The sequence below is a fragment of the Gallinula chloropus genome, assembly GCF_964237585.1.
Source record: "Gallinula chloropus genome assembly, chromosome: 2".
NCBI lineage: Eukaryota > Metazoa > Chordata > Aves > Gruiformes > Rallidae > Gallinula > Gallinula chloropus.
In genome coordinates this window covers 128,233,004-128,304,640 of record NC_140086.1, presented here as the reverse complement: position 1 = coordinate 128,304,640, position 71,637 = coordinate 128,233,004, and the positions used below count along the sequence as shown (strand labels likewise).

The 71,637-nt window shown below is 43.4% G+C and overlaps 2 protein-coding genes across 5 annotated transcripts in view; both read left to right on the top strand.

The window, feature by feature from the left end:
• Positions 1 to 8,597, top strand: part of CBX3 (chromobox 3) — an 11,589-nt gene extending 2,992 nt beyond the window's left edge. For 3 of the 4 annotated variants that reach the window (XM_084260785.1, XM_084260784.1, XM_084260783.1), the window contains 4 exons: positions 3,552 to 3,694; positions 5,174 to 5,339; positions 6,680 to 6,774; positions 7,954 to 8,597. In XM_084260785.1, coding sequence (XP_084116911.1) covers positions 3,558 to 3,694; positions 5,174 to 5,339; positions 6,680 to 6,774; positions 7,954 to 8,080 — 525 coding nt within the window. In that variant the 5' untranslated portion in view covers positions 3,552 to 3,557 and the 3' untranslated portion in view covers positions 8,081 to 8,597. Of the gene's footprint in view, positions 1 to 1,600; positions 1,690 to 3,551; positions 3,695 to 5,173; positions 5,340 to 6,679; positions 6,775 to 7,953 lie in introns of those variants that run through there. The other variant, XM_084260782.1, reaches the window with a different exon arrangement.
• A 6,288-nt stretch (positions 8,598 to 14,885) lies between these two features.
• Positions 14,886 to 67,269, top strand: SNX10 (sorting nexin 10; the record flags this gene model as incomplete). The annotated part of the gene is made up of 6 exons (XM_084260670.1): positions 14,886 to 14,987; positions 53,779 to 53,865; positions 55,977 to 56,077; positions 56,631 to 56,729; positions 64,426 to 64,641; positions 65,102 to 67,269. The coding sequence occupies 6 exons, from the start codon at positions 14,886 to 14,888 to the stop codon at positions 65,178 to 65,180; spliced, it is 684 nt and encodes a 227-aa protein (XP_084116796.1). The 3' UTR covers positions 65,181 to 67,269.
• Between the last annotated feature and the right edge of the window lie 4,368 nt (positions 67,270 to 71,637).

Here is a 71,637-nt window from a genome sequence, read left to right as displayed (position 1 = left end):
AGAAACTTGGTGGGGAAAAAAATAAAGAACTCTTCACCATTTTATCTGTCTTACAGTAGAAAATAACAGGATTTTTTTAGCCTCCTTTCAGCATACCATGTAATTCATCATACATGTTAAAAAATGTAAATCGTCTATTAATTTAGTTTATCCCAATGTAATGGGAAAAACGTTGCCTGAGAAAAGGCAGTCTTTACAGATGAAAAATAACATTGGGAAATGATGTGGCATAGTTAAGATGCCTTCTGAAATGATTTTTTAACAAATAACAGTTTCTTTGAATTTCATAGGAGCAGAGATTATCAACCCCTCCTGGACTGTTTAATGATGCATACATGGATCTCAAGTCCTGTAAAGCTTTGCTTGACATTAAGATGTGGACTTCTAAAGGCAGTTACATTCAATTAGTAATGATACATAGTTTTGTGAAAGAACAGAGAAAAGTATAGCATAAGATGCATCTGAGGGTGAGTCAGGGAAGTAAGCAGAATTCAAAATTTGAATAGCTGAACACCTGACTTAGAATACACCCAAATCTCCTGTTCTTAAATTTACTCAAACTATTACTGCTTGACCCAAATTGAGATACATTAAAAACTTGTATTAACTCCTGGCTTAGAAGTGCAATGGATTGCTACTTCTGTATTGTGCCATCTCACCAAGGTGAATGTCTGAACTTTCTGTTAGTGACTGATTTCCCACTTTTCCCTAATTTGAGGAAGAGAAGGAGTTAGCCAGCCTTGGGAGGGAGTGCCTCAGGGGGAGGAAAGAATCTGTGAAAGCAGTATTTTTAATCTTTTCATGTTGTCGAGAATTTTGCTGCACAGGTCAGGAAAATCGGTTATGGTTCCCATGGGAACCATAACTAATTCTGCTTCATTATGTATTTGCATGCAAAATCTAAATGTATTAAGGGATAGCATAGCTCTGGAACTGTAATTCCAATTTTGTTACCTCTTATGTTTAAACCATTCACCGTAGTGTCACATCAGTGTTTAAATCTTGCCCCTCAAAAGAAAACAGTGGTGATCCACTGGAGAGCATCTGCATCTGTCATATGTGACTTCTGAATGCAGAAAGGGAAACGAGCCATACTCGGTCATTCAGTGGTCAGATGCCCAAGTTACAGGTTACAACACACAACCCTGGGGAAGAGAAGCTTCAGGTGGACATTTAGTACCCTCTATCTTCAGTCAGGTACCCTGTTCACTTGCGGGCCGAGGTTTACCTTTCCTTGTGTGGTCTCAGAATGTATAGATTTTTAACAAATGTTCAGCATTTCTGCAGGCTTTGCAATCAAGTGTTATTTTAATCGGATGGAAAGGCTCAGGAGTTTGGGAAGCAGTGCTGATGCACATGAGACCTAATTAAATCTCTAATATTTAAACCATAAAGGAACACGCGCTCAATTTCATTATTTCTTAGTGCACTTTAAGAAAAAATCCAGCCCCCCCCCCGACATTAATTTTCTTCTGTGGAAGATTGTATAGATACTTAAGTCTTAGAAAGTAAAAAATATAAATTGTGGCTTTGATACAGAAGTCCAAAACATTTACCTTAAAGTGACAAGCATTCGTGAAGCCAAAAAGAGTACCAGAAAACAGTCTTCCATTGAATCAAAGAATTTTACTCCAGCAGAGAACACAGATGGAGATGTTCCCCACTTGCAGCCTGCTTGCCTCATCACCAGTAATTATAATGTTATTACTATGGTATAGTGAGTCTGTGTCTTTTTTTTTTTTTTCCCCTCACCTTGTTTGTTTGTTTTCCTCATCTCTAGCTGTTTCTCTGTTTCACACTTCCATTTCTTGAAAGAAGCTGCCTTCATAGAAGAGTTGGACATGTTTTTATTTTCCTTCAATTTCAGTCTTACCTTCTTTTCCTGAGGAGGCAAAAAAAGCCAGTGTGCTTAAGTTGATGCTTCTCAGACATGAATGCTGTGGTCACAATACACCTGGGATACACAGGCAGTTAAAATGCAATTGGAACTATGTGCTATGTTTTAGATAATCTCTCTTCTATGCTTCCAAATCAAAGCAAATGTCACATGAGATACAATCATATACAGGAACTTGCTGTTTGAAAGAAACTTGAAACTTCTCCTCGTCTTTGTTCTTCAATTTATATCTTGCTCTCCAGATTAGAGCTATTTTTTGGGGGGGATATTAATTATGAAAAATAAGGACCACAAAGACAGGGCTTTGGAAATAAAGAATTGACTTCAAATCTTCAGCTTAAAAAAAAAGACAACAGTTTTCTTGTGTCTTAACTTTTTCTTTTTACCTTTCACCACTTCAAGACAAAATTCCACAAAGTAAAAAGTTTGACGGTTTCACAACTGCTTTGCAGTATTCTCAAACTTACCTCCATTAATTTTAGAAAGGACTAGAAAGAGGCCGTCAAGCAAACAGAGGTGCTCTGTTTTTTTTCTTGTCTGATTTCTGTTCTGTAGGAAGTGCATTAGTGAGGAATTAGTTCTGTCCACTTAGATTTAGGGTACTGCGTGACTATATGTTTTAGGAGCTTAATACTGCTCCCATTAGTATATGGCTGCCACTTTTAACAATTCCCTTATAAAGTGCAGTCCAAAATGGCAAGCAAACAGCTTTTGGTCTGCTAGTGCTCCAGAAATGTGATATGACAACATGATAGGCTGCTTCCAACCTTTTTAAGATTACAAACATGGCAATTCTAAAATGTGTCCTTCTATTACTATTTAATTGTGCCTTATTACACTGGGAATGCCTTGAGGATGATGTGGATGTAATATTTATTCTGAGAACTTACAGAATATTATTTTGAAGTATCAAATGTAAACTTAAAGCACTTATAAAGTTTTTTAAGCTAGCAAAATTTACTTGTGAAGTGATGTATTTAAGTGTAGCTGTCTTAAATTTTTGCGCCTTTGTGACATCTTTCAATGTAAGTTACACTGGTGCCTAGCTAAGCATGAGAAGGGGCTGCAGTAATGGAATGCTCCCAGCATGCACCCCCTTCAATAGTTAAGGGTTATTGTTGAGTATTATGCTTATTGTAGCAACACATCATAAACTTTGCTCACATCAGCTTCTTTTAATTTTTTTTTTAAAGTTAGTAACCACCTTTTTTGAGTAGCATTCCTTTTCCATTTTTTCCGTTTTCACAATTCCCTTAGTAATTTTCTTTACTTCTGGCTTATGATGTTGTCCTCTGCCTTTTCACAGGCATAGAGTTAACTTCTAGAAGCTTCATAAATTGTTGAGCATGTAGCACTGCAAATTGAGTTTGTAAGGGGAGTGGAGGCACTGAGTATAAGGATAAAAATATTTCACATTTTTAAAACTGGTGTTGGGTATCTCATTAAACAACTGGAAAAAAAACCCAAAACATTTAACATGTCTCGCTCAGGTTACCTGACCACATGCACTAATATAAAAGGAGTCTGAGCTTCTGGCTTTAGAGTGAATAAGTACATGATTCTCTGCTGTTTACTGAGCAAAGTTGGATTTGGCCAATGAAGTGAGTGTATAAAGCAAAAGAATAAATGATGTAATTCTGAATTTCTTTTGTAGCACAAAATGGGAAAGAAACAGAATGGCAAAGGTAAAAAAGTTGAAGAGGCAGAGCCTGAAGAATTTGTTGTGGAGAAAGTCCTGGACAGACGTGTTGTAAATGGAAAGGTGGAATACTACTTGAAGTGGAAAGGATTTACAGAGTAAGACATTACCTATTATTTTTCACTGATAGAAGGCCAAGTGCTAACTGTTTCTTTGAAGTAACTATGCAGAGAGGGGACTGGGTGATTTTAATACTTTTTAAAGAACCTTGGGAAGGAGATCCATTAATGTCAATTCAAGTGGGGCGGTCAAGTATGAGACTAAAATAGACAACTTGTAGCTTAGTGGTTTTGCTCCATAAAATGTTCCAAGACTCGGTTACCAAGTCCTTACCACTGTTCTTGTGGTATATGTTGGAATGAATGTTACTTCTGAGTATAAAAAAATAAATGTGGGGATTTAAACTGAAGCGATGAATTTGAAGCAGAGAGCTTGCTTGTTACTTGCTTCTCCGAACTGCTCTCAGGTTAATTTGCATAAGGAATTCTGTGGCATGGTTGCCTTCATTAGGCATACCTGAAAGGTATTTTTTGGATATCTCTGCCAGGACTTACGGAAGTGCAAGAAAACCTTGCAGTATTTTAAAAGTTGATGGCTAAAGGCAGTGCATAGTTGTGCCTCCTCCCTCCATTCTGTGACACTTCCTGGCAGACGAGCAGCTGAGGAAAGGCGATGCGGCTAGCATGTGAGCACAAGTAGTTACACGGGCAGTCACGGTACCGTTGCCTACCTCCCAAAGTGATGGCATTGCAGCAGTCTGCGTGCTAGTGCCTGAAATTTGTGTAGTGATAAGTGCATAAACACAAAACATAACATATTTTTAGTATTCAAGAGTCTGATTTGAAGTTACAAAAATAAGTTGTACTAAATGAAAATAATTTGTAGGCATCCTGCTTGTGCAGTAGCACTGTGGTAGTATTTGCACATGAGGACTTCTGATGAGGTGCTTAGTTTTTGTAGGGAGCATTCGTGGACTTCTTATAATTTCAGTTAACAAAGTGCACGTACACCAGAACATTCGTGGAGATCAGCTCTGGTCCCTCTGTAGTAACTGAAGGAGGGAGGTAGCTCCAGGTATAGGTGATCAGAGAGCTCAGAGAGCATTCCTCATACACAGAAGCTTAGGCATACATACTTGCACTGTTTGCAGTGACTGTTGTGCCCAGCCTGTTTTCTGTAAGTCTCAGCACTCGTGTCATGCAGTTTGTTTCAATGGACAGTCTTTAGAGGAAGCAGGGTAGGGAGTCAGTTTAAATGGACAGGTAGGTTTTGGGTAGGTTGGGGATTGCTTGTTTTAATTCCTGTGATTCTACGTGGATCATAGGAGGTAATAGAGCTGCTTATTCTGTATTTACAATGTTAAGAACTTTGCTTTTCAACAGTAGCAAGGCATATTTCAGTTGTCATATACAGTACATGAAGGTTACTAAAGATGGTAAGATAAGCATCCTTGGGTTGCCTTAGAAACCTGCCTTGCATGATGAGGAAAAAACTCATTAACTTTTAAGGTAAGCCATGCAGCTAGTTTTACATTTTCCTCCTTTTCCTGGTTTTACATAAATGTGTATATGTTTCAGTGCTGACAACACATGGGAACCTGAAGAAAACTTAGATTGTCCAGAGCTAATTGAAGCTTTTCTGAACTCTCAAAAAGCTGGTAAAGAAAAAACAGATGGTGCCAAAAGAAAATCTTTGTCAGATAGTGAATCTGATGATAGTAAATCAAAGAAGAAACGTGATTCTGTAAGTATACAATCATGCGCTAAGCTTAGTTTTTCCTGTGTCTCTTCCCTATCTCTCTTTCACCACCCCCCAAAAATTGTATCATGACTTTGAGACCAAACATGTAAAACTGTAATAAATCACACAGCATTTGGAACTGTGCTTTGAAAAGGGTAATCATCTGTGAGGGTTAATTAAACTATCCAGATGGTGGATAAAAGGTGATTGGTTGACATGATGACTAAAAGTTCTTGTATTGTCCTGTGATGGTTCCTGAATAATTGTAAGCAAGACTAGTTAAGAGTTACTTATTAATGATATCAAGTGGTGAATTTCTATTAAAGCAAAAGGTGTTTTAGTGGTACAAGGGTGGAGTTCTGTTAGTATGTAATTTAAATAGGTGAGCGGTAAGACGGCAAAATGTGAAAACAAGGCAATTACTTCAGTGACGACCAAATATGATGGTGGAGTGGGAGTAGAAAGGTGACTGAAGAAAGCCTACCTTTTCTTAAAGGTCTGGGGTTTCTCCTACAATTTAAATAAAACAGTATGACAAATTAGGTCCTGATAAGTACAAAATAATACACATGTAATAATGTGCTTGCTAGTTCACTTTTTTCTGTAAACTGTCCAAGTTGCAGTTTGAAAGAAAACTGGTTACCAATATCAGTGGTTTACTGAAGACAACTGTCGGATGTGTGGATTCTGTCAAAAAATGTGGAAGGAGTAGTTGAACATAGAGAAACAAAAACATTCTATGAAGTAAAGTCAATCGCATGTCTTCATCTGATACAGTAGTGTCCACTGTCTCAAAAAGGATGTTGTGAACCTAGAGAAGCTAATACAGAAAGAGTGGTGGTATTCTTTAGCACCAGTGTGGTGTCAGTGAGCCAAGCAGAGGTGAGGTATTCCCTAAGGGTGCATTTTCACTGTTGATTTAAGCTAACCCAAGTGTGTTGTTGAAAAGGATGTGTTTTTCCCACTTCCAGGAGTAGGTTGATGCTTTGCCTCTCTTGTTGCTTTTATTGGCGATGTTTATCTACAACAATGATTTTTAGATCACTTGTTTCATCTGTTGAGTTTTCAGAAATAAATGCTAGAAACACTGATGTAAAGCTTTTTCACTGTTACTGTATGTGTAAACAACTTGGCCTGATAATTGGTCCTGAGACAACAAGATTAGTGTCATCTTCAGACAATTGTATGTAATTATAGCTTTTATACTTACGTAAGGTTGTGGGGTTTTTTTGTTCTGATACACAGGTGTATATATATTTCTACACACAAGAATGCATCTATTTCTAATGCCAAAACAGAATTTCATCTTTAACTAGGTAACAATCTTCTAACTTACTCAATAGGTTGATAAACCAAGAGGCTTTGCAAGGGGTCTTGATCCTGAGCGGATAATTGGGGCTACAGATAGCAGCGGAGAGCTTATGTTCCTCATGAAATGGTAAGTCTTACATCCGCAGTTCTTGTCCATATTAAGGAAAGGCAGGCAGTTGCACTTAGGCTAATGAGGCTTCTTTTCAGCAGTAAGACACAGAAGCTGGTAGTCTGCTTATTAAGCTTGTATTTTTATTTAAAAAAGCTTCTGTAATCAGTTAGTACTTAATCCTTCTTCCTTCAAAACCCAAAATAACTTTCGTTTCTGTTGGTTCAGTTTTATAGAAGGAGCAATTAGAAAGGTGAAGTCTGATAAAATATGGGAAAATTGGCATTTGTGTGGAAAAGTGGGATCTTGGTAGTGTTGTTGCTGAGGGAGTGGCAGGCAGAAATCCAGCTTTACGTTTCAGTAAGCAGAAGCCAGCTGCTGGACAGCCAACCTTTTAGCCAACCGGTGTGCCACTTGTTCTGGATGCAACCAAGTGGAATTGGAAGCATTTTGTGGAGAAGCTGAGGTTGAAATGAAGAATAAACAAGATGGAGAGGGTTGTTATTATTATGTAAGAGCATAAAGCGATGGGAGGAGTTTGTTGTATTGAGACAGAAGGTGGAGACCAGCTTCATTAGCTTGTGAACAAGTAGGATAAAACCAATATTTTTTTCCAGTGTTGAGAATACAAGAGATTGAATTAACATTTGCTGGGGGTCAGATTTATTATGGTGGTAGGATGAGAAGAGCGTTGGCTTTCTACAGCTTTTGAGAAGGACATAATGGAGTCAACCTGAGTGGTCCATTGAGAAATTGGCAATGTGATGCGGTTGGACTGCTGAATATGAGTGCTTTAGAAGATTCTGTCTCCCTTCTGTCTTTTTAAATTCTCTCTACAGTTTATGTGAAACTTAGGCTGAAAAATATTGATCATCACTGTTTGGATTTCTGTAGTGATAACTGGCAAAACCAAATACAAAAGAAATGCACAAAAATAAGCACTTCTTTGTTTTGTTCAGTTGCAGTTGATTAGTTTTTCATAATTCATTGTAGGCAACAAATAGAGAATAGGGAAGGAGAATGTGGTTATGACACGTTGCCATTAGCATGGAAGTTCTTGGTAGCTGTAGTGAAAGGAATACTGAAACCTGATTTCTAAGGGATATTCTTTTAAGAACTTATGACCTATCATGAGCTGCTTAATGTACTGAGTTAATGATTATTCGTTTTCTTAAATCCCACTCTCTTTTACATTAGGAAAGACTCTGATGAGGCAGATCTGGTCCTGGCCAAAGAAGCTAACGTGAAGTGTCCTCAGATCGTAATCGCTTTTTATGAAGAGCGGCTAACTTGGCATTCATGCCCAGAAGATGAAGCACAATAATTGTTTGCATTGCTTTTTTATATATATGAATATTAAAACCTGAAATTTGATTTATTAGCAATGTGAGAAGCATACATTCTAACAAGATTCAAATTTGATATTTTTTTGAAGTAGTATGTTTTGCATCAACAGCAAGTAAATAAAAGCTTTCTGCAACTTGTTTCATTTATCACAAGAGAGCATTTGATACTACTACTTCCTCCATATTAGGTAAAAGCTTTTATAAAACATTCATAAACTTCCATAGTTATTACAGAGTCATAATGAATGTCTAAACAAACTCACAGATGTTTTGTAGTCTTATATACTATTGATGTGCATGTATCTTCTTTACCCAAACCTAGACCTTTAAACCTGTAGAATCATTCTTTTTAGTATTTGGGATCACGTGGTCTCAAGAAGACCAGGTGAAAACTAACTTTGTAGTAATTTGAATGTTATCAGACTGTATATTGTTTACTTTATTGTAAATACTGGTGAACAGTGGTCAATAAAATAGTTTTATATTCTTCCTTTATACTGATAGGCTGTGACTCTTTTGAAGCGGTATGATATTTCTGAACTTTTGATATGTTAAATTCTCAATTCGTAATATATTTAACTGTAAGTTGTTTTTTGGGGGTAGGTTGGTTAATTAATGTTACCCCATTGCTACTCTGCAATGAGAATACCAGACAAATACCAGGCTTTAATTCTTTGTGGTTTTTTAGCGCGCTATGCCTGAGGCGTAGGTTTCTTTTTCCACTCAGGAAGGGCCTGTGAAGTGAAGGGGCTTTGGGTTAAGTCATGGATAGCAGCTGTACTGCCCAGGTATGGCTGCTGGTCACAATGCCAGGTGGCCTCTGCAGGTATACTAGGAGATGTGACCTGTGTTGACAGTATCAGCCTTTGCTTTAGTTTCAGGTCTTAATACAAGGCTATAGCTTAACTAGCCCTGGTTGGCATGGAACTCTTTAGGCCATCACCTGAAGAATACTTACATAGCTCTGCCATACCTAGGTCACGTACTTTAAACAAAAGTCTCTGTTTCTGTTTCAGATTGAATTTTAAAATTAGTCCTACCGTTAGATGCTTGGAGAATGCTTTCAGAGGGACAGGATTAGGGGGAGCTCAGGAGGAGGAACGTTGCTATTTCCCATTCTTGCTTTGGTTGCCATTCCTCTCTTCACTTGCTTTCGTCTACACACCTTTTCCTTGTGTGTTGACTGCCATGGTATAGTTTGCCTTGAACTGTGCTTCTTCATATATCAATGACCAAGCTTGTTTCAGGATTCAGAGTTTTGACTAAAAAGAATAATCCTGTAATATGCCAGTGTCAGAGGCCTAGGCGAGACAGTTGATTGCCCAGCTATGATTTTCTTAAAAAGTTGAAAACCAAAAAAGATGGATATTCATGGAATTGTGTACAGTGTGCTGAGGAAGAAATGAAGGAATTTAGAGTGCTTACAGTTCTCAATACTGTTTCGCAAATCATCACTATAGCTATTTGGCCTCATGTAGCTTCAGAAGTGTTTACGCTGTGAATCAGAATTTACCATTATAAAACACTTAACTGTAGTTAAACACTGAGGTGGCGAAACTGATGCTAAATTAGCTTTTTGTGTGCTTTATTTTTTCAAGATTGTTATATTACTAGGTTTGCTCAGCATTTGGTTGCCATCTATTTGTGGGTCTAGGAAAAATCTGGTATCCCTGTTGATGAGCAGGTTTCCTTCTATCAGGTAATGATAAATTCAGAGCTTAGCTTCTCTTCCCTATTCCTAGATTACCTCAAATTTGTCGTATGTGTAAGTCTTCTACAGCATTTACAGCTTATCCCTTTGGGGCCTATGACAGGAATAGGTACACACCTCTACAGAATTCTGAAATTCTTGCTTTTTTTGTTGACTCAGTAGCTTGAGAAATGCACAGGTTAACAACAATTCCAAAGCAGCATGTGTTCTCTGATCACCTTCTTCAGTATGGAGTGCTTTTTACAGGCACCTTAAACAGCTGTTCTACAGTTGGAGTTTGTCTGAGACTTTGCAGTTCTTATACTTAGTTTCAAGTGTGGATATCAAGGTTTTATGAAGTTGCTGATCTGAAGTGATGCAGGTTAAACTGCTGATTTAAATGATTGGTCATTGTAAGTGGTAGACATAGACGGTTCTGTTGAAAGGTTGATACTCTTCAATTTCTAACCCTTAAAATACAGATTTCCTACTAGATACAGCTTTTACAGCGTATTTGGTTCTTCCTTTTGACTATCCATAAAAGTGCATTTAAGTAACTTTACAGCTTGTTAGACAATTCCTTAGATTTCTGTTGTTTCACATTATGATGATAGAAATGCTGACTGGTATTTGAGGTTTTTTTTTTCCTCCTTGCTTTGTGTCAAACTGCATTTTGATAGTAATGAAATGCAACACTTTAAAATCACGTTATGTAAAATTATGCTGAATGTGCTGCATATATATGTAAAAAGTTAACATGTTATTAATTTAAAATACTGATTAAATAAATGAGATATCTTCTGTAGTTAGTGAGTTGTGCCGAGGTTTCTGGTCATTGTCCTTTCTTAAACCAAAGCAAAGAGGTTTCAGGCTGTCCCTCTGTGTCAGTGCTGCTGTCCTGAAAAAAAAGAACAAATCCTAAACAACAAAACCCCCACCTTATGCTTGTTCTAATATGCCTCACCCTAGCTGAAGAAAACACTCTGAGTTAAATCTAGCCCAGTAGTGCTAGGTTATGCAAAATTCAAAATATTACCAGTTACAGTGTCATCCTCTCTCAGCTGGTTCTTCTTTGATAGGAAAGAAGACTATGTTTTGCTTTAAAAAGAGAAAAAAATAGTTTGTCCATTAGTATTGAATTATTTGCAAGTTAGTTAAAGAGCAATTGCTGTTAAAAGGAATAAAACAAATAGTACCTGCAAAAAAAAAAGCTATCAGCATTGCAAGTGGATTTTATCAGATCAGCACAAATGGTTTCTACATGCTGTGTGGTAATTCTGGGTTTATGGGCCAGTTATCTTTAAAACTGCTTGGCAGGTTATTAGCAGTAGGTAATAGTATATCAACACATGTTGCCATGATTTCAAATTGAACTAGAGATACATTTTACCTTTAATTTCACATTATTATGTATTTTCTCACCCGAATTGGGCTCTTGCACTGTAAAAGATTGTCCTCTTTGCCTGTTATAAGAGCTTTCCTTGACATCCTCAGTGTTTCCCTTACCATTGGTATTTTCCAATGTTGGTGTCCTCTTCATGTTTGGCATTTCTTCCCTGAACACCACCCTTTTATTCAACTTCTTAGTTTAGCTACTTATGTTAAAACACATCTATTCTGCTGACAGAGGCCTCTCTACTTGGACTAGCAGCCAAGCCAGATGCCCCCAAACTTGTTTCTGAGGTGCTTCTTCCAAAACAAAAGTCTTCGTGTACAGGCAGTGCCCCTTCTGAGCAGAAGGGCCCTGCCATGGAAATAAGACTGCATGGTTCCTGGACCAAAATATTGCAGAGTCAAATGAAGCCACATTATTTCCTGTTGATTTATGAAGCTGTCTCTTTATGAAGCTGGTTCAAGGAGTTGTGGTTTGTTTCACAGAGCGAATGTGCCAATGAGCTGTGGGGTCTGTCTGTCTCAGCTGTTTACCCTTCACTTGCAGTTTCCCCCTGGTAGTGTTTTGCTGTTCTCCCAGCCTTTAGTTGTGACAACACGTGCAAGAGGGTACTTGGAAAAGGCTGCAGAAGCTTTGAGCTGTTGGGACAATCCCAGATGGAAAACTTTGGTCTCCCAAGTTCTCCCAAAATCCCTTTCAGGGACTCCTATTAAAGCAATCCAGGCTCTCAATTCAAATAAATGATAGATGGTTAAACTTAACAAACAAACAAGCAAAATACAAGCTTTTGTCCCTTGGAAAGAGTCTGCATTTGAACCACCCCCATGCATGCAGGAACAGTGTTTTTCTTCCTTGTAAAGTGCTGTGGGATTTGCTAACATGGTGAGAGAATTGGGGATGATTCCCAGGGCTCCAGATGGCACCTGCCAGATGGGAGCTCGTATTCTTATGTCTAAAGATGCTGATGACACAGTATTGGAGAACACATTAACTTTTTGTGGTGGATTTTCTTAATAGACAATGCTTTTAATAAGTGGTCAAGTATTTCCATTCATTGCAGTGTCTACAAAATTATTTTAATCTCTTGAAAGGACAGCCCTTCTGGGTATGGTGTTGGATGGCAGGACGTGGTTGGTTTCCTCATTTGAAGGTGTAAGTTCCTCAGATTTACTAGACAACTGGAGGCATCATTGGCTTCTATGTCTGATTCCTCCTTTCCAAAAATGCTTTTCTTATTCAGGTGCACAGCCCTGCATAGAGTTTCCACTTGAAAACTGTACCTATTTTTGCTTCTAAATATTTGTCAAAAAATGTTTTTCACTTGGGAGAAGAGACCAATCCCCACCTGGCTACAGCCTTCTTTCAGGTAGTTGTAGAGAGTGACAACAAGGTCTGCCCTCACGCTCCTTTTCTCCAAGCTAAACAACCCCAGTTCCCTCAGCCACTCCTTCTACGACTTGTGCCCTAGACCATTCAACAGCTTCATTTTCCTTCTTTGGACATGCTCCAACACTGCAATGTGTTTGAGGTGCGGCCACACCAGTGTTGAGTACAGGAGGACAATCACTTCCCTAGTCCTGCTGGCCACACTATTTCAGATAGAAGCCAGGATGCTATTGGCTTCCCTGGCCACCTGGGCACACTGATGGCTCATACTCAGCTGGCCATTGACCAGTGCCCCAGGTTCTTTTCCAGCAGGCACCTTTCCAGCCACTCACCTCCAGGCCTGTAGCATTGCAGGGGTTACTGTTAGGCAGGTGCAGGGCTCAGCATTAGGCCTTGTTGAACCTCGTAGAAGTAGGTCTCGGCCCATCAATTCATCCTGTCTAGATCCCTCTGTAGATGCTTCCTACCCTCAAGCAGATCAACGCTCCCACGCAACTTGGTGTCATTTGTAAACTTACTGGGGGTGCACTTGATCCCCTCGTCCAGATCACCGATAAAAATATTGAAGACAACTGGCCCCAGTACTAACCCTGGAGAACACCACTTTTGACCAGCCATAGCTTCTTCATTGACCACAACTCTTTGGGCCTGGCTGTCCAGCCCTTTTTTTATCCAGCCGTGAGCAGCCAGTTTCTCCAGGGGAATGCTCTGGCAAATGGTGCCAAAGGTTTTACCAAAGTCCAAGTAGACAGTATTTGCAGCCTTTCCTGCATCCACAAAGCAGGTCACCAGGTCACACATGTCTTGGGATGAAATCAAGTTGGTTAAGCAGGACCTGTCTCATGAGCCCATGCTGACTGGTCTCCTGATTGTCAAGTACATGCCATGTAATGGCACTCAAGATTATCTGCTCCATAACCTTCCCCAGCACTGAGGTCAGACTGACAGATTCTAGCTACCTGGAACTTCCTTCCAGCCCTTCTTGTAGATGGGCATCACATTGGCTTATCTCCAGTCAACTGGGACCTTCCCAGTCAGCCAGGACTGCTGATAAATGATGGGCTGTGGCATGGTAAGCACTTTTGACACGTGTCCTTTGCCCAGCAGAGAAAAACTCATCAGTACTGCCCAAGCACACGATGTGTGTCCCTAACACAGAGAAGATATTTCCTCCCATTGCCTCCTTTCCCCCACAGCCCGGCTCTTCTCCCAGCTGGAGAGGTCACTATTTCTTCATCCTTTACTTGTAGACCCCACCCTTCCCTTCCAGTACCAACTCAGGACACGGCATGAATTGACAACGAGCTGTCCTGTCATGGCTTCTCCTGCTTCCCGCCTTTACTTATGAACAGCTCTTGCAACAGATAACGGTTTGTTTGCACTGATCCAGGAGAGGTGTACGTGTAGAGGTGTGGAGATGTAGATGTAGATAGATACAGATGTAGATATAAAGATACAGAGATACACAGAAGTGTGTGGTTGTGTGTTTATTATTTTGTCCTGGTTGTTTCTGAGAGGTGATGACATTCCTTTTGCACCAGGAGTGGGCAGTGGCAGCAGCATTGTCTACTGTTGTTCTCTGCGTGAATAACGGTGTTTTGCTTAAAAGAACAGGTTGTTCAGACAGATGCAGAAATGTCCTATCTTTAGATAGGAGCCCAGCTGTGGTTGTCTTCTGCAGCCTGCAATATCTCCAAACAAACTCTGTGACTTTCCCCTTTCCCCTGATAGAACCCCACTCAAGAAATAAGGCTTGAAGTCAGGGAATGACCAACAGTCATTCTGCATTTCAAGGATGTGAACAAACTTATGGGGGTGATTTGTTCTCAATCTCAAAATCTCTGCCCTCCCTACAATGCCCTTTCCTGAACTGATATATAGCTGGGTTTTTTTTAAACCATTCTACACAACTGAGTCTATTGTTTCTCCTGAGGGTTGCAGGGAAACCCTGCTCAGTCCACGCAGTTTAAAACAAATTGGGATGCAAGTGCTATTGATCTGTCAACAACATGAAATTAAGCAGCAATCAGTGAAGTGTCGCATTCAAGATCAACTGTAGCAATAAAACAGGTAAAGCCCACAAACTAGACACTGAGGTTAATAAACACCAGCAAATTTCTAAACACCCTCTGTAACAAAGGCACAAGAGATTTCTTAAATGCTACAAGGCTTTCCATGGGGAGGGCAAACATTGTGCAAAGCCCTGGTGAGAACTCACCTGTACCGCTATGGAAACTTCTCATTACTCCAGTTCAGGAAAGATTAATTCAGTCTAGAAGGAAGGCAAACAAAGATCAAGCCGTTGATTAGGGGTATGGAGTGCCTACAGAAGATGATGACTACAAGGGGCAAGACAAAGGCTGACAAAGCTGCCATAATTCTCAAGAAAGTGGCCAAGGATGAAGGCCGAAGGAGGGTAAGAGATATTGAAGTGCAAGGAGAAATAGGGTGAAGAACACAAAACAATTCAGGACTTCTTTCCAAGAAGACCTCACCATAAACAGTGTAGTATCAAATATTACTGGGTACATTGACAAGGAACAGAGAAGAATGCTGGGCAGAGAGGTGGGGCTGCCATGATGCCACCACCCAGAAACCCAGCAGTCACAATGCTCTGGGGCAAGATAAAGGGAGCTCATGGCATGTGCCACTGTCAACTTGCCTGGCTTCCCCACTGGAATTTTCCCCCGGAGCAGATTGGCAATTTAGGGGCGGGGTCTGCTTGCCTTCCTCTGCAGCACTGAACATGGCCTCGCCTTGGGGCCATTTTGTCCAGGTGCTGGCTGCTCCAGCTCCACAGTGGTGGCCCTGGTGCCGCACATCCTGGTGGAGGAAGCTTTTGAGGCTCCCAGGGCAGCCCGAGGGTTGCTGCCTGTCCTCCACAGCACTGAGCACAGCCCTGTCCCAGGGTCTGTTTCCCCGGAGGCTTCTGGCTCCTGCCAAAGGGCTCCAGGCTGGTGGCACCACCAGGAGCTGCTGCTGGCGGCCAACCCTGTGAGCAAGGCAAGGGCAGGCAGGACAGCCATGTTGCTGGCCATGCCGCAAGGCCCCAGAAGGTTTTGAAGGTAAAAAGAAGGATTGTCATCAATAAGTTATAAAAAAATTAAAATGGAATAAACAAAAATAAAGTAAAACAAACCACAACATGTTAAAAATTAAGATGAGATCAAATAAATTAAAAATAAAATTATAATGGAAAGAAATTAATTAAATGCCATAAAACAATAAGCTAAGCTAAACTAATCAAAACTAAAAGAAAGAAATAAAATTAACAAATGGAATTATACTATATGAAATGAAGCAAAATTAAATAAAAGAATAAAATTTAAAATGAAATAAAATCATTTAATTAAGTTAAACTAAATAAAATCAAATAATACAGTACAGTAAAATCAGGTTACATAAACTAAATAAATGAAATAAGCTAAATTAAAATAAACTAAATTATACTAATAAAAATAAAATAAAATAAATAAAAAATTAAATCAAGTCATGAAATAAAACAAGGAAAATAAAATACAACTAATGAAATGAAATTAAGTAAAATTAAATAAAATAAGGTAAAATAAAAATAAATTAACTGAAGTTAACCTAAATAAAGTGAAATAAAATAATACAGTGCAGTAAAATCAAATTATGTAAGCTAAAATATACTAAATTAAATTAATGAAGTTTAAAATTTTAATTAAGTAAAATGAAATAAAATCAAAATCAAATAAAATATAAAATAAAAACAATCTTAAATTAAACTTTAAAAATTAAATATAATAAACCAGGAAAATAAAATAAAAACAATAAGATAAAATAATGTTACAAAATTAAATAATAAACAGACTTTAGAATATTGTAAAATCTAATATTAAAAAATAACAATAAAATGTCATTTTTTTTTTTTTAAATTAAATTACATTAATTAAATCCTGATTCCACTTGTAAACTGATTTGTGCTGTTGAAAGTGGTTTTGGAGCTGAAAAGGCCCTGGCATTTTGGGGAAATAGCAGTCTCATTACTATTACACTCATTTACTTGCACGGCACGGTGAGTCATGCTCTGTTACGCCCAGCATTGTGCCTGACAAGTGATGCTCTGGGTCTGAGGCTCCATCCAGAAGAGTGTCTCTCTACAGGGCAGGTCCCAGGCCCATCCAAGAGACAGAGGCAGAGATAGACACACCTACAACACAGCTCAGATAGGGACTGAGGGCCCCAGGCTGAGCTGAGCTAGGTCCCTGAGGCCCTTGTCTGGAGATGCTGTGGGTGGGGGTCCCAGGGGAGGCTGTTCTCACCCACTGGGGCCTATGAGACCTGAATAGACTGGACCGATGGGCTGAGACCAATGGGATGAAGTTTAACAATGCAAAGTGTAGAGTGCTGCACATGGGACATAACAACCCCATGCAGCGCTACAGGCTTGGGGGAGACTGGCTGGAGAGCTGTCAGGCAGAGAAGGACCTGGGGGTGTTGGTTGACTGCAGACTGAATATGAGACAGCAGTGTGCCCAGGCAGCCAGGAAGGCCAACAGCATCCTAGCTTGTATCAAAAATAGTGTGGCCAGTAGGTCTGAGGAGGTGATTGTGCCCCTGTACTTGGCATTGGTGAGGCCAGACTTTGAGTGCTGTGTCCAGTTCTGGGCTCCTCAACCTAAGAAGGACATTGAGGTCCTTGAACGAGTCCAGAGAAGGGCAACCAGGCTGGTGAAGGGGCTGGAGGGCAAATCCTATGAAGAGCAGCTGAGGGAGCTGGGGATGTTTAGCCTGGAGCAGAGGAAGCTGAGGGGAGACCTTATCACTGCCTCAAATTACCTGAAGGGAGGTTGTAGAGAGGTAGGTGATGGTCTCATCAGCCAGGTGACAGGTGATAGGACAAGGGGAAATGGCACAAAGCAACACTAGGGCAGGTTCAGATTAGATGTTAGGAAAAAAATTTTCACTGAAAGAGTTGTCAGGGCCTGGAACAGGCTGCCCAGGGAGGGGGTTGAGTCACCTTCCCTGGATGTGTTTAAAAAAAGGGTAGATGAGGTACTTAGGGATATGGTTTACCATAGGACGGGAATAGTTGGACTTGATGATCTTGAACGGCTTTTCCAGCCTTGTGGTTCTGTGATTCTGTCATAAGCACTCCCAGGACCCTGGCAGAAGGAGACCTGCACTGCTCATACACTGTCCTTTAGACGTTTATGGTTGGACACTTTAGAGTGTTGGGATAGATGAACCTTTAATCTGATAAGTATTATTGTTCTCAGGCTCTTGTGTTTTTTCCAAGCTCAGAAATTTCTAAAAGTGAGTACAGAAAAAAAAAAAAAATGATGAAAGGAACTGGAATTGCTCACATCAAGATGATTTGCAACCATTAAGTTCAGGAGCGTGTCCTGCTTCATATTGAGGGCTTGATCTTTGAGCCTCATTAGTGCCAGAGATGTGGGGTTTTGTCATCCTGTAGAAACAAGGTTCAACTGGACAAACACATAAGACTAAAAAACTGCACTTCACACCTGCTTTTTGCAAATTTGTTCAGATGGTCAAATTCTCTACAGAAGATCCACAGTTCTCATTGCCACTAGAAGGTACCTGCCTCCTTCCCACAAAGTAACAGAGCCAGTACCTACAATGGGACATGATTACCCATTCAGTGCTTTCTGCTAGTGCTGGGATGGAAAGAAATGTGGTCCAAGTTTTCCTTAGCATGTACTGTTAGGGAAAGAAGAAGGCAGAAAAGAAAGTGAAACAGAATGGACTGGACTGAACCAGACTAGACTAGATTAGATTAGATTAGACTAGTGAGTTGCTTTGGAAGGGACCCGCAACAATCCACTAGTCCAACTGCCTGATCCTTTCAGGACTGACCAAAAGTTAGAGCAGGTTGAGGGCATTGTCCAAATGCTTCTTACACCCTGACAGATTTGGTGCATCAACCACCTCTCTAGGAAGCCTGTTCCAGTGTTTGACCACCCTCTCGGTAAAGAAATGCTTCCTCATGTCAATTCCAAACCTCCTCTGATGCAGCTATAAGCCAACTTCTTCTCCTCACCTTTTAAAATACCAGGGGGAAAAGGCAGGTAATGAATTGCAGATTTGGTTTTCCCAGAATGGTGAGGTGCTGTTTGTACTAAATGCATTGGGAAGGGTAAGAAGTGAAACCCCACTTGCTCCTTCCATCACCGAGCACCACAAGCAGCCTAGACCAGATGAAACATTTCTGTTGAACAAGAGCGAGCTGAAACGGTGTGTAACCATCATTCTTCCAGTCACCCAAGACATGCCTGTGTCGTTCTAGAATCAATAATCACAGCATTAATGATCCAGGTGGAAGCGCTTAAAGTTTTTCCTTTGATGGAATAATACATGGTAGTCCCTAGATAAAAACCAGAATTTGTGGGCTTCCCTTTGAAATTCTGTTGTCTCTTTTAATTGTCACAGACCCCCAGGTGCCAGGTCTGTCAGTATTATGCACATCACTGCTTAGAAAAGGAATACTATCCCCTAATTTAGCAAAAAGCTAGTTAAACCTTCCTTTTTTGCATGAGCTGTTGACTTACAGCTGGTGTTACTCCTTCAGGGGCAGTTCAATATGCAGTTGCTAGGCTTAAACCTGATAAAGTTTAAACATGTCATTACTTATCACCCCAATTAAGATATCTCATGTGCAGCTGCCTTTATTTCAAATGCTGTGGCTAAATCTACAAAGCCTAACCAAACTGCCATAAGCAACAGTGGTGGTGATTCAGTAGGTGGCACTCCAGCCTGGGAAGTCATGTAGGGCTGCACCCAGCCCTGTCATCTCCCAGCAGGTGGAGTGGCTGTACCCGCCCTGGCTGATCAGGTACCTAGGAGGAGAAAATGATGGGGAACCACAGGAGATCCCTGAGCACACCTGGTTGTACATGGTGTGACCAGTGCCTTGGTCTTGCAGGGAGTCATCTATGCTCATGCCATCTTCCTCTTGGCTCTTCCAAGAGTTTCATGGCTAAAAGGGACCCTAGGCCATTGTGTTTGTACGGTAGATGGTCGTGGTCTGTTCCTCTTTCAGAAAGGCGCTGATGCCTGTGGAGTGATGTTCGGGTTTTTTCCCCCATAACTGCAAAGAATTCCTAGCCAGTGGGCTATGCAACAAGAATATACATTTTCACTGCCACATGGGACACAGTTTACAATCTACTGGAATACTAAGGATTGGGGTCACATTAACAATGTGCCGTTTTTCTGTGTCCGGTGCTTCACTGTGAAGTTGCTGCTCACCCTCCAGCTGCCCTTTTCCAAGTACAGTGCACCATCTTGCATTCACAAGGGTGCGTAGCAATAGGACGAGGGGTAATGTTTTTAAACTAGAAAAGTGGAGATTTAGGTTGGATATTAGGAAAATATTCTTCAATATGAAGGTGGTGGATCACTGGAACAGGTTGCCCAGAGTCGTAGTGGAGGCCCCATCCCTGGAGATATTCAAGGTCAGGCTTGATGGGGTTCTGAGCGACCTGATCTAGTGAAGATGGCCCTGCTTCCTGAAGGGGGGGTGGGCTGGATGGTGTCTAAAGGTTCCTTCCAACCTAACACATTCTATGATATTTCTGAAAACCACTAATACTGAGCACATGTTGGTCCTCATCTGGGTGGATGACATTGAAGACTTGGAAGATGCCATCAGCTTGGCCACTGTGACATAACATGGACAGCATTGGAGAAGAGGGATCATGAAAACAGCTGCTTCTGTATGTCAGTCTCCTTGTGATGCTCCACTTAGTATGAGCTAGTCCTAGGAATGGAATGGTGAGCAGCAGTCAAAGAATTTCAGAGGTGATCGGTGGCTTGCCTTGAGATGGTGGCAGGCATTGACATCTCCTTCGGGAATTTAGTTGTGCATACTGCTTTCTAGTGACTAATCTATTTGCTGCAGACAGATCAGCAGTCAGAAGATCAGTGCCTCCATTGAGAGGATGGTATGTTCATTTGGAGGGAAGTAGAGTGGGCATGGGGAATAAAAGCAGTAATGTGAGTCTTCAATATTAACTGCTGAAATATATTTCAAGGTTTGATTAGAGAGACTTTGGTTTTCTGTATCACATGGAAAACACATTGAAGATTGAAAATGTATTTTAGGATGAACAATAACTGACAGATTTAAAAATGCTTAAGCTTATATTGCATAGATATGTAAGATAACAATAATTATAATATTAAAATCCCTTACCAAATTCATTGTAAAGGACTCTCTTAACCTGCCAATAGTTCTGATGAAAAAGAACAGCTTCTCAGACTGATTTTGGGATAGTCATGATTACCTTCCTGCTCGTGATTTCATGACTACTAGTCACATTGGAGGTGATGTGATATCCTAACTTACTGTTTGTTTCCCTGGCTTCCAAATAATTTTACTGAACATTTGGACAGGAGGCAGAACCTATTTAACTTCATCCAGAACAGACGTGGAGTAGCCGTAAGGAGCAGGTGTGTATGGCTGCAGACTAGCTGTACGTAGCAATGTACGCAGCTTGCTCGCTGTGCGTATGTGCAAGAGCAACAGGCAAAACACAGCAAATTCTGGTAAACATGAGCTTGGGAAACTTTCTCAGCAGTTGGAAATGTTGCCTCTGCAAAATGCAGGTATTTCATTGATAAATCACTATCTCACCAAGAAAGCTGTTGTGCTAAAACAGCCCTTGAAGCATCATCTACTGAAACATATGGATGTGGCAGAGCAACCAAACAAGAGCACTTTACCCACACAGATCGTAGTGTGTGATTGTAGTGTGTACTGGGGATGTTGAGTGGGAAGAACAGGCATGGAATGTTTCGCTTTCCATGAAACACAATCACCAGGAACCTACAGCACCAATGCCATCAGCGGCTTGATTCCTAGTCCCTCTTTCCCAGAATTAATATTAAGTGGTCTCAAAATAAGAAAAGCTGGATTTTGAAAAAGAAGCAATTTGATTTTATAGGCAGTGCAAATATATTTTATTGAATTTATAGGCAGTGCAAAAAATGATAGGCAAAACAAGCTTAAGGCAATACTAAGGTGTGAATTAGTAGAGAACAGTGTATATACATAAAGCCATCAGCACTGGAGTAGATTTCAAAGACAGACTTACAAATTTAAGAGATATTCTCTGCTAGTGGAGAACTGAAGTTCAAACTTGAAGGCCTTCTGGTTTTCCTTACCATCTTCCGTATTATTTGCTACGTGAAGCTGCTCAGTTGCAGCTGCTACAAGCTGCTCACTGCCTCCATCTATTTTGAATAAGCACAAAGATGTAAGTGACTTCATCTTTTTGTGTCTGACACAGTCATATCTCACTATGAAGACAACTCAGAGGGCTCTCACTTAAAATTTGCATGCCTCTTTCCTGTACTCAGTGAGAAATTAATTCTGTAGTTGCTGAGGCCAGTCTGGGTGGAGGTGAGTATATCAAGGCCTGGACTCTTGCAGATATAAAAGACAGCATGGCCTGAAAAGGCAGGTCAGAGGCTACAGGGAAGGGAGAGATGCTTGTGCTCTCCCTTGAAATCTCAGTTCTAATGGTTCCCCAGATACCACACACCATGCCTGTAATTGGAGTACAATCACTGTAACTGCACCAGCAAGCCCAACTACCATCCTCTCAATGCACAGGGGCAAAAAGCTTTTTAAAATTGTTTTATTTTACTTAAGTAATACAAAAACTTTCTGCAAAAATATATTATTGCAAAAAGACTTTTTGGCTTCTTGCTTCACTGTACTAATGAAGTGAGGGAATGCAGCACAGTACAGCGTGGATGTACTTATCTGAAGTCACGGGAAGCACATGGTAGAGTCTGACGTCACGAACCAAGCTAACACAGGAGGCATTACGAACCTCGAACCTCCCTTAGAAATATTGCTATACCAAACAAATCCTAAAGTTGGACTAAGGAGTTTTGCAAAAACGTAACTAAGAAATTCTTACCCCTCTTACCACACAGAAGATACACTAGTACCCAACAGCGGTGATTATAAGGCAATTAAAATAATAAATGCAAATGTTTTAAAATTTGGAGTCAGAAAGTGGGAATCAAGCTATAGGTGGAGACTAAAGGGTCACTCAAATGCCTGAAAGCATTTCTAATTAATTAACAGACACTTCAGACAGTCCTTGGCCTTAGCTTTTTTGGTCATGTGACATAATGAATAATCCTCATGTGTAGTCATTGAGAGCAGACAAAGCAATGATCTCTGCCACAGGGCTCGTCTGCACTGGGCAGAGCTCACAACAGCTACTGCCGAGTATCTGTTCTGCAACAGCTCCCTGAGAGGACACCTCTTTGCACTAAGTATGCACTGGTGTGGTTTAGCTTAATACGCGTGAGAAGTGAAGTATGTTACAAGCAGAGGCAACCTTCATGGAAAATAAGGTCAGGTACTTGAGTAACTGGTGCAGCATAGCTCCTGGGCTTTGAATCCCCCACTTCAGATTGTTTCACGGTAACCACCTAATACTGATCCATGCGAAGTGCCCCACTCCTTCATCGTAAATGTACAAAATGAAGGAAATGGAACAATAGACCACACGGATTCATGATGAGGTAATAGTTAGCCAGAAGCTGCTTGCAGTGCCGAGCTATTGCTGCAGCTCACACATGTAGGTTCACAAAGGATGGGCTGCCAACTGGGAAGAAGCAACAATAGTCCAGCACTACTCACACCCTACAACATGCTTTTGTGGCCGTAAATGGCCTTCCAGATGTTTATGAAACAATGAAGAAGCTTTTTCAATTACACTAGTGCATATGATGCAATTTATATTTTAAGTGCCATGTTACATGGAAGTGACTGCTTAGTCCATGTAGACTTTAGAATGAATCTGAAAAAAAAGCACCATTTTTTTTCAGTCACACCTTTAAGGCAGTAGATACATTCTTCTAAAAGGGACAGAATATGTGGGTGAGAGGGAAGGCAAAGCCTGTCTGATGTAGCCGTGCCAGGCAATAGGAGGCATCTGATCTGCTTGACTTACTACTGAAAGAACCAAACAAGACCCCCCTCCCCGGAAATACAGCATCAAGAGAGGATTCTGAACAACAGCTGGTTTTGCTTGCCCATCTCCTCTGTTTAACAAGCCAGCTGGTTCACTAGATTTTAGCCATGTGTGCTTGTAAAATTTATTTGCAGCAGCAAGTATTGATATAATTAAAAGTGACAGCCATTGACATGTTAAATGCTGTACCAGGGGTTGTCTACATACGGGAGTCATACCACCACATGAGGGTAGTACCATTCTAGCTATGCAGGTGTGTCTAAAATAATAAAGCCTTGCCAAAGGGATAATTAAATTGGCACTAGGAGGGTGTATAGATAAGTTTATGCCTGTGCTAGGGAAGAGGGTAAGCTACACTAATGTACGATGGCTTTAAATCAGCATAACTGGAATTGTACCAGTGTATTCATTCTGCTAAAAGGTTACCCTCCCTAAATTTCACTTAGAGCAGCAGAAACCCTGGCTGTAGCCAGGCCACAGGATCAAGGGGATAATGGCAGGAGAAGGCCTGTAAGGGAGCAAGCTCCCATCACTCCTTGGCCTGCGGGGAGGCCAAGACCCACGGGTGTGATCTCGGAGCACTGGGAAAGCCAGGTGACAGCATTTAAGCTTAAAATATTTCTTGTTTCCTGCTAAGTGAGATTGTATGATACAGCATTTACATGAACCAACAGTAGAGTTGGTGAAACTCAGCTGATGCCTGGTAACTTGTTCAGCTGCCGTATACATCTTCAGCACAGGTGTAAAGCCCTGATACTTCGCTGTCAAAAGTACCAATGGGAAATACTCGTTCAGCATGTAATTAAAAGAAGCACACACTTTCTGCTGTTAGGAAGAGGGGTCCCTTCCCCAGTAACACAACCACCACCAGCGATGCCAGACCCACCAAGCCACTGCTTCTCCTAACTACGTCTCTGCCGTTCCTGATCTTCTTCTAACCTCATTGGTAGCCACCTCACTACAGCTTCTCATAAAATATTCACCACTAACTCGATCCTTCCCATCCATGCTCATCTCAGATTAAAAGTATCAATGAAAAGGACAAATTCCTCCCATCTTCTTTATCATACCCCCCACTTCTTCTTGCTGGTACTCTTCTGAATGTCCTGCCTGCAGGCAACAAAATGTTGTCATCACAAGTCATTGCATACACACTAGAAGTCACCTCACTGGGTCAAACCCATCTGCCCTTCTGGCTCCAGGTACTGTCAGCAGAAGGGGCAAGTTCCCGAAGCTTCAGAAGAGCGGTGGGAACTGTGGGGTAATCTGCCAAAAGAAGCAGATGCTCAGTTTGAAATACACATGTACAATATGTTCGAAGCAGGGCTCCCTCTAAAGTTTATAGATAATGGCTACTTTTTTTCATGTGTGGCTTGTTTGGTTGGTTGTTTGGTTGTTTTTTTCCCAGATGTTGAATAAATGGCACATGAGGATTTATTATGTGTTTTTTTTCCATTAAAAAAAAAACAACAAAACAACAGGAAAAAAATAGGAAAAGTACTTATTAACTGAGAATGTTTGGAGTAAGAATATTTCAAGTCTTCTTATTCCACCTCTTTTTATGAAGGTATCAGGACAACGGTGGGGAGTAGACAGTAACACAGACAGATACTGCTTTTTCACATGACATGCCCATTTTCTATGGTAACCAAACCCCAGCTAATGGCCAAGCCTCTGCAAGCCAAAAGAAAAAATTACCATTTTACAGCCAGTCTGACCAAGATTCCCCCAGCTTGAAGATACAGAATTGCCCTTGGCTGCTTTTGTAGAAACTGGGGTCAGAGGACAAATTACATCCTAGGCAATCTGATTTGCCTGAGGAAGATGTTTGTATCTGCCTCAACTATAGAGAGCTGAGGGACAAGTAATTCGCCGGAGCAGGCAGGGAAAGCAGGGCAGCCAGCTCCTTGGCCTTTGTGCCTTGCATCCCAGTACAAAGGGACAGAAGTAGGAGGGGAAACTGGGAGATATGGAGTAAAACACTCAGATGGAATTCCCTTCAAGAACAATATTGTTCTGGTCTAATATTTTGCAAGAAACCAGCACACAACCAGTAAGGAACTGCTGATGGAAAAACAGCATCTGAGGCTTTTCCAGTCAACCACTCCTGCAAACCATTATCATCATCTGCTCTTTAACAGTCATAAATGTCAAGCCAAATTTGAGGGCTATTTTGTTACTTTAGTGTTTGTCCCAGATGCTGATTTTGTCAGTCTGGTGGATCTGTACAAGTAAACATAGTGACTCTAGAGTATTTTATTAAACCTGGCCTAGTACATGGTTTGTTTAGTCACCTAGAAAAAAGGGAGGAAACAACAAAAAACTTGTAAAAAGAAAAGTTAGAAGGGAGAAGGGAAAAGAAAGCTTGTATCCCTTTGCTTTTATCAAACATGTAACGGAGGGGTCCTTTTAAATATATTCCTGTATTTTTCATCCTTATTTTTACTGCAGGATATCATGCAAGTCTTGCAGGTTGGCCGGACAACTATCTGCAACACTGAGTATGTGGTTAGGGACCATAGTTCTTTCTGGAGGTTTTCAGTTTTAATAAAGCATTTGGCTTCTGTCCAAGTTGGAAAGATGGCATAGGGATTTCAGTAACAGTTCTGTTCTTCTCAGCTGAAAATATTTTTCTTCATGCTATAAACACCAAGGCCTTCCATTTTAGCTTGTCTTCAGATCAGATACAATACACAGAACTGGAATTAGTTGGGGGAGGAAGTAAAAATGAAACAAAATCAACAGTCCTTTTTCATTTTACATGCAAATCCAAATAATCCTCTTCCTCCCACAGTCTGACCCAATTTTGCTTGGGCCGACTTTGCTTTGATAAGCTGTGCACCTTTGAGACTGCAAACTTAGCAGACACTGTTGAATGTGAGAGCACAGTGCTTGCAAAATCAAGATTAGAGCCACTATGCTTACAGCACTAAAATGTCCAGTGTACTGACAACTTGCTTGTTTTAACCAAAACTCCTCCCCTAGCTACGCTTACATAAACAGACGACCCATTCCTCCAGCAATTTTAGATATCAGGACATCCATCCAAGCTTCCTGAGGGAACGTCCTACTTGAATGTAGGAGTTTTTACATATGTTTAAAGATGTTCAACTGCTTATTTTAACACACCAAAGGGATAAAAATTATTAGCAGGACACCAGCAAATGTGTTGATTTCATATTGCAAACATCATGCAATAAGCAATATGGCAAATTCCCTGCTTGTGCAGACCAGTATCTCCAATATTAGGAGTAACCATTCCTCAAGAGAGAGGATATAGAGGGCACACACCATGAGACCCCCTGTAGTTTTACCCACGTGACCATGGAGAGGACATGAAGAATTGGGATGGGAACTCTATCTCTACCCTACAGGTACAGTATGTGAATTGCAAGAAAAAACAATCTTAAATGGGGGTTATTCCAGGAGAATTGCTGCTTCAGTCTCCAGCGGGCAGTTCCCCCGTCAGACTAGGAGGACTCGTCTTACTTCTGATTTTAAGGATGGAGCTTCTGGTTTGTTCTTACAGCGAATAACAAGGATGAGATTCAAACTCAAGTGCACCACATGAATCCATTCACCAGTAACAAATACGATGAGCAGGACTAGAGAGGCCCTGCCTCCAGGTGGGTGGAGGAGAGGGACACCCAGGTTATTGTACTCTGTGGATTCGATGGCCTGACACATCAGATCCCCATGAGGATAAGGCTCTAAGGGGTGCACTAATGTCATCAAAATATGAAGGGGCAGAACCCATCTGTATTTCTGGACTGAAGGGGGGATCCAAACAGTTGGCTCTACTGGGGGCTGAAGTGAGTCTAACTGGGAATGACTGGGAAAAGCACCCCCTTGTGACTGGCTCCTCTATGCATCCTTGGCATAGACTACTTGAGTGTATTTCAAAGACCCAAAAGGGTACCAATGAACTTCTGGTACAGCTGCTTTGGAGATGGAGGAAATGAAAGTCTACTCGACCTGATCACTGATCAGTGGACCCTTCTGTTGTGGGGTTGCTGAGGGTCAAAAGACAACAGGTGCCAATGCTAACGCAACAGTGCACCAGCAGTGATATCTCTAGTTGGTTATGGTTCAGGTAAAACTTTCTTCTGTGTCTTCTGGGGCTGCTCTAGAAAATGAACCGAAGAGCTCAAAGGGAGGGCAACCAGAAATTTGCTTCAAAAAAACCCTACCTCTCTGAAACAAAATGCTAACATAGGTGAATGCACACTTACATTTGCCCCTCTGAATAAATGGACAGCCATAGCCGTGGCAGATTTAATCTGAAATAAGTCAAACTAATGTTGAGCAGACTAACAATTTATTTCAGGGGAATTTTAACAGAGCTGTTGTGGAATCAACTCCTCCCTTTTTGGTGGGGGATTTTTTTTTTTTTTTTTTTTTTTTTCTGAAACATGGAGAAAATAGTTTTCAATATCTCTCTGAAGAGCAATTAGTTTTTCAGAGCATTGAGAGGCAAGTGCTTGGCATAGAGAAGGAAGTCTCCTTAGACCAGCAGGTCAGCCAACAGCAGCAGCAGGCCACACCATTTGTGCCAGCACTACAGCTGCACCCTGAGAAAGGCTCACAAAAAACCTTGATGCGAATATATTCTTGGACATCACGTCAGGTCACAATGCTGCTGGCATGGAAAGAAAAGCTGGACAAAAATAGCGTGAGAACTTGACAGAAAACACACAGGAAATTCCTCTATGCAAATTTTAAGTTGGCAACAGAACTCAATTGGCAACATCAGTTTTATAACACCCCCCACCCACCCTCGCCTCTGATTTCTATCCCTGTCCTTGGTATATCAATCTCCTTTTTCCAGTCCTTTGTTCTTTTTTCCCTTCCCTATTTTTCTTCTACTTCCCTGGTCTTCCCTGTTGTTCTCCTAGGAAATGATATTTTCTCTTTCTTTAGCAGCTGCAATAATCCTGAACTTTGATGATGAGCTGTTATTTCCCCTGGAGTAGGTCCAGTGGTAGACGCTCCAAGCAATTACCCACAGGTCCCCCTGGATGCCTCCACAGAGTGTTACACAGCTCAAGGCAAACTGGGAGCCTGTTTTGCTGGCAGAAGGAAAAAAAGAAAAGACTTGGAGCATACGACCCCCATCATCCATGAATAAATGGAGAGCAGAACATAAATAGGAACCATGGATAAAGATGACTGAGATTAGGAAAATTTTGTCTATACTAGCAAGAACTGGGTGCATTCACCAAACTAGGCTATGGAAAAAGAAAACTGCCCTTTTGAGGAAATTTATCAAGGAGGACTTGGCCAGATCTTCCACTTCCAAACCACAAAATGTGGATATTGTGATGATTGCACCCGGTCCTTTTGCTGCAGGCTTTCCTATAAAAAGAGGAAGGAAGGAAAGTTCTGTAGGAGCATCATTCATGTGTTCATTGTGCTGCTCATTGCTTACCATCATCTTACTAAGGTCTGATGTCTTCCGATTGCCATTGTTTCCTGGGATATGTCTGCACACCATATCCTTGTGAAAGGTGGTAACTTGGTATGACACAGAACAAAAAAAAAATCTGGATAAGGAATTAGGGATTGAAACCCTACAAATAAACAGTTGGGGAGCTTGAACAGCACTTCTCCAAAAGAAAAATATGTTCCCTGTTATAATCGTTCTTCCCTTTTTCATTAAGAGCACTTCCCTGCACAGCCTCTGTTTGCTAACTTTATCTAATTAAGATTTTTTTTTTTCAGGCAAAATTGTGTGGCTTAGAGGTAGCTCTGCTTCACATTTATGCTGGATAACTAAGATTTATAAATATCATTGATAATTTTTATTACACTGGATTATTTAGAAAAAAATAATCTGATTTCTGAAAATGAGTGTATGCTAGCAATCCCGCAGAGACCTATTTAATTGCCCATTAGCTTAATTTTTCCTTTTCAGTCCGGTCATTTCCTGCCCTCTTTTCGGGCGAGATGGTTGCGAGACACTGCTCAGCACCATGTCTGACAGTAACAGCGGAAAAGGTGATGTCCACCCTTGGTCCTTTCACCATCCTACCACGAGAACTGTCTCTGCTTGGAGCCCCATCCACACTCACACAAGGTCCACACTGACGGTGATGTAGGACCACCATTACCAAAAGGGGCACACATCATTTTGGGGCAAAAAGCTGATGTAGACACCTTGTGTTACACCTGTGTAATTCTTTGTACTTGGTTATTGTGTTGCTTGTATGGATCACAACGCGTCTCTGTAGTGTTTTGCTTAACGGCTCTTGTCAGATGAAAGTTTTGGGGTACTCAAGACAAATTAATAATACTTTTCTCTTAGCAAAACTTTGATCCCAGAACTTGCTGCGTATTTGAATATCTGGTGGGAAAAAACGAGCCCATAGAGAGACTAAGACAAGATTTTGGGCTTTTCAATATTTAGAAATTTACCCAGTATGTATAATAGCATTCCATGTGTTTTCGCCCTTTTAGAACAGAAGTTGCTCAGATTCCTTAGTGAGTCTTTATCAGTATGTAGATAGGCACAAAATAGTCAAGCTCCTCAAAAGCAGAAACCTTGACCACTTCTTGTTGTAACAGAAGATTAACTCTCTTCCTCTCATTAGTAGGTGCTGTTGTTTCTTCACCTGAAAACAACTCCAGCAGGCAAGGGCAGCCTCAGCAGCAGGAGACAAACATTCTCAGAGAGAAACGATGATTTCCTCATGAAGTTTATTTTCAGAAGCCAGGTTCCAAAACCCGCGAATTGGGTATTCCAGAGATGTGGCATGGGAGTCACCACGCGATTTCCAAGATCGTCTGCCAAGCGCCGGCAGGCAGCATTAAGCAGATAGTTCGAATCCCTCTTTGAACTTTTAACATCGAGCAAACAAAGATGTGGTTTAGGCAAAACACAAACTAAAATAAAACAATAATTAAAAAGAGGAAACCAAGCTACTGGCGTTTTGATTTCCTGAGAAATTAAACAAAGCTGAAGATAAACCTTCAGAAGTTATTCTATTAAGAACCACACAATTAGAATGTTAATTTAATTTATTGGTCTTAATTCCTCTCTTTTTGGCCTCTCTTTTTTTTTCTGCTCCCTCTGGCTGGGAGGCTGCTGGAAGCGGCACTTCTTCAGGAAAGCCGCTCTCTGCCCCTCCGGCTTTCCAGGCGGAGCACGCAGGCCTGAAACTATCAACCGGCCTCCGGGAACCCACCCCCCCCCCCCCGGCACCCTGCGGGAAGGGCTCCCAGTCCGCCGATCCCTCCCCCGCAGTAACACCTCCCTTTAGCCCCACACCGACCGCCGGGTCCCGCGGGGACGCGGTGCCCGGAGATGGCGGAGGGTGGGTCGGGGCAGCGTGGCCCCGCCCGCCGCCGGTGACGCGCCGCTTCCTCCCGGCCTGCGGGAGGTGCCGGGAGTGCCGGCGGCGCCCGGGCTGTGTACAGCGGCGAGCGGTAAGCGGCGCGGCGGCGAGTGTTTCGCGGGTGGGTGTCAGCCCCTCCGGCCTCCTGGGAGAGGGGAGTCGGGCCGATCAGGGCTCTCGGTGCAGCGGCAGGGCGCACCGAGCCCCCAGGGTGGGAGCGCTGGGACTGTGTGGGAATGCCTGCGGTTGCTGGGCGGGTGAGGAGCCGCCCTCCTCAGCTCTCCGCGGGGAGGCGAGGCGCTGCCTGAGCTCCTTAAAGTAACCCGGGGCTCTGGCGCCCGCCCGGGAAGCCCAGGTACGAAGAGCGAGCCGCCTTGCCGGGCTGCCGGCCGTGCGGGGCTCGGTCCCTCCCCGCCTGCAAAGCGTGTGTATTCCCCTCGTCTTTGGCGTAGGGCTCCGCTGTGATTTACAGCTCTGTAAGTGGCTCCCCTAGGTAATGATTAACACCAGGCAGTGCGAAGCTTTGGTTTAAGTAATTATTAATCCTGTTTTGAACCACCGCGTGTTTGTTTTTGCCGAAGCAAGTCGGTCGCCTTCGGCAGCCGTGGGCTTTGCGTGGGTGAGCGAGCGCTCTGTGTGTACGTGCGTGATGTGGCTACGTACGTACGTGATACGCTCCTGCATTTTATTCGGTGTATCTTACATACAGTGCGTGTCAGAATCCGTGCGATGACATAGCTTTGTGTTAAGCACATCGTATTCGTTGCACCTTTTTTTGTTAGTGAGGAGGCTGCCTGTTGTTCTCGTTGTTGTTCTTAAATTGCATGGCTTGCTTGAATTAAGCGGCCCGAGCGTTCTGGGGTACGTATGAAGAAAGCCTGTGACAACATAGTATGCAATTAAAACGAACCGAATTATAAACCAGAGCGAATTCCAGTGATTGAGTTGCTGGGTTTGCCTTGGGCCACGTACTGGAATTAGGGACAGAGGCGTGTTGGGCAGCTGCCCGTGCTCTTCCTCGAAACGCCTGTGTGTGCTCAGTGTCTCGCACCCACCCGCTGGGGTGACGTACGCTTGCCATCGGCACCTCGGGCTCGGTGTTCTCACAGCCCCTTCAAGGACATGGTAACTTCAGGTAAATATTGCTTAATTCTGCTAGCCGTGGTGAAAAGGTAAAGGCAGGTGGAGGTGTGAAGCCGAGCCGCTGAGGAGCAGGATCAGACCTGCTTGGGTGCCATTAGAGCTCCTGCCTGGCACCCAAGAGCGGCTTGAGTTTTCGTTGCCTGTTATGCTTCTCCTATTGACAGCAAACAGCTCCAGGGAAGAGGATGGCCTTCCTGTTCAGCTAGGGAAAACTGAAACTAAAAGTAATGCAAGGCAGGGCTTTCCTGAAGAAACTGAAACTGGGCTTCCTTTAGAAGCCTGGGAATATAGATATTTTCTTTGTTTAGGGGATGAAACTTAGGTTTACACGTGCTTCAGTGTAGGGTTTTATGCCACGTTTATAATGCTCGACTTGAAATCCAGAAGTCTCTTGTTTATCGTGTATGTGTTACACTGAGTCTAAGAAGCTTTTACCTTTCAAAGAACGTCAGTTTAAAGAACTTGCATGGGTGTACCAAACCCGTGTTCATATGCTTTTACAGGCTTATAATACATACAAGCTTTACTAACTCTTATGATTTTAAATTTTATTTGCAAAATAATTATATTTAAGTATTTAAAGGAGAAAAATGTTCTGAGAGTATCACTGATAAGGTACTAACAACGCCATCTCTCCAGTGCTGAAGTGGCAGCAGCAGCACCTTGTGCCCTGTGGTAGGAGCTGTGCGAATACAGTGGTCCTTGGTCCCAGGGAATTTACAGAATAGAAAACACTAGCAGAAATCATTGTTTAATAAAACCACCTCCAAATGTTAAGGCAAGTGGAAAACCTGTTGTAAATTACACTGGTGTCATGGTTCATATTTTGTTTACGTCTCTGTAGTTTAACTGCAGTTAACCGCTATCAGCTGAGGTGCAGGAGTGCAGGATTCGTGCTTCTATACTGTTGCCAAACAGAGTTGCCAGCTTGCAGATGCTGTTTTGTGATAGAATGTGCTGCAGTAGTTTTTTACATTTGAGTAAAAGTAATTTATTTGAAGGGTGTGGATTTGGCAGGGATTTTGTTTATTGGGTTGGGTTTTTCCCCTCCTTTCTTTTGGGATATGTTGATGGTACAACTGGTTAGGACCAGTAGAAAGGTAGAGTGGCATCGTGACACAATGTTGCTGTGTTTCGTGAGATAATGCCCAGATCCTATATCAGCAGGCTTCCAGTTTTCTGCTTTCCCCTTGTTCCCTGCCTGGCCAGCAGAAAACATTCCCTTCACTCTTCAGGCCTCCCCCTCTGATCTCTTTAGCACAGAAGTTGCTCTCAGCTTTGCTTTTCACCTGAAAATCCTGAAGAACGGCTGCTTTCACGGCAGCAGCCCTGGGGTACCTGCTTAAGCTACTGTTGCACTTGCTGCGTGCCCATGATGCTGTGATGCTTTGCTTGTAGCTGCAGCGTGCAGGCTGGATGTGAGCAGTGCCATGCCGTGCTGTGGGCTCCGAGAGTCCTGTTATTTCCCTTCCTAAGCACAGCAAAAAACACAGTGGATTTGAGTGAAAGTGAGCAATTCTCAGGCATAAGAGGAGGTGGAGCATTAAATGAAGCCAGCAGTTGGTAAACAAGTTGTGATGTGGCTTCCCTGGGTGAACTATGACCATCTGGCCAGGACTGATGTAAGGTAGTAGCGCTGAACAGGCAAGGGAGGCCCAGAACATAATAAGGGCAAAGGGTACATCCCTAGAATTTTTTTTACAGAGCTCACACTGCTGCTGCACGTGAGTCTCTTACAAAATACCTTTTCCCACACTGAGAAGCTTGTGGCAGTCATCATTCTGAAGCTTCCTGCATCGTGTTCCTAGTTAGACAACCCTGGAGTACCTCTCCTTGATGGCTGATTGCTTCTGCCGTACAGCAGCGTTCGGTCCCAGGGGCTGCAACTTGGGGTACCACACGTGCTTGTTTTGTTTTTTTTTTAAAAAAACACAAACCCCACAAACCTAAACAGCAAAACCTACGCTACAATAAATCCCAAAGTAAAAGGGTTGTGAACATTTGCTTACCAGCATGGGCTGCTGGAGGTGTTCCTCGCTTCCTGCGCGTAGGTAGATAGGATAGGACAGGTGACAAACTTGGTGCATCATCTGTCTGATATGTATCATGTGGATCTTATTTCCATGCACGTGGCTTGTAGTATGCACAAGCTTTGGGCTTTTTTTTAAGCACAGGGGAGTTACTTGAGGGTATTATGGGTATTTTTTTTTAGTTGTGGGGTTTTTTTTAAACATGTTGCATCCTTTTATTATCTCAAAAAAACCCACCCACCTCAGCAACCTTTTTGTTCTTCTGATACTGAAAATACTAAGAGGAAAAAACAAGTATGTGTCCTACAGGAATTTCTGGACTTCTCAGCAGGATAACTCTTGGGGTAGAGAAGCAAACCATGCTATATATGTGCTTGTTGACTACAGGGAACTACGTGTGTAAGTCTGCATAGTATTTTGCATAGTATTTTGTCTATGGATTTGCTTATTTTTAGCATTCCTTGCTAAATCTCTACACAGACCAGCCCAAGCATGGGCTTGTAGCCTGAATGTGAGTCACTGGTGCCTTTGAAGGGGGCCTTCCAAGGGAAATTAGGACATCTTGATTGCCTCTGGATCATCAAGCTGGACCACCTCTCCTATGAGGAAAGGTTGAGAGTAGAGCTTGTTCAGCCTGGAGAAGTGAAGGCTCCAGGGAGACCTAACTGTAGCCTTCCAGTAGCTAAAGGGGCCTACGGGAAAGATGGAGAGGGACTGTTTAATAGGGCGTGGAGTGATGGGACAAGGGGCAATGGCTTTATGCTGAGGAAAAGTAGATTTAGATTGGATATTAGGAAGAAATTCTTTACTGTCAGGGTGGTGAGATACTGACATGAGTTGCCCAGACAAGTTATGGGTGCCCCCTCCTTAGAAGTGTTCAAGGCCACGTTGGATGGGGCTGTGGGCACCCTGATCTAGTGCAGGGTGTCCCCGCCCATGGCAAATGGTCCTGTCTTTCCCACTGTGTTCTTTCAGTGATCCTATTTCAACTTGGAGAACTTCAAAACAGTATTTCTCTTCTTGAGGTCTCATTAGTCTTCACAGAATCCTTAAATGCCTTCAGAGCTTTTGGACCCAGGAAACTATTTCTTTGTTATGCAGTAACTGTAACTGCAGTGCGAGTTATTTCCAAATGCCTCCCAGTACTGCCAAGGAATTCATCTGTAGATATGAACCCTGCAAAAACCTCTGCAACTCAGCATCAACCAGTGGGCCTGGCCCAAAAAGGAAGGGCTTGATCCCTTTGCTCCGGTCTGTTCTTGTGATTGACGTTACAGATGGCTGTGCAGTCGTTTAGTGGGATGCATACTGCTGAGTTTCATTTGTTTAAGTATGAGTAAACCAAGAATGATCTTTTGTTACAGTCTTCACTTTAGTAACTCATGTGCACAAAGAGAGAACACTGTTTGCTTTCCATGACTTTTTGTGGTAGGAAGAAATTTGTATTTCTTGGTATTTAAAGGATTAGTGGCTTATGAAAATTACTTCCTCTCCCTTTCTTCTCTACCAGAGTTGTCTAGGAGGATAAAACTCACTTGTAGGTATCCTGTGCCTCAAAGCAAAATGCATGTTTTCCTCCTGCAACGATGCATCTGTTTTACTGCGGAGCTGGCAATGAGTAATATAACCTGACCTCTGTGTGTGTGTGTGTGTGTGTGTGTGTGTGTGTGTGTGTGTGTGTGTGAGCTGCCAGCGCATCCTTCAAGTTCCTGCTCCTCCTTCCCCTCTGGGAAGCCCTAGCCGCTCGCCTACCTAGCTCTATGTATATAACAACAGTCACCGGGTTATAACTTTGTGCCTCCTAATAGTCTCGTTGTTTTAATTGCATAATGGAGATGTGTGGTTTTAAATTAGTCATAACTAATTCACCCGCTTTAATGAGAACTTCAGTCGTCTTCCCAGAGGGGAAGGCTTTGTTTTCCTAAGAGCTGCATGCCTCTTCCCAGAAGAAACGGATTTCTACTAATGAGGCATGAAAAAGTGAGGTGGGAGTGTTTACAGGGAGAAGGAGAAGAGCTGTGAGTCTCGGGCACCGGAGAGCGCTTTGGTAATGCCAGATCCTGTGACGTGCTGGGCATTCCCACATATAAATAGTTGCACTGGCACACAGCATCATTGCGATCATACTTGCTTTGAAAACAGCTAAATACAGTAGCCCTGTCTCTCATGGCATGGAGGAACACAGCCCCAAAATATCCTCGCATGTCTTGAGACGTGTGAAGGAACGAGACCAGCTTTTAATGGCTGTGACAGCAGCTGGTTTGCTCCCCAAGAATTTATGACTATGTTGTGTTCAGTATGTCTGGCTGCTCAGGGTGAAGGCTGGTTGTGGTATGACTGCTTGGGGTTGAATCCGAAGGGCTGGTTGATGGGGAAGCAGGAAGGCCACTGACTGGTTCCAGGTGAGGTAAAACCCCTTTTGTTCCTCTCTCCGGGCAGATGAAGGTAGGGGTTGCTGTGAAGATGGTGGGGAAGGCAGCCAGGTAGCTGGCTTAAACAGTCCCACCACCTCCCAGAGCACAGAACTGGTTTTAGGCAGTAAGATCCAGGAATCAGAGAGGATTTATAGCCAAAATGTCCCTCTAGGGATTTTATCTAGAGCTGTTTGCAGCACACAAATACTTGTGCAGAAACAAAGCCTTCCTAATCTGCTTGTCTGCAAGCTTTCTGATTTCTTTTTCACTCGTCATTGCAAGTAGATTTGGAAGGAAGATCTGTTTGACTTGCCGGCTGGGAAAAGGTTGTCTACACTGGGTTCATAGTTCGTGGCTAAATCTTAAAGCAGGGATGCAAGATACTCTTAAAGCTGAGGTCTTTTCAGTGAACTTTGCACATCTGAATCATGAGGGTTTATTGCAGACTCTGCTAAATAGGTGCTAATAGTTTGCAGAGAAAACATCTTGACTTTCTCAGGAAAACTACTTACTCTTGAGGACTTGCACCAAAGCTGCTTACTTTTGGGAGATAACTTTAAACAGAATTTGGAGTACTGTGGGCTGTCTTTAAGAAGGCATAAAGGCAATCTTCAGGCTTTGGTTAACATACATACATAATTTAATTTAAATACGAGATTTGAAAAATAACATTCTATTCAATAGCATATAGGTATAAGCAATGATTTTCTTTCAAAAATGATTCTTCCATATAGTCCAGGCTCTTTAGAGCCAGAGATCTCTTTGTCCAAAGCTGTCTACTTCAATTTACTGTTGGAAAAATATGTGGGTTTGGGAACCATGAAGGCAATCTGTGAGTATTTGTCCTGCAGGCATGAAGTTTTCTACCTTTGCTCCTCTTGCTGCTTGACCTCGAGCCAGTGTTTGTTCCAAGCTGGCCAGTGACTCCCGTGACTTGGCTGAGATGGCAAAGCAGCCAAACCCAAGTGCTGCATTTCTTCTCTTCCTCCCATTTTTGTGTGTTCGTCGTGTCTCCTGGTGTCTCCTGCTGTTCTCTCTCAACTTCTAAAAGGAGTTTTCCATACCAGAAGTCTGCCTCTCACACTGAGAGTTAGCCAAGGGCTGATGCCAGTCTTATAAAAGTCGTGGAGCAATAGTGGGGCCCATAATTAATAACCAAAATCGCATCTTAACATTTAGTGGGCAGAAAAGACATGAGAAACAGAAAATCTAGGCATATGGATAAATCACTGAATTTTTTTTTAGCCTGATTTTTTTTTTTGTTGTGGTTTTACCCCAGCAGAGAGCCGAGATCCACGCAGCTGCCTGCTCCTTAAAGGAAAAGAGTAGGGGAAGAGGGAAGGGTAGGGAAGAGCCAAGGGAAGGGAAAAGGAAGGGGCAAATAACCCCCAAAACCAAGAAACCAAAAGCCTGTGGGTTGGGATAAGGATAGTTTACTAAGATAACAGAAAGATACAATATAACAATGCTAACAGGACTTTAGAGCACAAAATATATGAAACTGTCGATACACAATGCAGTTTCTCACCGACCCACACAACTCAGGCCGTGCCACCCAGAGCCGTCCCAGAATCTACTGTCCCCCAAGAACCGCGCGTCCTGGAGCCGCCCCGTTTCTTCCTCCCGTCAGCCCCCGATATCCTGGGCAGGACGTAACTGGCGTGGAATACTCTTTGGTCAGTTGGGTCACCTGTCCTGGCTTCGCCCCTCCTTTCTCATGAAGAGCTGAGAAAGTCCTTGACTGTCTGACAGCAACTAAAACCATCAGGGTGTTATCAGCACTGCTTTCATTTTAACTCTCAAACACAGCATTCCATCCGCTGCTACAAATGAAGTTAACTCCGTCCTGACCAAAACCAGGACACTTTTTGGTCAATTTCACGAAAATTTCCTCCTGCCAAGTTTTGTTTGCGCCTCAGAATTGGCTGTGTTAGTGGTCAGTAACGCTATTTAGAAGCTAGGTACTTCAAAAAAATAAGTGTTTTCATGCCACTTCCACAGGCTAGCTCAGAAAGAGAACACAGCCTATTGAACAAAGGTTGAATTCACAGCTAAGGCATTCTTAAATTGTTAATTTAAATGGTTAATTTAACTGTTGATTGGTCCAGTTCAAAGTAGGGCAATATATGGGTGTGGCGACACAGAGGCAGTGCTAGTAGGGTTCTGCCATAACAATGGGCCATCAGATGCCTTCCTCAGGGGAAGAGTGCCCGAGGTGTCAATTGCCCCATTGTATGAGAGACTGGATGGCTGATCTACCTGGGTGGTCGTAATTATCCCTCATGGGCTTGGTCAGCTTAAAAAAAAGCCCAAGAAACACAATAGTTTGAGGGGTGTTGATCAAACCGCTCGGTGAGTGCGCTGCATTGACTGCAATGTTTCCTATCAGCCCCACTGTTCTGAGCTGCACTTACAGAGGCTGCTTAGTATCAAGTTGTCATTTAATTATTCATTATTAATTTTATTTTTTTTTACTGTATCTTGCTTGGTCTTTCCCAGCCATCTCCCCAGACGTGCATCATGAGACTGGGACTTCTAGTTCTGTGGTTACTGCCAAGACTATTGCTTCTGCTTCCCTTCAGCAAGTTTACTGATGACACAAAACTGGGAGGAGTGCCTGACATACTGGAAGGCTCTGCTGCCATCCAGCGAGATCTGCACAGGCTGGAGAGTTGGGCAGAGAGTAATCTTATGAAATTCAACAAGGGCAAGTGTAGGGCCCTGCACTTAGGGAGGAGTAACCCTATGCACCAGTACAGGTTAGTGGTTGTCCTGCTGGAAAGCAGTGTGCCACCCTTGTGGCCAAGAAAGCTGATGGCATCCTGGGGTGTATCAGGAAAAGTGTGGCTAGCAAGTTGAGGGGGGGTTCTTCTCCCCTTCTACTCTTCACTGGTGAGGTCTCATCTGGAATGTTGTGTGCAGTTCTGGCCTCCCCAGGTCAAGGACAGGGAGCTAACTGGGAAGGGTACAAAGAAGGGCTGCGAAGATGATTAGAGGACTAGAACATCTCTTATGAAAAGAGGCTGAGGGACTTGGGGCTGCTTAGCCTGGAGAAGACTGAGGGGCGATGTTATCAATGCTTGTAAATACTTGAGAGGTGGGTATCCGAAGGGTGGGGTCAGACTCTTTTCAGTAGTGCCCAGTGACAAGACAAGAAGCAGCGGCCACAAACTTGAATATAGGAAGTTCCACCTAGATGTGAAGGGGAACTTCTTTACTGTGAGGGTGTCAGCACTGGCACAGACTGCCCGGAGAGGGTGTGGATTCTCCAACTCTGGAGACATTCAAAACTTGCCTGGACTCTGTCCTGTGCAGCCTGCTCTGGCAGGGGCTTAGACTAGATGATCTCCAGAGGTCCCTTCCAACCCCTGTCATTCTGTGATTCCCTCTATAGGGAGAAGACTGAGAGCTACCACTTCCTGGACGGGACCAGCTGCAGCGTCACAAAAGGAGCTGGTTTTGGGAGAAAAGAAATCCACAGCAGGAAGAAAGGCAAGCTAAAACATGTAGTGATATGTGACAGCAGTTCAGGCAGTGGGGAAAAATCATAAATTAAAAGGATTTGAAATGAACAAAAAAAGGGAATTTTCTGACATGTGAGACTCAAAATGTTTCAGGGAGTGAGTCAGGAAGGAAAGTGTTGGGTGATGTCAGCATTCGCACTTGAGACTGAGAAAAATGTCGCAATAAGCCTGCATGGTGTTTTCTGAGCTTTGTTCTCCTTAGTCAACAGAAAAGATGCAGCTGCCATCAGTCCTTCTTTTTCCCTGTGATAAGTAAAAATTAGTTACTGCAGAGAGATACCATGGGGAAGATAGTATTTTGAGAACAACTTAATTTGATTTAATGCAAGAAAATATTTAATTCCTGTAGGGAATATGAAGTTGTGGAGGAAAGGAAAACATTCATTCTCTGAGCATGACCTGCTGCTTCGGAAGCAGCATTTAAGATTTTTCTGGTGATTTTAATCATTTACAAATCCCTTCTTTGTAATCCAGCTGTCTGATGTGTTATTTGTAACTAGCGCCATAGAAAAGGATGTCAGGGTGGCTGATCTGTCCATGACTCTGTATTGCTGGTTCTCGTTGGTGTATCTTTACAAGATGTGCTGTGCACACACACCAGCCATACATGTGTACTTCACTTGCCACTTTTGTAACTAAACAGACCTTAGACTTGGAAGTACTCAGGTGCTATGTCAGGAAGTGGGTTTAGCTTGGAAATTGCTTCTTTCCCTTTGTTTTCTGAGGAAGTTGCAATGCCAGTGGCATGTTCTGTTTGTGTATTGGTAAGAAGTCTAGTGCCTATGTGGTATTTTCCCCTGTTGGGTACAACTGTAGTCAAAAGATGGTTGAACTTGTCAGAGTGCTTCTGACATCAGTTCCTCCGAGCTCAAGGGATCTCAAAAGTTCTCTGGAGCAAGCACTGTTACTGGGACTTTACCTTGGAGGTGAGCAGTGCTCCCTGCAAAGACTGCATCATCTCTTTATTGGCCTCCAGAAAATACCCTAGCAACAAAACCTGCAATTATTTACGCTACGAAATCATGTAATGTGGTTTGAGCTGCTTATGCACCATAATGTTTGGAGAGAATAGCAAAGGTAGGCTCTTGTGGCACACCAGCTTGACAGGTTGCCTGGAGAAGGCAGGAGCAGCAGGACAATTTTGAGTGGCTCCCAGGCTGTCTGCAAGTTGTGGTGAGCATCAACCCTAAGTTAATAACTAATTACCAGGATGAAGACTGGTACGTACTGTTCTTTTAGCATCTTCACCCACAATTACCCTTCTCTAACCATTGCCTAAAAGCGCAATCTGCCAGCATTAGCCTTAATGGGATTGTTTAATGGGAGAAAAGAAAATAACAGTTGCAGTGGGTTCAGCAGCCTGCTGAAACTGTGGGATCTACATGAAGTTCTTTAGTGAAGAACATCTACAGCTTGAGACTGAAAAAGTAAAAATAAGATGGTGAAGAAGCTTCTGATACTCTTTCCTGCTGTGAACTGATTTGTTAGTACTTCTTCCTTGTTTATCTTGAGGTGTTTAGAGGTTTCAGAGAGGCTTGGTCTGTGAGTCATGCTGCTGTCTAGCAATGCGGTGTTAAGTTGATGCAATCCAAGGTGTCCTATAATATCCCTGTAATTGGAAATCTGTGTCCCACACCTGAAACCACAGTCCATGTCATGTATGTATTTTGGAGGGGAGAAGGAAATGCATGTGGTTTATTAACACTTCAATTCTCACGTTCCTCTGGAAATCAATGAACATTTATTTTATTTTGAAAAAAAAATGGTCTGAATTCATTGTCTTGATAACATAGGTCTCAATAGCTAGGAAGATTGCTGCACAAGGGAATGGCTAAAATTATATTTGGCAGTGTGTTTCCACGTCACTTGGAGGGAAGGCGTGTGAGTTCTGTCAGTGGTTTAGAAAGCTCTTGTTCTGTGAAAAGCAGTGTAGGCAGTGTCTCTTCATTTCCTGCTCAGCAGCAAAGTGATTCTGCTGCTACTGTGATACAGCACAGGCAAAACAGGTACCTTGAGCTGGAAAGTGACAGGGATTCACCACTTCGTGTAGTGATTTGCAGGCATCTGAGTGTTGTGCAGAGTTTAGGTGGAAATGCTGATGTATTTCATATTTCTCTCACTTCTACCCAGCAGACCCTTATGGTGAGCTGCTGAGGGAAAGCATGACAGATACCCAGCGTGGTAGATTCGAGAAGGAAGGGTGCTCTGTCACCTGTGCAGTCTAGTTTCAGTGCTCACAATCCTGTTCGTGGACAGGGAGGGATAAAGGGGAGCTCACAACTCCTCTGATGAGCACAGTCGAGTTCACCCCATGTATTAAACTGGACCAGGTGAAGAAGTAGAAGGCATCTGCTGTTGCTGAGGTTCTCTGGATTGACTGGGAGTACCCGCATGGGGAACAGTGTTTGAATAAGATTATTCCAGTCAAGAGCAGTTGTGTGATGACCATTTACCCAAATCCTGTAAATACCAGACTGTTGTTATGTGGTTGGTCTGGCATCACAGAATGGTATGTTTTTATATGTGTACTACCTATATGTAGTTTTCACATTACTGCAAAACTGGGGAATAAGCACTCATGGCTTTTGACTGTTCTTGTACTCTTGAGGTTCCACTACAAGTCACAGAGTCACTGCTGCACTAGGTGGATGTTTCCATTGATAAATCCAATATGGCTGTTCATACAATTTTGGGCAGTTTTGCCCCATAAACAAGTTAACATGGCTTTCTGCCACTTGTTATCCTTTCATTTGAAACTTGTCATCATATTTCATACATGCTTCTGACTAGCTGGGAGCTAGTATTAAATGGGGATTTAACTCCTTTATTTCCTACTCCCTTGCAACAGCAGTGGAGCAGGCATCTTTCAGGTCCTCTGTTCCGTGCAGGAGTTGCAGGAGATGCTCTTTCCCCAGCGCTGACCTTTCAGAATTAGTCTAAAATCCAATGCATCCGCAAATGCAATCAGTGCTTTCCACAAGAAATTTACATTATCCTACCCTGAATCTAAGTACTCCTTATGTTTTAGTGTGGGATTGTTTGACTTTATTATAGACTTTTTTTGAACTCTATAGAGCTAGTGTCTCTTTTTATGTTACAATGCCATTCTCCAGATCTGCCCCCCACATGTGTATTTTCCTTACATACCCGCATAGATGACGTGCCTTTTGGGAGCTTAGTGTGGTCAGTTTGCATGTGGGCATGTTCTGTGATGCAGAACTTCATGTACCCATGCACCTGAACTTGTGACAGGTTGTAGATCAAAACTCTTACGACACGTTTTATGAGTGGTAAGTTAAGCAATGTGGGAAATGCTGGAAGACCTCTCTAAGTATTTAGAGATTTGTGATGTCTCTCTCGGTCACATCAAAGCCTTGAGCGAAGGTTTCATTTGATGCTGATGACGGGAACAACCTTGAAAGTGCAGCAGAGGGCTTTGCTTGTGACTGGGTAGGACTCTCAATCATCACTAAGGTCTAAAAATAAATCACTCTTCCCCATTAAACCTTGAAGCTGGTCGTTTAGTTACATGCTTAGGAATAACCAAAGGTGGATCAGCGTTTATTGCTTGAGGGGAAATGCCGCCTGTGTGGAATCCCTGAGCTTTCCCAGAGCAGCTGAGGACATTGCAGGGGCCGCTGCCCAGCAGCGAGTGAAATCATCCTGTTTATTTGCAACTCAGTGCAGCTACTAGGGAAGCGGCTGGGGGGGAGGGATGGTGCGTGTCTGTGCTGTTCTTGGGGCAAGTTGCCATGGTTTTTGTTGTGTGATACTGCCTGACTTTTCATCCTTCAGTTAGGGACTCTGGGGGAGAAGTTACATCCTCCTTGAAGAGCCCCCTGTTTACATGACAAAAGGGAATTCCTTTGCTAACATATTATTTAATGTTGTTATTTTGATTTTAAAACATGAAATCAACTCTAAAATACGAGCTAAAATAATACTTAACAGTATTTAGCTGTTATCCTTAAGAAGAGCACTGCAGTTTATCAATTATTGCTAAAGAAAGCACTGCAGCACTTGAGTTTGATGGTGTTTGTTTGGTTTCTTTTTTTCCCCTTGATTTTTTTTTCGGGGTTTTTAATGTCTGCAGGAAGTATGGCAAGTCATCCTACGTAATCTCTTTGCTTTTGGGTGGTTGTTGCAGGCAGTTGTGGAGCTGTTCCCTGGTGGTTTCATTGGTTATGCAATTAAGAACAGTCAAAAATATGTACTGCAAGAAGCAGTTATAGCAAGTGTAGGAAAGGAAATGATAATTTTAAAAAGTCTTTAGTTTGATAATAGGTCAGAAGCAGAACAAAAACTTACTTAAAGCAATGGGGTGTTTTCCCAGTCACAGCAGAAAGCATTTAATCGAGACTGCAAATCTACCACTGCCTCTTGTGATTCTCTTTCCCAGCACTGGTTCATTTCTCTGTCAGTGGAAAAATTTTTTTTTTAATGAGTAAAAAAAAAAACCCCAGCAACCTTCAGTTTGTCTTCTGAAGGCTGCTTCTCTCTGTCACCAGCATTTTGGGTAGTTTTTTTCTAAAGATAAGAAGATGTCATCTTCAGCAGACAGTTGAACTGTTCTGCTTCACCGACTTCTACATGTGATAAAGGCATCCTAAAATATATGCTTTGCTGCCAGACAAAATGCTGCACTCTGTCTGCAACTGGCTGCAGCATGACTGGGGATCTTGGACTTGCTGGAGCCAGTGAGAAAGGTAGCTTGGGTGGGCTTTTTTTTTTCCCCCTCAAATTACTTATTTTAGGAACGTTTTTGCTGCTGAAATACTAATTTTAGTCATTAAATATTCAAAGTTGCATTGGCTGCTTGGAGTTTAAACTGTTCTTTCTAACCTGCACCAGCACATAACTCGGCCCTTAGAAAACAGATGACAAAATGAAATGTGTTATTTCTGCCCTGCCATTCACTAGCAGTGTTGGGATTGATGTATTTTGGGCTTGCATAATTTCTTACTTAAAGCAGATAAGAGGAGAGAGAGAGGCTGTGGAATCTGATAGAATAAAGATAAATAACTGAAAAAAATAATTAAATTGCCATTTGAGAAACCCCAAACCCATTAAACCAGAGTAGAAAGGGGGGTGTTGAAACCGACAACAGTGACACACCCCCAAATCCCGAATTATATAGGTTTGCAACTGCAGCCAACAGGGAAAAGTAGCAGCCCTTCTACCGGCCTGAGCCCAGCACTGTGGGGTTTTTTTTGTGGTGTAGGCTGGCACTCTCCTGAGAGGTAAAATCCCTTATCCCCACCAAAAGGGAAGTTCCAGTTAACAGTAGTTGTAACTGGATGAGCCGATCTCTTGTGCTGCTTGCAGGTCTGCTTGGTGCCGCCGAGCCTGTGGAGCAAGAAGTACTGGAGCGCTCTTCTAGGCACGGAAGCATGTATGCCATTAAAGCATGAATGTGTTCAGGAAAATAAATGAGTTAATACATATATTGAGAGCACAAAAAAAAAAAAAAAGCCAAATTATTGGAGTGTTTTGATAGTCCTCTGCTTTTATCAGTACCGTCCTAGCTGCAGAAGTGAAATGGCCTTTTAATTGAGAAGGGACCTGGCTGTACGGATGGCACCAGTTAGGATGTCTGCAGTGAAACAGAGTATCCTGAGTCAGTGAGTTGTTAATAAAAGCAAGCCTAGAGTAACCTAAAGTTTAGTGAAATTCTTTAACAGGGCCTATTGAAATTTGACAAAGGTGTGCTTGTTCCAGAACAGTTTCCCAGTCTTACAAATAAATTCATTTGTGTGCTTTATTAAAATAGAGTTGAATTTTGAAAGTCGGATGTGTTTGTGAGAAGCATTGGGCAGGGCTGGGGTGTCCAGCGGTCCTTAGCTGGGCTTGACCTAAAACACAGGTGTATAATAAAGAGTGACTCCAAGCTTATCACTGAACCATAGGGAACCACCTCCAGAGCCATAGCCACGTGTCTTCCCTGGTTACACTGGAACATTTTGCAGATGGCTGACAGCAGCTTCCTGGGATTGCGTAAACAAGCTGCAAGTTCATCTCCAGCGTGAGGTGCCTGCCCAGAGGGATGCACTGGAGGACTTGGCTCAACTTCTTGTACAACAAGGACTGTGGAGCTATGCTTGTGGGATGAAGGAGGGGAACCTGCTTGGGTCTGCTTGTTTTGGGAAGAGGAGGCTGATGGTTAAAAGCTGAGGAGGCGATAGGATGTTTTTGTGGCTGAACATCAGTGTAGGAGTTAGCTGGTGGTGGCTGGATAGCATGTGAGGGAGGAAGGGACGTGGCAAATCCTTTTCCCCATGGTGGCTGGTTTTAGGCAGGCTGTGTGCGTGCACACTACTGACTGAGTGAAACTGCCCAGCTTTTGCTGTGCGGGTGCCTGTCCTGAGCAAACCAGCTGGTTTATGGGACTGCGGAGGTAGTTTCAAAATTTGTCAGGATTTCCAGTGAAAGAGTAGATTTACAGTATAAGTTAATGATGAGGAGTTGTTGTATAATTTATAAAGAATCAAAACTTCCCACATGGAGGTTTTAAAACCTCAGATGCTGTGAAACTTACCCTGAGCATTAACTAGCCTGCTGGGCCCAAACAGTTTGTGTCTCCGCTTATCTGTTTTGGAGAAATGGTTGGGAGGGGCTTTTTGTTTCTGCAGACACGGAGGTTTTAGTATCTCTAGACTTCAGCTGCGGTCATGCAGACCTGTGCTTGGGAGCTGTGACTGTGTGCTGGGGGTGCTGGATCTGTGGAGCTGTTGGGAGGTGGGTGTAAGGGTGAGCCCTGGGGCAGCTCTCAAAGCCATGAAGAAAAAAGCATGGAGGCATTGCCAGACTGTCACCTAATACAAATATCCCTGGAAGAAGGCTAACCCTGTGGTGCTAAAATGGGATTTAAAAAAATTAATTCTTAGTTATAGTTCATGTAAGCATGTTTTTGGCTGTATATGGGACGGAGCACAGCTCTTTCCAATGTCTATTGATGTCTAGCAAAAGTGTGAATGACTTCTAAATAACTGAAATGCATACTGATGTCTGTTCCTTTTTTTTAGGTTGATTTTTATTTTAAGGCAAACCAGTGAAGATGACACCGAAACATGAAAAACAAGTAAGTGACATTTAAGCTTTAGTAAAAAATGGATTCTAGTTTGGTAGTTGTGAATTGCATTTCACTAAGGCTCACAAGGACCTGGTTCTGTTCCTCATGCTTTTAATTGCCAGGCTATAGAATATTCTGGACTGATGCAGTGCTAGGTCTTTCTGTTAAAAGTTTGATGGAAGAATCAAATATTCATTGGATCAGAGAGGAGGAGAGTAAGTAACTGTGCATAAGGGCCTCGGATACTGAGACAGGAGAGGGGGACTTGCATTTCAGTCTTGTCTCCATCAGTCTTTGGGTATATTGTAGGACATAATGATTTGAGATGGATCTAAACTCTAATTACCAGATGGGTGGACCACAGAAATCACACTTGCATGTTCTCTTTTGCTCAGCCCCAGTACGCATTAAAGGTTTCAACATCTTCTGTCTCAGCAATTAGTCTCTTACGAGGTGATGCCAACACTCCCAGCGTGAAAATGCCCATGTCCTTTGTGGCTGATCCTTTTACTAATAAGCAACATAATGGGGAGACTTTTTTCTTTTTTTTTTATTTTTTCCCCTTTATTCTTGGAAGCTTTGTGGAAAATGACTCTCCAGGGGTTATTGACTAATCAGATATGTAACAGTGGCACCATGGAGCATGAGGTTATCACCTGATACTGTCCTGAGCACGGAGATTTGAAATAAAATGGAGCTGGAATGAATGAAGCAAATAATCATCCAGTGTGAGATTATTTTTATTCCTCCTCCTCGTTGTAGACTTTTTTCCCCATATTAAAAATAGATCCATGTCAGATTTCCTATATTCCGAATAGGAAAATGTTAAAAATAGGCTTCTCAGAAACAACAGGTTTTGTGGTCAAATTCTATATAGTAGAGCCACCTCTGAGCAATCCATTGCTTGATGCAGAACAATGTCCTGCAGGAGAAAGAGAGACAGAGGGAAAAAAAAAAAAGATAAAAAGAGAAAGACTTCTTGCCTTTGCTTCAACTGTTTTTATGGTATATTCTTCCTTTTGAGACAAATCCTAATGGGAACATTTCAGTGACTAGTGCCTGTGTCTACATGACCTCAGTGCTGCCCTTTTCTTCTGCTGACAGCACTCGTTGCTCTTTGCACAAGACTAAAACCATGAGGCATTGTAAGCCAGGCATGGGGGCTGCTTTGGCCATTTTGTCATTTTTATGTGACCCTAATGACTTGGACTGCTCCAGGCCTTGAGGACAGGGTAGTAAAATGCCACCGGTGCCATGCTGGGCATTATAGCCAGGAAGTAAAAGGCATGCCTGGCAGAGGAGCCACTGCTGATTCCTGCTTGTTAGGTAGTTGTGACTGGTTTTTGTAGTAGTTCTGACTACTTTTGGGGCAGACTTGAAATTCTTCATGAGGATGCTTGGGCCAACGTGACTGCTGAAAGCTGTAGCATGAGTAGTTCAGATAGGTGTGGTGGTTTGACCGTGGCTGGAGGTCAGATGCCCACCAAAGTCACTCTATCACTCCCCTTTTCTACTGGACAGGGGAAAAAATATATATTGGGAGGCTTAGGAGTTGAGATAAGGACAGGGAGAGATAATTTAGAAATCAGTGTCATGGGCAAAACAGACTCAGCACAAAGTAAGGGAAAGCAGGCTATCTAATTTATTACACTAAGCTACTCACCCTGTGAAACCAGAGCTGGATAATAAGAAGTGCAACCAGATCTTAAAACATTTCCCCCCACCCCTCCCTTCTTAGCAGACTTCATTTTAGTCATGATTTCTCTCCCTCCTTCTCCCCCATTGTGGCACAGGGAGGGGCAGGGAATGGGCGTTTTGGTCAGTTCCTCATGAGTTGTTTTCCTTCCTGGCTGGGGGATTTGGGGGGGAGTGTGGGACATTCCTCACACCCTTCCCCTGCTCCAGGCTGGAGTCCCACCCATGTGAGACAGTCCTCCACAAACATCTGTAGTCAGTCCTTTCTGTCGGATGTCAGCTCCTCATCAATTGCCTCAGTGTGGCTCCCTTCCATGGGGTGCTGACCTTTAGGCCCAGGCTGCTCCAGCCTGATGCCCCACAGTGTCAAGAGTCCCCCAGCAAACCTGCTCCTGTGTGGGGCTGTCTCTCCATGGGCTGCAAGTTTTGCTGCCAGGAGCTTGCTCCAAGGCAGGCTTCCCATGGGGTCACAGTGTGCTTCAGATATCTCCACCCACTCCAGCCTGGGGTCCTACACAGGCTGTAGATGGGATCTCTGCTCCCCATCATTATCCATGGGCTGCAGGGGGACAGCTGTTTCACCATGGTCTTCTCCATGGGCTGCAGCGGAATCTCTCTCTTTGGCACCTGGGGTGCCTCATCCCTCCCACCACCCCCTTCTTCCTTGGCCTGTGCGCCTGCACAGTTTCTTACATCATCTCACTGTCTTACCTGGTGGCAAAAAGTGGCTGCTTATGGGTTTTTTCCTCCTAAATGTGATTCCCAGAGGCACTGTGACCATTGCTGATGGGCTCAAGCTTGGTCAACCACGACTCTGGCCTTGAGCCGGCTGGTGGTTGCTCTCTGGGGCCTGCAGAGAGCTTCTAGCTGCTGCTTGCAGAAGCCACCCCTGCAGCCACTCTCCTCCAACAGAACACAGCCATGCAAAGCTACCACAATAGGAAATGTTTTCCTTATGAATTTAGCTGTTTCCAGAGAGAAGGAATAAATGGAGATGCTACTTTTTCTGGTAACTTTCTGTTGACTCTATTATCACCAGTGCACTAGACTTCCATGACCAAGCTTGCATGCTTTGAAGTCTCAGCAGTAAGATCTAGTTTTGAGAGAACTATTGTACTTAAGCATTAAAGGAAACACATCACTTTTGAGTGCTTAATAGTCACGTGTGTATTGTACCCCTCAGTTAAAAAAAAAAATCCAAACCCAAAACAAACCACAAACAAAAAAACCCATCTGAAAATGTATATGCTATGGCAGTGTAGCTAGATCTGCAGTCCTGGGAGAAACAAGCAGAACTGGACAAAGGAAGAAAACACCTTGAAAAGGATTGCATCTGACACAAGTAAAAAGTCCCTGACCCACTGGCTGTCTTTGGGCTTTGCTTCCTGGGTTGTGTGGCTGGGCTGCGATGCAGTCTTGTGACACAAGATGAAATTGGTCTTCATGTGGGCTGTGGGAGGAAGAGGTCAGACCCACCTCCATAGGTGGCCAGTGCATTACTTGAAGATAGGTGTGTCTATCAAGAGTATCCTAATTTTTACAGCAAGATGGGAAGGGGGGGTATGTACAAAGGAAAAAGGCAACTATTATCTGCTGTGATTTGTGGATGCTTTGTGACCAGTGAATGCAGGATGCACTGAGCATCCAACAGCAATCTCCCAGAGAGATGTTCTGCCACGTACTGACCCTAGCATAGCCTGTGTATGATTACTGGCCTTTACAAGCCTACTTTTAGAGGGACAGGGAGGCAAAACCACCTTTCATGGCAATGTATCTGCACCTGTACTGGCTGGTTACAGCTGCTTTGATTAAATCAATATTGTTGTCCCAGTGGAGCCTTGTATCCTGGAGAAGGCTTAAAGGTCAAAAGAGAAGGGATGCTCTACGTGTGCAATGCCACTGTTTCAGAGCAGCAGAAAAAATAAGGGGAATTGGGATTAATGCTTCCTGCATTCAAGATGTTTATAGGGGAAGTAACTACAGATCTTGAGAAAATGTGTACATTTTTGGTTTTGCTTTTTAGTTGCTTAATGTTTATCTTACTTCATTCTGATCTCAGCCTTGGTATTTTCTAGTAAATAAAAGGAAAAAAAAAAAAGTCTTCTGCAAAAATTGTGGTGTTTCAAACCGGAGCTGACACTGATGTGTGAGGGCTGCAGTTTGCTGAGGTGCTGTGCTGCAGAGTGTGTTCACTCTCGGTCACTGATATACTGCCCAGACAGCTGCCTACCATGGCATGTACAGTAGGCCTCCTTTCTTCTGGTGGTACAGTCCAAAGGGTGCTTGAGTTCCTCAGTATTGAACCTCTGTGACAGTTCGGAAATTAAAAGTATACAGAAGGTGGGGACTTTTTTATCATGTGGTCTGGAATGATTTGCAAGGTTACCTGTAGCCAACATAAGTTTTTATCATAATACTTTGGTATAATAGAGGTTGAAAGAAGCATTTTATTTAGAAGATTATTTTGAATCTCTGTGAAGGAGAGGGGTACGGAAGGTTACTTGGAAATGAAGTAATTTAGGGAACCTGGACAGACAGAAAGGCAAGGGGAAGCTGGTACAGTGATATATGAGAGGAAGGGAACCGAGGTTAGGTTACGGCAGGGTATCCACTGTCATGACTCCTGGGCTACAGCAGTTAGAGGGAAGAGGAGAGCAGTGCCCAGTTTGAAGCATCCTGCTGTTGTTGCTCCTCTGCCAGCTTTCAGGACCGATACATTTAGGGCTCAGGAAAGAAAAGAAAGTATGTTTAGAAGTGGTTGCAGTTCAGTGAAAGAGTGAGGCTGGGAAGACAAAAACTTGAGAAAGATAAGATGGAAATGAAAAGATGTTACAGTGGGTCCAAAAGTATGTGATGTCTGTATATGTGTGCTAAGTGTGGTAGGCAGTGAGGCAGGAGGAAGAAAATAACCTGACTGGAAAACTATTTTCCCTCCTTTAGTTCAGCATGTTGCTCAGGATCTGCTCGGGAGGGGGAATAACTTCCTCCCCTCTCTGCTGGCGTTTCTCCATTTGTAAAGGCATGACCCTCAGCTGGTATAAGTGATTACAGCTCTGTTCATTTGTTCCTTTTGTGCCATGTTGGCACGGGGTTAAAAAGCTGCAGAGAATACAAAGCAGTGGAGAACTGGGCCTCAGGTCCTCTTCAGCAAGGAAAGAAGCGGTGCAGGTGGTGGGAGCTTTTCAGATGGGCTTTCTTTGGCAAGGAGCTCATGAAACGCTCCAAAAGGGTATCTAGCAATAGTGTAGGATATGTACCTGTGACTAGGAGTTGGGGTAAATGAGAGAAATCCAGACATCAGGCCACAGGCTCCCTGTCCCTGAGGAAGAACTGCCCGGAAATTAGTATAGTAAATGATTTAATCCAGACCAGGAATGCCTCCCTGCCATGTATGGAGCACAGTGGCTGTTCAGGGAAAAAAAATACACTTTTTCCATCCAAGGTTGTTATTGTTCTCCTGTTGGTCTGTTGAAGGTTGCTGCTGGAGGCGTGCTGAGGTCTGCATGGTGGGGGGAGAAGACTTGGCAGGAGAGCAAGAGTTTTATTTCTGACATCTGTGGTTTGGGCATGGAGAGATGTTTTGAGAGATTTCTAGTTCAAGTTTTCTTGATTTTATGCAAAGATGTACTAAAAATGCATGTATGTACCAGAGAGACTGTCGTTCCTCCCACAGTTGCTTCCTGTACCTGTAGGTAGATACTGTGCAGTGCCTTCCTCTCAGAGAGGGTTTATCTGCAGCTTAAAATGATAATGCTTTTCTTTAACTGAGTCGTTGCTTAAGTGGTTGGCTTAGTTCTCCAGGTGAATAGCTTGTTTAAGCAACTGAAGTAGGGGAGGCTATTCATGTGCTTGGGAAATAGCAGGTAGGTAGGCACACTTTCAACCTTTGTATTTTAAAGAAATCTTTTCCATCTTACTATGAACCTACAGATTTACTGGGGTTTGGGTTGTTTGTTTAATGCAATATGGGCTTTCACATGATTATTAGCTAGGGATGCTCAGCAGCATCCAGTTCTTTCAGCCTTTTCCAGTTCCTATTGGTGATGCCCAGTAATGCCCACAGGCCTCTCGCACTCCTTTGGCATCCATCTAAATTATCATGTAAGGGTGGGATTTACAAGGAAATATAAGGTGTCATATCTCATCTAGGAAAATACTGAGCATCGTTTTCCCCTGAAACCGGTGAATTACGCACTGTGGTGTGTTTGTGTTGCTTCCTTGGGAAGGTTGATGGACAGTGGGATAGCAGTGCCCTGGTCCTGCATCCTCAGCTGTACTTGGTGGCTTAAGTTCTTGGCATATCAGGAAGGATATGCGGCGTGGCAGAGAATTCATCTCCTTCCATCTGGCATCTGGGATGCTTGGTTTGAGCCCTTGATTCTGTGCATCACACCTGTGTCTGGGGCGGTTAATAGTGGCACATCCTTTTCCACTGGGCTCGAGTGAGTCTTCTGAGGTATAGAAAAAAGGCAGTTCTTCAGCCCCTCGCAGAGTTAGCGAACGCTGATCTCAGATCCCTGAAATCAGTGGATATAAATATTTGATTTTAAAAAACAGAGAAAGAATGACAAAAAGAAATCTAGCAGCAAATAAAACACTACATGTAAGTACTGTGTACATGAAGCAGGTTTGTAACACATTTTTTGTGAATGTTGACTACAGAAGTGAGAAGAGCCTAAAATAACCTGCCTGGTTCTCTCTTAACATGTTAGGCTTTCAGTTTGTAGCCAGTGAAATCACCAAATCTCACATGCAAGAAGAATGTGTGACTTCTCACAGTATTACTTAATCTGAAATATTCCTTTCCAGCTAGCAGTTAAGCAGGGAATTTCCCGGACATGTGGTGCAGCTCAGATGATTCATTGGTCTTTGCTTCTTTTTTTATAGGGTTGCAAAATTCAATAAAACAGCAGTTTGGCTTTTAATCTGGGCGCAGTAGCTTGTGGCACAGCAATCAAGAGAGTCTTTCAGTCTTCCAAAATTAATTGCTTGTTTTTTATTATGCGCTTGCAGGAATTTGTAACTGTCTTGGTGCGAGACCCCAGGACACAGAAAGAAGACTCGTGGCATTCCTACCTAGACTACGAGATATTTATTCATGTGAGTATAAAAATATCAGCAAAGGTTCTTTTGGGCTCGTATTGCTGTTTCTGTCCAAGCCAGGGTTCTCATTGGGGTATTAATGAAGTGTCTTTATCCTGCTTCTGGGAAGCTGGAGGATGTTATTCTCCTCCTAACAACTGAGATGCAGTGGGACAGGCACGGTGGGTTGGCTGAGGGCCATTTAGTAGGTCTGTGGTAGAGCTAGGAGGTGATTCTCATGTAGTGTTCACACATGCTCTCCACAGTGTCTTGACACAGAGGCTATTCTCAGCTTTACATATCCTCTAGAAGCCAGTCACAGTGATGTCTTAGCATTGTAGAAGAATTTCTGTGTTCGAGTATGCATGGGAAAACAACTTTCTCTTGAAGTAAAGCATCTGCTTATTTGTACTTTAAATTCTTCTCAGCTTCTCTTTTTGCCAAGTTACTTGGTTGCTGCAAAGTGATTGTTTTCAGTGTACTGTGACGTCATCTAAGCACCACTAAACTGGCATAATATGTGTCAGGTAACTACATTAGGGTTTGTGATTGTGGTCTACCATGTATTAATTGGAGCGCACATAGAATTGGTGTTCTCTGGTGTCTTAAATCTGTCTTATACATTCTTTTGTTTTCTTGATTATTCTTCTTTGGTGGATGATGCATTAAAGGAGTTATTCCTGATTTCCCAAATGGCAATTCGGGGATTTTAATTGCAATGCCAAATGATTTTTTTTTTTTTTTTTTTGAGAAGTGTATCAAGTATCGGGTGAAGAATTTGAGAGCACCAGCTCACATGGTTGATGCTTGGCAGAAGACCAAAAGCACTTCCTTCCTGTGTGTGGGAGAGCCTAAGCATTCAGCATAACGAGAGCGAGCAGTCAAATCATGGCTTATTAAGTGTCCATTGTGATAAGTACTTCTCTCTTCTGGGGCGGTCAGAGCTGTGAAACTTTGATGCTTTCTGATATGGTTTAAATACCGATTCAAAAGCAATTAAATTTCTGACTTCTGCTCAATAGAAACTTCACAGATGCAGCAGGGCTGGTGCTTCTGGGTAGAAGCTTTCTCAGTGACTGCTAAGTTGGGGGTGATGTAATTTAGATCTAGTGTTATGTGATTCAGCACCCAGTGTCTCTGGAGCTGGTAAGTACCAGCTCGGGTTACTACCAGCACACTGCCTGGGCTTCCAGAGACAAAGTCTCAAGGTCAGTCCTGCCACCCAGGCTACTCAATGGATTCAAAATAGTGGGTCTGCCAGGCTCTTAGACCATCTGGGTTCTCCTTCTGCCCAGCTCCCAGAGCATTTGGCAGCCTAAACTGTGAGGTATCCCAGGTCCTTGTCTGTTCCCGAAAGTTGGCATCTTTGTACCTTCTACAACCTGCGTCATGCGGCTGTCTAGGAGCTGTGGCTTCTGGCAGGTGATCGAGTGTTGGTTGGATTCATGATGGTGCATTTATAATGGAGCCCTCTCTGGTAGGTGGAAGGGTTCACCTAAATGCATGCTCCACAGAAAAACTTGGCAAAAATGTTTAATTTCCGTGAATTGTTTCTCTTTTGATGATTCATCATTTTTCTGATGCAGTAATAGTGTGCATTGGGAAAGCTTCCAAATGCTGCTACTTGGAGACGAGTCAACATTAGTTTCTTTAAGTAGGATTGCACTCTGGAAGAGCTCTATATAGCCAGCTGTTTGCACGATTATAACTAGAATAGCTAAATATGATTCCTCCCCTATCTCCCCCCACCCCCCAAGCCCCCAAGATTGTCATTATCTGCTGAAACATTTTTTCTGAGATTTTCTTTTACCCTGTTACTTCAAGTTGTACCGTAATGTGGATCTCTCACTTTTAAAAAGAAAAACAGTGGGGGAAAATCCCTGGGATCCCAGAATTGTGTGTTGGGTTTTTTTTCCCCCCACCGAGAAGCAGTAGAAACTGTCACTGGTCCTGTCTGAGATAGGTATGGTCCTTAATCTAAGATGAACTCACGTGAAGCCTTCTATTGGTGTCTCAGGGATTAATATCTCTGGTGTGTTTGTTCAGGTTTTTTTTTTTTTTTTTAATATCATGTCTGCACTATAGCTTAAGCTGATTTACGAAGTAAAATGTTTATTGTTTCCCAACAGACAAACAGCATGTGCTTCACAAGGAAAACATCCTGTGTCAGACGGCGCTTCCGTGAATTTGTTTGGCTTCGGCAGAGGCTTCAGAGCAACGCGGTGCTTATGTGAGAACTTTATATATGGCTGTTATATAACAACCTGTCAGTCAGCAAAGGGGTGCATTGCTGCATTTTAATCCTGAGAATTACAGAAGTCAGAGCTAGGAAGTGCCCTGGGTTTCTTACCAGCACAGGTCTATTCTGTACAAGGCTTTTTCTCTCCTTTAAACCCAGAAGAACGTGGTTTGTTCTGATAGACTTTGGTGAGCCCCCCGTGTTTCCTTTTGCTGTGCACAGGTAGCAGAAGTAGCAGTCTAGTGTAGGTGTGTGTATCTCCTCTGCACTTCTAGGATACACTTGGGTTCTTCAAGGACCATGAGAGTCCCAGCTAGACGTGCACGTAGGCTTAACAACTGCACCAGAAAAATCATACTTGATTATTTATTTTCGCCCTTTGAGGTGTGTAAGAAACCCTCTTGTGTTCTCATCTCTGGTTTCACAAGTTTCTGGAACGTGACCCATGACTTTCACATGCTTGGGGTTGGCATTTGCTTACTGCATTTTGCTCTTGCTGCTTTGGCTTTGGTTTTAACTGTGTGTTTGCTTGTTGTTTATAAAGACAGTTACCTGAACTGCCATCTAAAACTCCCTTTTTCAACATGAACAACCCCCATCACGTGGATCATCGCAGGCAGGGTCTGCAGGAATTCCTGGAAAAGTAAGTACAACCTATTCTGTTCTAGAGGTGTCAGCGTTTTTATGATGTCATCAATTTTCTGGTTTAAAATAGCTCATCTCTGGTACTTGAGAGCCACCGTGTGGTCATCTGTACATGTTACACATTTGGGTTTATTTTTATATTTGCAGAGTCATATTTTACACACGTGACTTCAGCTGTGGCTTTTCCCTTGTGCTTCCTTGCCTTGGTTATAAATGTGGTGTCACTTTGCAGTTGTGTGCTAAGGTTGGGAGATCCTTTGCGTGACATCTATTTCTAGCTTTCAATGAGTGAACTAGGTACTCCCACACACAGAAACAGCCTTTCTCTCCCTCTTTATGTTCATGGGAAACCAGTGTCTTTGTGAAACTTCATCCTGTTACAAGGCAGCATCGTGTGGGTCTCAGTCCTGCATCCCCTCGGTGACTGTGTCACCCTCTGCAGTGGCAGAGAGACCCTGTTGGTGTAATTTTTCTGCTTTCTCTGCTTGTGAAGCACTACGAGTGGAGACTACTCACTATCTTTCAGTATCAGTTGTTCTGTGAATTGGAATGGCATAAGCAAGAGAAAAAAGTAAATGATTTAATTAAGTTGGTCCGGTAGGGGAATATTGGTCCCACTGTTTTTTCCAGTTACTGTGATATCCCCTGCTGATTTGGCCTGGAGGTATATTATTTAGGCTCAACAGCTGATGGCAGGGAGAGGTACCCACTGTAGAAGCTGCAGGAATTAAATTTCTGTGTTGAGGTATATATGGGCTCAGTGGCCAAAAGGATAGGTGATAAATACTGATTGAAGGCTTGTGAGAGAGTGAGAGCAGAAAAAGAACCCAGTGGGGTATTTTCTGCACCTCAGGAAAGAAAGCCAGGGAAACAGTGTGGCTGTGCTTCTAGAAGTGATGTCAAGGGTCATGTGAAGGCTATGGCAGTTCAGGTCTCTGGGTCCTTAGCTGTGCTGCCCCATGGCAGAGGCGCCGATCTGGTAACAAGGTAAAGTATTTCAGCATCACAAATATTAACAACACTGGCCTTCAGAAGGCAGAGCAGAGTGGTAGATTCTCTTAAAACATAATCCTTGCCCTCCAATTTTGTGGATATCTGTAGCTCACATGGGCACTGATGGCACGTGGAGTGTTTCACCTTGCTGCTATCAGTCCAGGAGCAGGGAAGAAGAGGCATCTCTGTTATGAGGTAATGGTTTAAATGTTTGAACTTGAATACTATTTAGAAAGATACCAGCTTTCTCTGAGCCCTGGGGAATAGTTGGAGGGAAATTTGGGAGCAGCATTGTGTTGTGATGAATTGGCTTGGCACCTTATGTGCCGTACCATTGCCCTCTGCTGGCTGGCACCTCAGCGATGCTGAAGGAATCTTGTCACTGGCTCAGCTAACCTGCCAGGATGCTTCTCCCCACACATCCTTTTTTTTTTTCCTATGTGTATGAACCAAAAGTTACGATTTATTTTTCCAGAATCGCATTTGTGGGCCTCACTGGTCTGACTTCAGTAATGCTTGAGGTCGAGATGCTGCGTACTCTGTAGCGTGGCAGTGCCAGGGAGAACCAGACTTCCCCTGATAGGTTAGGAAAGGGATGGGAAAGGAGACAGAAAGTAGTTGCGTGGGGTGGTGTAACCCAGAAATGCAAGGCCAAGTGCTCTGTTGACTCTGGCAGTGATGGTAGCCACCATGCACAAGCCCACAGCCCCAGTGGTGTTTCTTTGGGACAGTGGGAAGAAATAGGATTTGAGCCCGTGCATACCTGTCAAGGGAGGGGTTTGTAGGTAGTGTTTTTCAGATGTATGTCGGTGATGCAGGGGCCCTCTCTGCACTCAGTGCCTTGTGAGGTTATCAGGATCCAAAGCCATCCCTGAAATGAGTTTTGATCCTTTACAACCTCAACTAGTGCCCGTGGCTGTGCCAGCAGGTTGCTGCTGCATCTGCCCAGACAGAAAGCATGTGCTTGAGGACTAAGGATGCACTCTGGTGTGCAGCTTCTGCCTTAATTGCTCCTCTAGATTTCCCATAACTCAACATCTATGGAGTTCTCTTGTCCTCCTTCATGCATTGCTCCAGGGCATGTAAGGTGCTTACTTGGAACCTTTGTGAAGCCTCTGCTGAGAACAGTAGTGTGAGGATTAGGCCAACAGCTGGAAGCTAAAGCAAAGCACCAGAGTTTGGTGAGGCCTGGAAACGGGTGTCCCATTTTGATTTGGCTTTGCTGCACAAATGCAGGGTAAGACCTGCTTGTCTTAAAGGTTATTATCTCTGAGTGATGAAGAGCTGTAAAGCTCACTTCTTGTCTGGGTGTAATTTAATATTTCAAGAGGCCATTTGCATTAACGGAAGCCAGCTAGCCCCTTTTCAATTATAAATTACCTCGTAAGGATAAGGAAAATTATGTGTTTTTCCTGGTAAGTATCATCATGTCTTGGAAGATGTCTGTAAATTCACAGAAAAATCTTGTTCTTAAACTGTAGGTAAAAATTAAAATACTACTGTATAATATTAGGTTCTGTAAGTTCCTCTTTACTTTCCTCCCTCTTCAGCTGCACAGGTTTAACTTTGGGACTTAGATTACTTTAATAGACAATCATCCGTGCTCGCCTATCAGAAAACTAATTAACAAAGCCATTTTAAATGTAGTTGGGCTCAATGACTGACACTTTTTTTTATTGATACAATTAGATCAAAAAAAAAAGTGTGGTTTAGGAAAAAGGGTTAGTCCTCAACTAGTTGGCCAACACGGAGATTATGATGAGGTGGAAGACACAATAGGAGTTTTGAGAAAAGCAGTACTTGGATTCGCATCCGCCGCCCCGGCTGGCTGTGTGTGGGCTAGCTTGGTGCCAAATAAGCTAGCCAAAACTCGTCTGCCTGAGGCAGGGCCGTACTCTGGAGATGCCTGGGGTTTTGCCACCTTTCTCACACCTGTTTACCGTGCCCACTGCTCCCCCATGAGCAGGAGCTGGTGCAGGGTTGGAGGACGCTCTCCCAGGGGTGTCTCCACTGGGATGCAGAAAGCGGGAGGCTGGTTCCAAAGCCAGCTTGCCAGGAGCATCGGTGGCCGTGGGGCATGTGGGATCACCTCAGGTGAGCAGTGGCTGTGTCTTTCCAAGGGGGGCTTGCTAATATTTCCTATCTGATGAGCGGGTAACACCCAGCAGCCATGTGTCACTTAATCCTCTCTTAAATGTACACATTATCAGATGCCCAACAGTTGCTCACTCTAAGTAACATTTCCTCCTGTGTGTAAAGTGAAGGAGGAAACAGTCGGCTTTTTTTGGCCTTTTTTCTTTTAAGAGGAAACTGGGGCTTTGTTTGCGGTGGGCTGGGGCGAGGGGCTGGATGCTCAATAGAGGGCACCACAGCCCAGGCTGTCATCTCTGCCTCTCAACTCCTGGGTTGAGCTTCCCCCCCCACCCTTGCTCTCGTGATATGATGTAAATGGGCAAGAGTAAATTTGTCGAAAACAAAATCGGAGTGTTAACCTTCCACACACATGCAAGTGTGCATCTGTCATTGTATTAGGTTACAGTAGATACAGGAAATCTTTAGTTAGGATTAAGTTGTGCTGTTCAGCCATATGTTGTTCTCCTCCAGCAGAGCAGTGTATAATATACCTAATAAAATCATGTTGAAGAAAACCAGATTTTGGACCTTGTCCAAATAAGAAAAACCACATGTTTTGTCTTTTGTAAGTGTTCTTGCCGTAGGATGGGGAAAGAGAAACACTCCTCATGTAGTATCCAGCATTTCCTCAAAAATGATCTTATTTCTTCTGGTCACAAAGTGACTTCTTTTTTTTCAGCCCTTCTTCTTTAAAGGTCTAGAGATCACGAGCATTTACTGACAGCTTACAAACAAAGATTCGCCTGGCCGCGAATAAAAAATGATTTTATTATCTCTGATTCAAACGTGGAGCCTTATCCTGCAGCCCCCTTAATCACATAAGTAGTCATTATGCATGTGAGCAATCTGGCTGAGAGGAGTGAGATCTCTGACAAGTAATGACTGCTGATGGGATCAAGACTTGCAGGATTTAGCCTTCCCTCCTTACTCCAGGCGCGCACAGAAAGCCTGTTGTTCCCTTAAATGCGCCCTGGTCAGTTTATAGGAATTATCACCGTGGGCCGTGGCTCTTCCATTAGCGCGATGGCGGCGAGAACTGATTTACATGGCTGTGGCCGCAGCTTTGCGTTGGCGCTGGCTGTGATAAAGCTGTTGGGAGAGGCACGGGGAGCGCTACTGCTTGTGTTGCAGCTGCGCACGCGCTCAGCCTCTGTTGAGACAGCCGAGTATTAATATTGTGACAACTCCGCCTTTCCTCTTGCCTTTTTAATTTGTGAGGTGGTGCTTTGGAATTTTGATTTTCTTTCAAGCCTGTGAAGCCGAATCTATTTCTTTTTTTAAGATGTACAACCCTTCACACAGCGGGTCCCCAGGACAGCGAAAGCCCCAGAGAGCAGCCTATAGCAGCGCGTAATGCTGCCAGTAACATCTGGTGACAAATGTAGGGTTATGGCTTTGAAGGAAGAGTATTTTTGAACAGGAAAGCATAATGCTTATGGGTAGCACGGAACTTGTTTTTCATTTTGATTGCTTGAAGGATGCAATTAAAAAGCAATCTAACCTGTTGGTTCAAATGTGGAGGGGTGGTGGTGGGGGAAGTTATATTTTTTTTAATGAAAAGAAGAAATGCTTCAAGGCCCTGACTGGGTAAAAGGTGTTTTCAGTATGGTTTTAAATGGTTTGCAAAATACACTTAGTGTTTGGTCCTTTCCTCCCTTGTGACTATGTAGGTGCCTGTGTGTATGTAGATATGTATATGTGTGTGTGTGTGACTAGCTTTATGAACATCTCTTGATGTCATCGCCCTGGTTTCTCTCCGCTACTTCCACCTCCAGATGGCACTGTGAAGCAGAAAAGAAAATTACTGTGAAATAATGAGTCCAATGTAAAGTAAAATTGGAAATTGAATTATAGCTGCAGGAAAAAAAAGAGGACAGTAGCCTTGAGGTCCTGATCAGTCTGTACTCTTATCACTTTTGTTTGCTGTTCCATGTGTTAGGTTACTGCTGAGTTAATAACGGTGCTTGAGCAGTTCAAGGCTTAGCAGAATTGTACTGGACGTGAAATAAAGCTAAAATGAATTTGTGTCCAATATCATTGACATTAGTGCTCATTACTTCTCTGGTGTAATGCCTCAAACCATCTAAAATCAATTTTAAAGATTACCCATTATTTTATAAAGAAAATAAAATACATTTCAAACAGCAACAGAGCTGTAAGTGTAGTGTAATCTCATGAACAGTTAGTTACTTGTGTTTTTGCTGGTTGGCAGGAAACTTTTGAAGGTGCAGCAAGAGGAAAATCTGCGAAACTAAATGCCATCCACAGAGTTTAACATCCTGGCTTTTTCCTGGGTTACTTGCTATTAGACACGCAAATGTTGGAGTTGCAGAAATGTGCATCCCCTCATTGTGCTCGTAAGCCTGGGAAAAACAGCAACTCTAGTTACTCTACAGAAAACTCCAGCTTGTTGTTTTTCTTTCTGGCTTGTGGTGGGCTTGGGGGTCTTTTTGTGGACTTCTTTGGTGGGATTTTTTGTTTGTTTTATTTTGAGTTTGTTTGGTTTTTTTTAAAGAGGAAGAATATTTACTCCCCCAATTGCATATACATGGATTTATTGTGTGGAACAATACTTTTTGTTACAATGTTTGTCTTTCTTTGGAATATACGTTTATCAAGTGTCAAGGCTGAAATCTCTTTTACTGGACACTAGGTGATGGCTTTTCAAACTATATTCATGAAGCTGTTACTCTCAAGGTGTGTAGACCTGTGAATTCTGTGTTTTGAACGATTTTTAGACAGCATTTGCTGCTGGCGTGGGTTTTTTTTTTAGCCTATGAAGAAGTTTCTCTTCATGTTAATATGCTCCATGTATTGATTTTACAGATGTCTGTTTTCCCTGTTCATTTTTAAGTGAAATGGTGAGAATGTAGGTGGGATTCCAAAGGGTTTCTCTAGGACTGAAAGGGTGCTTATTTTCAACTTCAGCGAGATCTGGTCCTTCTGAGCCTGAATTTCAAATGCACCTGGTAGATCATTAGGGTCACAGCAGACGTTTCCTCATTGGAAGGTGTCAGGGTTTGAGTTATTTGGTTGGGACTACGTGTGTTTAGCCAGGCACATAAAATGTGCGTGTGCACCAACACCCCACGTTCTCAGTTAAGATACCTCTTACTACCTACTTTGATTTTACAGGTTGCCATGGCTTTGAGGAAGCCAGAAATCTGTCAGTGTGTGTATTAACTGTCGTTGTAATGTTGGCCACTTTAGAGAATGGCTCTCGGGATGTTATTTGTGTTTGAAAACGTTATGGTCCAAGTAGTCTTATTTGAGAGGAGGAAGCAATTGGTTATACTTCTCCTTTTAGTCAGAGCACCTATCGAATGCAAGGTTTCTTTCTGCTCTTACTAGTTCTCACATTAATGGTATTTCTTGTTTCCTGTTGCATAGCAATGACTTTTTTGGGGGGGGGAACGACTGTAACCTAAATGGGTAGAAATAGGTAACTCTTGACTCCTAGTAGTTTGGATTTATTTTTAAGCTGTTTGAATAATTTTCTGTGGAGCACAGTTTGGCATGGTCATGGGCTCTGATGACTTTATTACATGGGTAGAATTACATGTACATACCAGAAAAAAGAGAGTCTCTTGTTAGTCATTCTAGGATTTGTGTATTAAAGAATTCCTTCTTTAGAGAAATATTGCTGCAAAGTTGCATATTTTAAATTTTAAAAAAAAATTATTTCAAAGTAGTGATGATGATCCTCAGTTCTCAGTCCTTGTAGAAGTATCTCTACAACGTTTTGTGTCACTGGAATGTATTGTAATTTGTTTGTTCACGCATGGTATAAGTAAATACTCTGTGCTAAACTTATTTGAAGACTTAATTAAAAATACATGTAAGTGAAAGATTAAAACAGACTTTTGAAAAGAATAGCTGGAATGAAATAGTATTTAAGATGCTCCGAAAACTATTTATAAGTAAATTGAAATCGGTGTTCACTAGTAGTGTTTTCATTCTAGGCTTAAATGCACTCGTATCTGTAAAAGTGTAAATGATTTTTGGCTTGTTTTGGCTCTGTTGCTTACAGGGATTGCAAAGTCCTGACGCTGCGTGTGTGTGTGAAGCACTCTGTACACGTTTATTTCCTCCACCAGAGAAATTGGAGACTTGTCATTTTTGGAAAGGCTTAGCTATTACAAAAAAAAAAACAACCCAAACCCCACACAAACCAAAACCAACCCTGCATTCTCAAACGGAGACCAAATTTTCCTAAGAGTATATGCCTCCAACTGCCTAAAAATCATTAATTGATCCATGTGGTAATAACAGATGGTTAAATGGAAGAAATGTCCTTGAAGTTATTCTAATAGCAGCTGTGCCTAACTATTAGCTTCGTGTTTTTACTCACCTAAAATTCCAAATAATGTAATAAGAAAGTAACACACACCTAATTGTTTTAATATGTTCGTTACCTTCTGTTACTGATTTAGGATTCATCTGAAAACTTTGAAACAGGACATCATGGAGAATTTGTTCTGAGAAAAAACACTTTGGAATATATGTCTCTGTGTGCACCTATATAAAAACATTATTTTTTGGTTTTTTTTTCCTCTCCCTTTTTCCAGGATCCTACAAGATGCTTTATTGCTTTCAGACAGTAGGCTTCACCTCTTCTTACAGACTCAGCTAAGCCCGGAAGATATGGAGGCTTGTGTATCTGGACAGACCAAGTACTCTGTCGCCGATGCGATCCATAAGTTTGCCTCGTTGAACAGACGTTTTCCTGTAGAAGAGGAGGAGAGGCAAAAAGGGAAAAAAGATGCAGACTCCGATTCGGAGAGGTGATTTCTGTGTTTCCTTACTTTCTGAGATTATATATACATACACACGCGCATGCTTCGCTTTTTTTTGTTGATGTAATACTAAGATAATGAAAAAATTAATTGACTGAGATTTTATTGAGCTGTGACAGCTCATCATAGAAGTCTTCACACACACCTCCACACTGAATTAATGAATGCAGTAGAAATTCAATTATCTGCATTCTGATTATGTGAATTTCATTTAGTCAGACTTGAATTATTCGCGTTTAAATTATCTTGCTAAAAAAATATCCAACTGCACTCCAAATGGCTAATTAAAAGTCCAAATTTCCTGTCTCTCTTTGTGACTGGAGATAATTAAAGTTCTCCTCTGTTACTCAGGCTTTGAGTGTGTTGTGAAAACCAATTTCCTCCTTTTTTTTTTTCTTCTTTTTTTTTTTTTTTTTTCCCCTCCTTCCCCCTCTCCCCTTTTCTGCAGTTCATCCTCCGGGCTCGGACCTAGTGATGACAGCGTTTCATGTGGATGTAAAGCGAGCCCAGCTTCTGAAGAATCATGAGGGGGGGGAAAAAAAGAATCACTCCTGTACTGCTATCTTAAGGACAGCACAAAGCAGTTTCTGCTCTGTTTACTGGTTACGTGTGCTAGGTAAACACGGCTGGCTGGTAACGCCTGCCGAAAAGACGCGTTGTCAATACAGCCCTATGTCCTTACAAGGTTTTTCAAAACAGACTTCGATGCTGTTTGGTTGTTGATTTATTATGTATGCTCATTCGGGTCTACACGCCGCCTATTACATTTATGTTTTTCTGACTATGAAAATCTCAGTGTTGGGTGAAGTCATGCTCTGCTGACAGACGTGGCAGTTTAAAATACCTTTCCCCTCAGCCGAGTGCATGTCTCGGATCTGGAAAAAAAATGAAGATAACTTAATTCCTCAGCTTAGGAGTTGGTATATCGAATATATTCAAAGCATCTTTTTGTAATTTGCATCAGAGAAGTTTCATCTTTAGAAGTCATTTGACATTGGTGATGAAATTACATACCCCACAAGGTATTCACTTTTTAAAGTAGCTCAGCAACATCAGCAAAACAACATTTGCACAAACTATATGCTGCTGACAATTTGAGATATAAATATATCTTCCTCTGGTCTTTCTGTAATGTTTATGGAAAGCCTGGTTTTATCATGCCTAAGAACCAAAGGCCAAAATTCTTGAGTATGGTTGCTTAGAACTTAGAAATATTAATAAAAATGACATGATTTCTAGGCTTGCAGGAGATTCTCAGTTCCCAGGGAATTACAGATACTCATTCCCAGTGAAAATCTTGGGTGAGGTTCATTAAAACCAGCGTCCGATTTTTACACTGACATCCCTAGGGCCAGGGATTGTTTCAGGTATTTATCTGAAGACAATGGGGGCAGGGGGAATATTTTAGTTTAGCTGTTTAAATCGTCCTCTCCGAGATGACGATAAGCACGTAGTTATAACACGCTGGATGGACGTGGACCTCTCTGGGAGTACCAGGAGCTGCTGATTCACTGTGGCTGTAGTTAACACGTTGGAATAGTGACTTTTTCACAAACAAAAGGCAGGCTCCAACACAACTTCTTAACCACCAGCACTGATTTTGATTAAACGTCAGTTTCGCTCTTTATTGTTAACAGCAGCTGCGTAGTGTCTTGTCCCAGATTCTGTCAAAGGAGTAAATTTCACTGTGGTGTTGTATTTATATTTGACATTTAACTGCTATTAAAAAGAGCTGGGGGGGGGGGGGTCTGATCACCCTAGCAAAGGTCCCATTAACTTCAGTGCTGTAGTTACCAGCCTAGAAACAGGGGTAAATTTTTTTCTTTTAAAAATTCTGTGGATGCTTTCCAAGGAGGAGCGTTTGAAACCTGTGAATTACAGAACAATAGATTATTAAGTGGCCAGCTAATAAAGGTTAGCATAGACGTGTGTGGGCATGCTTTTTTTTTTTTTTCCTTTTTTAAAGCATCCAGCTGGGAATCTGTAATTTTAGAAATGTGTTTTAATGGCCCGAGGATAACGTCTCTTAGGTAACTACTTTAAGCCACTGTGTTTTGTTGATGGTAGGACTTTTTGAAGATAAATACCCGTGTTTCTTTTTTGCTCAGTCCTATTGAACTGCACGAATGTATCTATTCACCTTCTCAGCTTGCCTGTGAGTTAGCAGCAAAGCTATTTTAATGTAAAAGTGGTAACATTTAATTACAGCAACAAGTTATCACTAAAAGTAGCTTTAAAAATAGGTGTTACTGCCAGGCACAGATCCCTGATTACTTGACTTTTTTTTTTTAACATGGCACATTAGAAGAAAATTTACTTAGCAAATGTATTTAAAACATGGGGAAAACACAAAACCTGGAATAATATCTGAGAGAGATATTACTATTTTTATTTAACAAGATGTTAGGGTACTGGGGTTTGTATTTTGTTTTAAAAGATTCAGCTAAACTGTTGAAGCACTTTACAATTCTGGCCCATGACCACATCCTTGATATCTGATGAAAATTACAGTGATACAAGGTTTGGAGAGCCTTTGTGGCTATTTTTAATTCTGTATGCCAGCCAGTGTTTTCCAAACAAAGATGTTTCTGGAATAAATATTTGTTTTCTAATGGCTCTGTTTGTTGGTCTGTTTATTTTCCTCCTTGCCCTATTAAAAAATTCCAAGACTACTGTAACAGAACTTTCTTCCCAGCTTTGAGGGAAATTTGTGTAAATTTATCTTTTGAATGTTGTGTGTATAGCCAGTATTACTGGCATTTTCTTCATTAAAGGGAAAGTATTCTATGCTGTAGTATGACTTCTCTATCAGCTGTAACTGCATATAAATGCTTTAAGACACTTTGTTTAATTTGAACATTTAAATGTAGAGGTTACAAATGTAAATGTATAAAGAATTATTTTTAATCTCTTTGTGACTTCAAAGATTTGGTGATTTATTGTTTTTTCAACACTCTGTAATATATTTTGCTTCAGTTGATCAATGCAATTCTGATTCTTTTTTTTAAGTTTTGATTAATGCTGATATTTCCTGCTAGGTTTTTACACAGCCTAGTATCTAGTTTACAATATAATTATTATTGTTAATTCATACCTAATGCGAATAATTCTGCAGTCAACTTTCATCTTTTGCTTAGAACTTTATATTCTGATTTTTTTTAAATGATGATTTATTTAAAGCTTTAATTAAATAAAACCTGTTACCACTTTCTGTGTTTAAACCTGCCAGTAAGTTTTCCCTTTATTTCAGTATCAATATCCTAATCCCTCTGCGACTTACCAGGTGTAATTACTCAACCGTGTGTGTGAGGGGTGTGTGGTCGCAGCCGGTTCTGTGTGGGTTTGGTGGTGGTACTGGCTCTCTAGAACACGGAAAGGGAAAATAACTCCCGTCGTACGTGTTGCCACGTTCTGTAAAATGTAACCTACGAATAGTGTGAAGCAAGCTGTTACTTAGAGAGGAAGACGGGGAAAAACTCTTTAGGGATGAAAATTTTCATGTAGTGCTGTAAGCAGGGAGGGAACTCGCGCTGACGCTGCGCCATCCTACTTCGTTTTTTTCTCTATGTGGTATATTGATTTTATTTTCTTCAATATTTGGTTTCCACACCCCCCCCCCGAGAGCACTGTTTATAGAGGTGCGCGTTACCCGTGGCTTGCTCTGTTGTGAAAGGCAGAACCAGGCACGGCGCAAGGCAGCGCGGCCAGGAGGGCTGCGCGGCCAGGAGCGCTGCGCGGCCAGGAGCGCTGCGCGGCGCCGCGTCGCTCTCCCTGCAGCTCCCGGAGCTGCTCTCCCGCCGGGATTCTCGGCCTCAGGCTTACTGCAGTGCTGCAGCTCTGCCAGTGGCTATTCCCAGGGCGGGGGCGCATCCTTTTACTGGAAATGCTTTATGAAAAATACCTATTAAAAAACCACTCGGTGACGGGATCAGTGGCTTCTTTGCCGCCTTCTGGCATCAATCTGCCCTCGCAAATAACGCCAGTGCTCTGACAGACCCCAGCCCCGGGCGCAGCCCCCCGCATGTTTAGTTTGCGGCCCCCCGAAGCACACGCGTGTCCCGGCCGGGGCCGGGCCGCGCTGCTCCCGGGCGCTCCGAGGGCGGGCGGCAGCGCCGGGTGCCCGCAGGGCTTTGCCCGCCGGCGGCTGCTCCCACGGGGTACGGCGCTTAAATAAACCCCAGGGGAGTACAAGGCACCGGCCTGGGACGCGCTCCCCAGGACGTGGGAGCGCCTCTTCCCCGCCGCGGCGCCCCGGCCCGACCCATCCTGGCTCCGCGTCCCCTCCCGGCCCTGCCCCGGGGCCGCCGGCCGCGGAGCGGGGAGAGGGGCTTACCTGGGGCCGCCGTCCCCTCCGCCCCGCTCCGCTCCGCCCCCGCCGCCCCCCTTCTTCCCCCTCCCTCCTATCTCTCCCCCCGCGGCACGGCGGGGATCGCGGCTGCGTGCGCGCCCGCGTGTGCCCGCGCTGCCGGGGAGGGAGGGGGGCGGCTGTCAGGGAGCGAAGCAGCCCGGCCTTGATCCGGTAACTCGTGGCAACGGCAGCCCGTGGCAACGGCGGGAGGGGCGGGAGGGAGGGGAGGGGCGGGGCGGGGGAGGGGGAAACACGGGGCACCGCGCTCCCGCAGCGCCCCCTCCCCATCCCCGCGGCCGCGGAGGACGCCGATCCGGCTTTCCCCACGGGGCGGCGCGGAAAGCGGCTCCGCGGCCAGCCCCCACCCTCCTCCTCCAGCAGCCCGGCCTCCCTCCTACCCCTCCTTCCGCTCAGACGGCGCCCCCTCCCCACGACCCGCGCCCCCCCCCGCCCGTCCGCCGGCATCGCCCGCCGCTCCTCGCCGCGCTGCACCGCACCGCCAGGGGGCGCTGTGGGCCAGCGAGAAGCGCGCGGCCGGGGGCGGGGGGCGCGGAGGGGGAGGGCGGCCGCGCGCAACGTCCGCGGCTTTTCCGCGGGGGCGTCACGTGGTTTTCGTTGGTTTCCCTGCGTTACTGCTCCCCCCCCCCCCCCCCCCCGGAGCCCCTCCCGCAACCGCGTAGGTCCGCAGCACGGGAAAGCGACACCCCCCCCTCACCCCGCCTGCCCCGCGCTGGGGACGGGGAGCGGGGCTGCACCTGCCTCACCACGGGGAAGCCCCCGCCGCCCCCCCCCCCCCCCCCCGCACCGCCCCCCACGGCACGACACAGGGCCCCCGCGCCCAGCTCAAATCCCGCGTATCTGCGTGTCGGGTGCCCTTAGCGGGGCTTTTTCCCAGACAAAAGCAACGCGGGGCCCGCGCAAAGCCGGGGCGCGACACCCGCCCGCCCCCCCTCCCCAGCAGGCTGGGCGCTCAGGCGGAAGCTTCTCAGGCGGAACGACGGGAGCCAGAGGGCCCTGTGCCGCCCGGTTATGTAAGACAACCTCGCCTGGAAATGCACAATGAGTCGGGAAGGATTTGTGTAATTAATTGACCAGTCTTAACCTGTTATCGTGATGTAAGGAATTTGGAACTCATTAATTTGGGCCCTGACAGATTTCATATTAGAGCTGGCAAATATGGATTGAGCCTCTTATTCTTGTAGCAGCTGGAATTTCCGTGACAGTGAGGATTAGTGAAGAAGACCTATTGCTCGAGTCAAACTGCCTCTTTTGTAATCAGCAGCCCCGCTCCGCGTTAAGGGGGTAATGGGAGAGAGGGAAGTAAAATAAATACCGAAAGAAAGGGGGGGAAAAAAACCCGTGAGTAACGTATCCGTGTCTGGAGGAGGGCAGGGGGAGGGAGAGGAGGGATGTATCCTGGAGAGCAGAGGCACTGGAGTGGGGCTTTCCCGCCCCGTGGCAGTGAAAATGCTGCAGAGGCAGCCCTGGAATGGTGGGAAGGGAACGTGCCTGAAAAACAGGTCTGCAGCATCATCATGGGGCTTGCTGCCTCTCAGACGGGCAGACCGTCCTGGAGCCTCCCAGGAGGTACTGAGCACTTGAGGGTGCAGTGTTGGAGGTTCCAGGAGCAGGCTCTGGGCTGCCAGGGACCAGAGGGATTTAAGGATAGAGGAGTGTGGGTGCTGACCCTGGAGAAGTGGGGACCAGGAGGCACCTGTCTTCCAGCCGGGACTGTGATGCCCTTCCTGGCAGGGAAAAGGATGCTCAGGGTGCGTAAGAACCAGGTCTGGGGACAAGGACGGGCCTTCACGCAGCTGTGGACACAGTGACTTGGCACATGATACACCTCAACTTCCCATGTACAAAGCCAGAGGAAGAAAACTCCCTTTGTCTGCTGGTTTGTGACAGCCTCTCAGTACGGTTTTTCGTGGTGCCTGGCTGGGGAGGGCCCTCATCCCATTATCATTTCTAGGCATTGATGTAATAGTAATAACATCGAGTGCAGACGGTATGGAAACAGTCTAGGAGCTTTTATTTTCACTCCTGGCAACCTGTTAATGACTGCGTTGGTAGTGAATACAGTTGTTAGAAATTGCTTTAAAAGGTTTCCGTGAGGCATCATCATATTTCTCCCTGCGAAGTGTTTACCTACTCTCGTGACAAATGCCATGCAAAGATGGAGGGGTGTTTTTCCTTTTCTCACCGTTCTTTTGTTTTACGCTTGCTGGTGGTTGAACATTTCCCCTTTGCGCTCACGTAGATCCACTGTTTGCTCTTGTGGGTCATTTCTGTATAGTAACTGGGAGAAGGGAAAACACGTAAACCAGGGGTGTTGACAGTAAACCCACAGTTGTTTGCAAAGGCTGTAATGGTGAAGGCAGCTTACCAAATGAAACACAGCACATAAGGCCCATGTGGCTCAAATTCTCTGGACAGCTTTGTCCTCGTGCACATCAGCCTCGTCTCCCATCGTTGTGCTGCAATGATTATACAAATCCTGGTACCAAAACTGGGGCATTCAGTCCTAATTTTGGGAATTCAGGGGTTGAGCACTCGGTGCTGCAGACCTGCCCTTACCAAATTACAGACTCTTTGGAGAAGGGTGACTGTGTTTTCCTTGAGGGGCTAGATCTAGC